The sequence below is a fragment of the Juglans microcarpa x Juglans regia genome, chromosome 2S, assembly GCF_004785595.1.
Source record: "Juglans microcarpa x Juglans regia isolate MS1-56 chromosome 2S, Jm3101_v1.0, whole genome shotgun sequence".
In the NCBI taxonomy this organism is placed as follows: Eukaryota; Viridiplantae; Streptophyta; class Magnoliopsida; order Fagales; family Juglandaceae; genus Juglans; species Juglans microcarpa x Juglans regia.
In genome coordinates this window covers 11,450,725-11,511,672 of record NC_054597.1, presented here as the reverse complement: position 1 = coordinate 11,511,672, position 60,948 = coordinate 11,450,725, and the positions used below count along the sequence as shown (strand labels likewise).

Sequence of the window (60,948 nt, the reverse complement as noted above, 5' to 3'; positions counted from 1 at the left end):
CTTTATGGTTCTCCCCCTTGGGATCTACTGAATGTGGAAATACTTGAAAAGGTCACATGCCTCCCTTCACCTATTGAAGGTACTTCTTCAGTTTTTCCCCTTTCGTGGCGAACTTCCCCGTTAATTGACTGACTACCACCTGCGAGTCGGCTCTCACCTCGATCTCGGTGGCTCCCAACGACTTGGCTAACGACATTCCCACCAGTAGTGCCTTGTACTCAACTTCGTTGTTGGTAGTTTTGAAGCCAAGTTTGATTGCATAGTTGTGCTCCTCCTTGAGCTATGTGATGATATCCACCCCTACACCCCCCCAGCCCGGCAAGATGAACCGTCGATGTACACCTGTCAGGGCTGCCTTGGGGTGCGATAGGTGTCTCTTCGGGCAAGTCCAAGAATTCGGCTATGAAATCTACCAGCACTTGCCCCTTGATTGTCGTGCGAGGGAGGTACTCAATGTCGAACTCGCTCAATTCAATTGCCCAATTCATCATTCGACCAGACACATCGGGTTTATGCAGTATTTGGTATTGGAAGTATGGCCTTAGCTACCTTGCGGCGATGACTAATGCAAATGCGAACATTTATGTTCAGGGGTATCCAGCCTTGGCTCCTTGAAAAGCACGGCTCGTGTAGTAGATAGGCCGTTGCTCCCCTCCCTCGTTGCGGACTATGATAGCAGGGCGTTCAAGGTCACTGCCAGGTATACAGGCAAGCTTTCCCTAGGCTTAGTCTGACTGAGAAGTGATGGGTGGGCCAAATACTCCTTCAGCTCACTGAACGCCCGGTCGCACTCGAAGTTGCATTCCCACGCCTTCCTAAAGACCTTATAGAAGGGAAGGCAGCGGTCAGTTGACCGTGCGATGAAAGGGTCCAGGGTCGCCACTCTCCCTGCTAGCCTCTAGACCTCATGAATTTTTTGCGGCGACGACATACTTACTATCGCCTCAACCTTTTCGAGATTGGCCTCAATTCCTCACTCTGAGATCATGAAGCCCAAGAACTTTTCTGACTCGACGTCGAAGGCACACTTCAGCGGGTTGAGCTTCATCTGGTATCTCTTCAGTACTACGAAAGCTTCTCGAAGGCTATCTTCTCCTCGTCGTCTGGGTTCATACTAATCTAATATTACCCCGAGTATGAATCCATGAAACTGAGTAGGGGGTGTCTGGTCGTCAAATCCACTATTAGGTTTATGCGCAGTAGTGGGAAGCTGTCCTTCAGGCAGGCCTTGTTCTGGTCGGTGAAGTCAACACACATTAGAAACTCATTCGCCTTCTTCCCCAGGACCATGTTAGAAAGCCATTCAGGAGAGTAAGCTTTCTTGATGAACCCTGCAGCTAGGAAGCGGTTCACCTCCTCATTGGGCTCATTGGGCTCTACCTGCCGTAGTGCCTGCTCGTCCCTAACTTCTTTGTCTAGCTCTGTCAAGGTTGGAGGTGGGGGCGGGTCGACATCCTCTCACCCTCCTTTGAGAGCTTGGACCTCCTTGACCTCCTGCTTCAGTTCCCGAGCATAACATTCTCATGCCAAGACCTTCTCACCACGGGTCTCGCCCACTCCCATAAGGGTTGGAAATTTCATCTTCAGGTGGAATGTGGAGGTCACCGCCCTCAAGTTCTGGGTCGGATTCGCATTGTAGTACATGGGGATTGGATTATTCCTCGGAGGGCGGATGAACTGGCGTGGAGGTGGTGCCCAGTTTTTTGTCTAGAGCATTTTTTCGTTTTTAGTATTTTTTTTTTTTTTTGGGTCTTCAGGATATATTTTTCTTCTCTTTGGGAGCACTTTCATTTCTTCAGCAGTTTTTCATTTTAGGCAGTTTTCTTTTGGGCCTTTTTGCGTCTGGAGCACGTTTATGTTTTGGTGGCACCAGCGTTTAGCGTATTGAGCATTTTTCGTCTGTAGTATTTTTTTTGTATTCAGCATTTCCGTTTAGAACAGCAACTAGAGATGTTGGGATTTAATCTTTTTGGGCATTTTGCTAATCTAGAGATGATAGGCTAGATTTTTAACTTGGATTCAAGGAGTAACCCATGACTGTTTAGGGTTGGATTTTCTTTGATCTTTTGTGATTTTGATGATTAACTTGTTGGATTATTTTTCAATTTGCATCTAGAAAGGATTAAAGTTCTTTGTTCTTGATTTAGCTCAGTTGTAGACGTAAAGGCACAATTGATACTTGAACAAGTAACAAGATTTTGATGGTTTTCTTTCACTATCATACAATTGTTATATAATCTGTCAAGTAGTTTTATTAGGCTAAAAATTGTAGTTCATTGCTATATTATCCAACCATGATTTATAGGAATAGGAGAATGGTTGAGAAAAGATGAAAAGAGAAGTAAATCCATCACCAAAGCAGTAGGCGAAAATTGCATCTCAAGTGTTTGTTTTATTGTTTCTTACAAGTTGAAGTCAATTTCTATACGTTTCCTCTAAACCTCTTGATTCTTAGTAAATTTAGAAACATAGATTCACATTTATTTTTAGTTTTACTCGTGCTTGAACTTCCAGAACAGCTAACAATTTCACTCTTAATTCAGTCCACACTCCCTTAGTATATAACCCTCATTTTGGTGTCGATATAGTTAGTAGTCAACCTTCGACAGCTTCTATGCTTGGAAGTCGAAATTAAAAGCTTATCAAGTTTTTGGCGCCGTTGCCAAGGACAATTGGTGTTTTAAGAAGCATTCTTTTTTGTTAATGCTGTGAACCTCTTCACAGTTTGGGTGACATCTAATTTCTTTTATTTTCTTTTATTTTTTTGCTTCTATTTTTCTGCTCTTGTTTGTATGACTAGTTGGACTAGAGACCAAACATCTCGGTTGGTTAGAACAGAATCACTAGCATCCTTTAACTCCGCATCCTTTTCTCTTGAATCATCATCTGACACTTATAGCGACATGGCTGAAAATGATCATCATGATAGGGACATGGCTGAAAATGATCATCATGATAGAGACATAGTAAATCAAGACAGGACACTTAAAGATTATTTACAACCTGCCAGAACTAGCACACCTTCATTTATAATCCAACCTGTGAATGCAAACTTTAAATTCAAACCGGGAATGATCCCATTGATTCCACATTTTCATGACATGGAATCTGAGAACCCTTACCTTCATATCAAAGAGTTTGAAGAGGTTTGTTCTACATTCATTGATCAAACCTGAACTGAGGAGATTCTTAGACTAAAGTTGTTTCCATTTTCCTTGAAAGATAAAGCAAAAACATGGTTAAATGCATTGAGGCCAAGGTCCATTGGAACATGGCAAGAAATGCAAGCTGAATTTTTGAAAAAGTTTTTCCCAATGCATCGAATTAATGCTTTAAAGAGACAAATCATGAATTTTGCTCAAAAGGAAAGTGAAACTTTTTACTAAAGTTGGGAAATGTTCAAAGATCTTTTAAATGCTTGTCCACACCATGGTTACCAGGATTGGCGCATCATTAGTTTTTTTTTATGAAGCCTTGATGCCTAAGATGCGACAATTTGTCTAAACCATGTGTAATGGAGAGTTTTTTAACAAGCGACCAAGAGAGGCTTTTGCTTATTTTGATTACTTGGCTGAAAATGCTCAATCATGGGACACTTCTTGTGTTTATGATCGAATTGAACATTTGAGAACCTCGAGTGGGGGGGGGGTAAATATGTTTTGAATGGGGAGGACGATTTGCAAGCCAAATTTGCCTTATTGTTGAAAAAATTGGAGGCAATTGAGTTAAAAAAAAGTGCATGAAATTCAGGATATTCCAAAACAAGAAAAATGTACCATTTGTGAGGATGCTAGCCATGCAACATCCGAGTGTCGTACTATTCCAGTCTTTAAGGAAGTCTTGTTTGATGCTTCTCACCCTGTTAACATGATTTCTAAGCCTTTTTTCTGCACCATATTCTAACACTTATAATGCAGGTTGGCGAAACCACCCTAACTTCAGTTGGAGAAATGATCATCCCACGAGTTCAGCACATCCGGGAGCTGGTGCACCTCAATATTCAGTTCACACCCAGCAAAATGCACTAGTTTCAACACCTAGAAAACCCATGGATGACCCGTTTCAGCAAATGGCCGCCACCCTTCAGCAGTTCATGCAAAGTCAAACCACCATAAATAACCAAACTTCTCAAGACATTAATGACATAAGGAATAATTTGACCAAGCTGAACACAACTGTGAATGCACAAGAGAAAGGAAAATTTTCATCTCAATCCCAACCAAATCCTCAAGTCCAAATTGCTGCCATAGGGTCTTCATCATCTTCTGATGCAAATGTCAAGACTTGCAAGGCCGTAATAACTCTCTGTAGTGGTAAAGAGGTTGATACATTGAGTAATGAAGCTAGCAAGAAAGGTGAAAGTTCCATTTCCAATGCACAAGGTAAAAATTCTGATGTTGATGTTTCTTTGGAACCAAAGGTAACTTCTCCGGCACCCTTTCCTCAAAGATTGGTTCCTTTACATAAAAATAAACATCATGCTGAGATTTTAGACATTTTTAGACAAGTGCGTATTAACATTTCTCTTCTTGATGCCATTGAGTAAATCCCAACATATGCCAAATTTTTGAAGGATTTGTGTACGGTTAAAAGAAAACTTAATGTGCAAAAGAAGGCATTTCTCACGGAACAAGTCAGCACCATTATCCAATCCAATACTCCTCCTAAGTATAAAGATCCAAGTTCTCCAACAATAACTTGTGTTATAGGCAGCTCCAAAATAGGCCAAGCACTACTAGACTTAGGTTCTAGTGTTAATTTGCTTCCTTACAACACCTATGAACAACTTGGTTTAGGAGAGTTGAAACTAACTTCTATCATCTTGCAATTGGCAGACCGTTCAATTAAAAATCCTAGGGGAGTAGTAGTAGATGTGTTGGTGCAAGTGGATAAAGTTTATTATCTTGTTGATTTTGTGGTATTAGATGTTCAATTAACTCCTCATTATGTTTTTCAGACACCCGTTATTTTAGGGAGGCCATTTTTTGCCACTTCCAACGCTTTGATAAATTTTCAAAGTGGCATCCTTAAATTGACGTTTGGAAATATGACATTGGAGTTAAATGTGTTCAACACTTGTAGGCAGCCACAAGATTTGAAAGAACTACAAGAAGTGAATTGTTTGGAATCTTTACTTGCTGAAGAATTATTTTTATTAGAGCAAGGGAGTCAAATGGAACATGTTTTACTTGGAACCTTAGAAAATATTGAGCTGTTGGATACTAATGCAGTAAATTCTGGTGCAGGTAACAAAAGGAGTCATTGTGGTAAATTGGAAGACCTGCCATTTCAACCCATAAATCAACAACCATCGGATGAAGTCCCACCATCTCCGATTTTGAAACCACTACCTGAATCATTGAAATATGTTTTCCTTGGGCCAACTAACACTTTTCCATGCATTATCTCATCTTCTTTGTTAGTTGATCAAGAGGAGCAACTCCTATGGGTCCTCAAGCAATATAAACGAGCACTTGGATGGTCGGTTGCCGACATCAAATGAATCAACCCCACCATTTGCACACATCAAATTTTCTTGGAGGAAAATTCATCACCAACTCGAGAGATGCAAAGGAGGTTGAATCCTACGATGAAGGAGGTGGTTAAAAATAAAGTCTTGAAGCTCTTGGATGTATCTATCCCATCTCGGATAGTCGATGGGTAAGTCCTACTCAAGTAGTTCCTAAGAAATCTGAGATTACAATTATGAAAAATGAAAAAGATGAGTTAATTCCCACTAGGACCACCACTGGATGACGCATGTGCATTGATTTTAGAAAACTAAATGCTGTCACAAGAAAGGACCATTTTCCATTACCATTTTTAGACCAAAATTTGGAAAGAGTTGCGGGCCATAGTTTTTATTGTTTTCTTGATGGTTTTTCGAGATATTATCAAATTGAAATAGTCTTGAAGACCAAGAAAAAACTACTTTCACTTGCCCGTTTGGAACTTTTGTATTTAGGAAAATGCCCTTTGGACTTTGCAATGCACCTGCCACATTTCAGCGATGCGTGTTAAGTATTTTTAGTGACATGGTTGAGCATATCTTAGAGGTGTTTATGGATGATTTTTCAGTCTATGGTGATTCGTTTGATGCATGCCTTACTAACCTCACTGCTGTTTTAGCTCGATGTGAAGAGAAAAATCTACTCTTAAATTGGGAAAAATGCCACTTTATGGTGTGACAAGGTATTGTTCTTGGTCACATCATTTCAACTCGAGGCATTGAAGTTGACAAGTCCAAAATTGATCTAATATCTACATTACCTATTCCAAAATCAGTCAAGGATATTAAATCATTTTTAGGACATGCCAGGTTCTATTGGCGTTTCATAAAAAACTTTTGCTCCATATCGAGACCTTTGTGTGAGTTGTTAGCTAAGGATTGTGTTTTTAATTAGACTGATGCATGTCATGTTGCTTTTGAGCAACTCAAATCTATGCTGGTCACTGCACCTATAATTCAACCACCTGACTGGTCATTGCCATTTGAGATCATGTGTGATGCCAATGATTTTGCCATAAGTGCTGTCCTTGGTTTAGCTCAGTTGTAGACGTAAAGGCACAATTGATACTTGAACAAGTAATAAGACTTTGATGGTTTTCTTTCACTATTATACAGTTGTTATATAATCTGTCAAGTAGTTTTATTAGGCTAAAAATTGTGGTTCATTGCTATATTATCCAACCATGATTTCTAGGAATCAGAGAATGGTTGAGAGAAGATGAAAAGAGAAGTAAATCCATCACCAAATCAATGGGTGAAAATTGCATCTCAAGTGTTTGTTTTATTGTTTCTTACAAGTTGAAGTCAATTTCTATACATTTCCTCTAAACCTCTTGATTCTTAGTAAATTTAGAAACATAGATTCACATTTATTTTCAGTTTTACTCGTACTTGAACTTCCAGAACAGCCAACAATTTCACTCTTAATTCAGTCCACACTCCTTAATATATAACCCCCATTTTGGTGTCGATATAGTTAGTGGTCAACCTTTGAATTTTATTTCTCATTTCTTACTTCTTTTTTTTTGTTCATTGCTAGATCTTTTAGTTTAGTGATTTCTTATCCTTTCGAATTTTCTTGTCACCATAAACGGTAATATGTTGTCTTATGAATATGAAATGTTTGTTTAATTCTCATTGTCCATGTGAATTCGATTTTGGGATTTACCCTTATATTACTTTGATAGCTTCTACACTTGGAAGTCAAAATTAAAAGCTGATCAGGGCTCTATGGGACTCATAGTGGTGGTTGTGCTCACCTCCCTCCAGTTCCCTGTTGGTCCTATGCATGGAGGCATTCTCCTGGCAGAGAGCCGTTACCTCCTCCATTAGCTTCTATATCATTTCAGCTTGTTCGTTGACTCTTGCTTCCATTTCTTTGGGTTGTTCTTCTTCACGACGTGAGGCTTGGGAGCATGTTCTTGCCGGCATGCGAAAGACATGCTACTATAAGAAAGAAAGAGATCCCACAAACGACGCCATTGTTGGTGTCGTGTTTCACAGCTTGGGCAACTCCAGGCCGCTGAGCTCGGTCTGGATCTTGTTGAGATAGAGAATGAGGGCTCGGGGTGCTATAGTACCTCTGATGCTTAAGTAAGTTCTTGAGATAGAGTGAAAGGGAGAAGCATTCAATTAGAGAGAATAATGAGCTGAAGTATGAGAGAGTCTTAACCCCTTCCCTGGTTGGGAGAGGGGTATTTATACCTGACCGGGGTGATCCCCAAGGTGAAGGTGGTGGGTGTGCCACTCCGTAGTGGGGTCGGGTGTCCCTACCAACTCCCTGTTGTGCAACAGACTCGTCAGACCTGATTGCAGCTGTCACTGCACCCTAGGAGGCACGTTGTTGCATGTTGAGCCCTAGGATGCATTAAATGGGCGTGGCTCGTTGTCGTGGTGTGCCTGTCTCCATCCCATTAAATGCGGCATGGTTCCAGTCAAGTATGTCCATACCTCTCACCTGTCCGAATGCCAAGGTTCAGGGATAGAAGATGTCCCTAAATGTTAGCCAATAGTGGTGTTAGACAATCCTGCCTTTCGTCCTCTAGTCTGCGTGCTTTGCCCGATGGCTTCACTTCCTAGGCCCCCTGGGCTAACCTAGCTCAGCCCAACCCTTGTCCTCGGGCCCCAGGATCCTTCAGGACTTGTGGACCGGGCCTATTCCCCCCGGCCCAGCCCTGGGGATTACTCCCCTCACACAAGATTTAGAGAATTAGAACCACTGTCGCTCGATAACCCTTGTAGGCAAGCAAATTAGTGTTCAATAGTTTTAAAAAATTTTTACCAATGATTGTGTTTTTAATAATTGGTATCCACATATTTTATAAATTAGGATTCAAGAGTTTTTGGATCTATGATAAGGTATTTAACAACTAAATTAAACAAGAAAACACACCCATGGTTTTCTTGTTTCTTTGTTGCGTTTTATAGTTTTTCTTTGTTGCGTTTTATGGTTTCATTGGTTACCATTACCGGATCATTTCCCTTCAATGCATGAAATCATAATTTGAACCTTGAGTCTGTCATAACACTGTTTTGGGTTCAAAAAATTAAGAAATATGAACCCACCAAATAGTGAACAGTCTAGGAATCATATTCACTATTTTCAATTTCGTATCGTACCGTACCGGTCGGTACGGCCGATATTTGCCGTACTGGCCGCTAGGCCGGTACAGGTACCATATACGTTTCGTACCAGCTCAAATACCGGTACCGGCCTCAATTTCGGCCTGTACCAGCCTATATTTCGGCCTTCAATTTTTATTTTATTTTTCTATTTTTTCAAACTACAACTTTACTTTTTGACTCCCAATTCAGACTAGACTATTTATAATTTATATATAATTTATTCATATATAGATTATTATTTTAGAATATAATTTATATATATATATAATTTATTCATATATCGATTATCTCGAAACGATACACGAAATGATACTAATACCGAAATATTTCATTCTAGTGCCTTGACCGGTACAATATGGTACAGCTTCAGGTATGATATTCAAAACATTGATCATATTCCTATGCTCACCCATTTGCCTACATTTGGTTTCCAACCAAAGGGAGGCCAATATGGAAAAATCTATTTATAAATTATCTTCTCAACATCTCTTGATATGACATTAAATAATAAGCATACAAGTGAAACATAATAAATAATATCCAATCATTTAATACTACATCATAACATGATGGTGAAAAAAGTTATAAGTAGCATTACTCGGCCGGTCGGGACACCCGGATTTTAATTTCTAATCTCTTTTTTCCTCACTTCCTGATTTTTAATATATGGTCAAAGGGATTTGAATCAAAACCTTGTTTTAGATCGACCCATTTTTACTATTTGGTACTGAATGTAGCAAAAGAGTTTTCCTTTTAACAAAAAGAGTAAATGCATCAAACATTCTTTACGAAGAATAAAGGGCCAAAAGCAACGCCGGAGGTGGCGTTGGAAGCGATAGGGGTGGGTTTATGTTGATGTTGATATTACAAGATGGAAAACTCTCGCGTTCTATGCTGTACAACTTCTTATAATTAAGTCAGGCACAAACACAGAAAAACTTCAACCCAATAATCAGAATGAAAAGACGCGACTCTGAAATATAATTATGAACATTGTCCAACCCAATAAGCACATAATTATTTTTGGTCCCTCCATATATCACTTCAGTCCCAGAGATGCAGAGAAAAAGGGCATAACGACCAGGTCATTCCCTCAATGCTAAAATCAATCAACCACAGAATTTGTTTACCTAAACATGGGACAGAGTACATTAAAAAATTTTGGAAGAAAGATGATATATACGTTTGACATGAACGTAACTCAGAAAAGGCTACGAAACAAACGAAGGCTATAGCACAATAGGAAACGTCTTTCGCACCATTACACGATAAAATATTAATCAGATAGGAATTCGAACTAACCTCTTTAAACCAAATCCCTTATGATACAGATACCTCCACATGGCTGAAAAGGACGAAAGGAATGAGCCAAGAACCCAACCTTTGTTTTTCCTTTTCAACAGATGCACTACAAGGAGAAACCCAATAAACAATCTCTAGATTGTGCCAATAGGGTTCCACCAGCTCTCATTCCCATAGCTGACATAGGTAAGCTCTTCTTGTAACATGATGTCCTGAGTCTCGACACTCTCAACAGACTCAACTACTTGCACTAGCTCGAGGCTTAGTGGTGGTAGCAATGTCGACAGAAGAGATAAATCTTGAGACAAGCACAGCCTCATTACTTACGGCCTTCGAGGCTGCCACATCTTCCAACCGCTTCCAGGTTGATTCCCGCTTCTCCTGTGTCTCCCTCTCCTTGACTTCATCTTCTTCAAATTTCGCCCAGCACTCTTGAAAGAGTGCTTCATCAGCATCTGAAAATATTTTCCTCACATTCAATGTTAAACTCTGAACAGCTTGGTTCCAGTGACTGCGTGTATTTCTCTCCAAAGCTGGGAAAATTATAGGCAGAATCACATTACGGTTCTGTGTGATTAGATTTCTAATGTGATCATTGTTCCACAAAAACAATGCACGTTCAGCAACCTGCCAGAAAAAAATCAGTTAAAACATCCATTTGGTTCTTAGATGTTTGACATTCCGTTCACACTTTTAATTCACTGCACAAGAATGGGGCACAAGCCTAGTAATTAGAAAATAAACAAGTGAAACTCAAGCTCCAGAAGTAACGATAGACAATTCAGGATAGGAGAATTTTATCAGGATTAATCCGGATTAAGTAGAAGGCGGCAGGCATGCATAATGCATGTGACTTCCACAAATTATATAGCTTTCCTCACTAAAAGTATTTAGTTGACTTCACACAGCAGAAAATGAAGAAATTCGTTTTTACGATAGATAATTTTGGCCACTCCTTCCAATATCTGAAATGATGCCCCACTCTGCTTTAATATAAGATTAGATGACATGCTCATTGTATGACTTTTCACCATGGCTTTTCAGCTCCATAGACAGAACATGTGGAAGAGAACTCTTCAGTTGATCTGGCAACTGAGAAAGCATTTGAGTTCCTCAAATATAATTACATATAGGCCATATATTGCCTCAAAGATGAAGAATAATATACTACACGGCATCCCTTGTCCATCATATCTCCTCAAAACCTACCAGAGTTAAATAAAAGTAGCTCTCAATCATAGTGTAGACATTCTTTTTTCTTCTTGATAAGTTACACATACCCCAATTGGGCCTTTAGTTCATGAGCTCGCCCTTCACAAAGGATTTTGTTATAAAGGGGGAAGCATCCTTTGAACTAGAGAGCTCGTTGGCAAAAAGTAGACAGAATATTGAAGGTAGAAGAAGAGTTTTTAGGTTGAAAGTACCGTTTGTAACATTAAACATCATTTGCATCTTCTATATTTATAAATTTCTGATTACTGATAGTCAGGCTTCCATTTTCATACCAAATATTATATAAAAATCAAAATTCCAAATATAAAATAATTGAAGTCCTCTTCTAAATTCTGAAGGCATATTTCCTCAGTTCCACAGCACTCAATATCAAAAGTCAAGACATATCGATCCCATATGTCTACCTTATACCCTGGATTGTGTACGGAAAGGTGAGGAATGGGGTTTCACATTACTTGAAAGGAAGAAGTTCAAGCCTTTTATAATGATTTCAAGGAGCTCCAATTGTAACCTTGATTAGTCCTTTTGGAATATAGACCCAGATATAGCTTGGGCCTTCCTTTAAGTTTCGACCCTATAAAGTGGTCTAGGATGGAGAATTTCAATCAAATCATATTTGGGTATATCATCATAAGGAAACACTTCAAAAAAAGGACAGGTGGGAGGAGGAGGTTCTGGCAAAGTATCAACTATGGATCTATATTAGATACATGTCTTCTCAGGATAAATTATCTGGAAATGGACTTCGTTCAATGTCATTTCCCCAACAAAGCCAGTACCACAGCTTTGGGGGAAAAAGGCCGTGAGACATGCTGGTGGAAATAAGATAAACTATCCTCAAGGATTAATACAGAATATGAGTCTAAACAATTTCCCTCATAAGTCACAATGTTGAATGGGTTGGAGGGAACGATGTACACCATTAAGGAATACCGTGAGATGTAGATATGGTTATGTACTGAAAATCAGAGAACGAATTGTGACATTCACAGAGATTGGGTTATGCTAGATTAAAAGACCAAGTTAGTTCTTTTCCTACATAGAACATATCAAGACCTTTTAACAATTCATAAGCATAGATTATATGCCAAAAGAACCTCTTTACTATCCATCTTCAAATTCAACAGCTTAGCATATAATCAACATCAAAGCCTATATCATTAATACAAATAACCCACCAGGTGAAATAGTGAAAGATCAAAAAATCCATAACCCTCACAACCACATTTTAAAGTCACAATCTTATTGTGACACAAATAAATTTCCAAGAAGGATGAGGACCCAATTATCAGTGAGAAATGAGAATATCAATTATGTGTGTGCGAGAGAAGTATACAAAATAACGGTCACAAGCTGTACCTGAAAATGTGAACTGCTGAGGCAGCGACCAATTTGACGGAATAGAGGGACCATGCAGCGCTGAAACTCTGCTCCCTGTGTGACTTCAAGAACTTCCTCCAATTCACCAAGGAACATAACCTCCTTTGAACTATTAGTTATGGGCCAATACTTTAAAAGACCTCGAATCACAGTGTCAGCCAGCTTGGCATCTTTTTCCACAAATTGAGTAATGCAATATGACAGTTGCTGGTGGTACATAGATACAGACTTTGGCTTATGAAGGGGAATCAAAGCACGGACAAGGAACAGCTTGTGCTCCTCCTTCAAAGGTAAAGCAAACCCATTAATTATACTGCCCAATATTTCAAGCAACTCCGCAACCCCATTGTGCTTCTCTGTCTCAAAGATGAACCGATAGAAGATATTATTGATAGCTTTCCTAATGAATGGCCGATGCACCATGAACTTACCATAAACGCGGTGGAGAATTGTTTTTAAGTAATCCCTCTCTCTCTGATCCTCAGAATCAAACAACTCAAGCAATCTCAACACAAATGAATGATCAATATATCTTTTAGCAAGCTTGGCATCTGTCTCCGGTGATGCCACAAATCTCAATAAAAACTCGTACACAATCTGAAGATGAGGCCAAGCAGGTTCCATGGTCGGTTCCTCCTCTTCTGCGTCGTACATTTCTGGGACCTTGCTATCCTGATTTGGAGACGGAAATGTTCGAAACAAATTCGCAGCAACCATCTTCGTCATTGCTTGCATTGCCACCTCATTGAACTTTGAAGTTACTGATGTAACGTAATCAACAAGCTCAAGCAAAGTTTGCCTTTTAACATCCTTCTCTTTAAGGTTCTTTGCAGAATCATTGAAATCGAACACAACACAACACATATTCAGTTTCCTAATAAAGAGAGACTGCTTCTCTGAGCCCGAGACATCTCGAAAACTTGGCAAAAGCTCATAAACCACCGGAGCAGGCAAAGAACTTACATCAGCCGCAATTGGAGCTGATTTTTTTCCTTGATTCGATTTAGTCATACTGGATGGGTGAGGAGCAGGAGTCCCATTATTCGAAGATTTCGAACTGGTTTTCGAGCTATAAACGGAATTTGATACAGCAAACGAGTTCAAGGAAGAATGGGCATTGACCGCTCCATCATTGACATTGTTCGAGTCATTATGGGATGATTTTGAGGGTTTTCGAGGTAGTTTACCGAATATCTGTTTGATCATATCTACAAACCCTAAAAACGCTGACCCTTACCCAAATTTTCCTAAAAGATCATATCTTACGAATACAAAATATAGATGGAAAATGGACACCCAAAAAAACCCTTATCACAAGCCAATACCTAAATAGGTCCGTGCATGTAAAACTTCGGAGTTTAAATTTGCAAAAGCAGATTCAAAGTTAGAACATTTGGAATTAAAGAAGAGAGTTTAGGCTGCGAAGGATTTGAGAAGGCAAAGAATAGAGAATCACTTACATTGGAGGGCACAGTTGAAGAGATCCGACGAAGTGCGATGACACGAGTAAAAATGCGAGACAAACCAATAAAATTTAAGCAGAAAAGTGGTCTTTTACTTTCCCCATAAACCCTAATTCAAAATTTCAAACTCCCCTGGTCTGGGTCCAATTGGTTTCAGAGACAGAGAGAGAGGGAGACAGAGAAAACTGACCCGAAAATTAAACTAAGAATAGAAAATGCTTGTAACAATTATAGCCAAACACATCCCTCTCTGTCTCTCGCTCGCTCTCTCCAGTAAAATCTAATTCCTATGCTGCCTCACTTTGACGGTGAAAATGAAAAAGAAATCGAGAAGATAATACATATATATATATATATTATATATATACCCACACATCCACACAAATTAATAAATAAATTTAATTTTTTAAGATTTCAAGATATAATACTTTCTTATATTTAAAATATTATTAATACAAATTTAAGGTGGACAAACTCCGTTTAAAAATATGAACAAATATAAATGATATATAATGTGTAAATTTTTTATATTTTTTTTAAAATTCCACCTTTTTTCCAAAAAATATAAAAAATTTATAAATTCTAAGGCCTTGTTCGTTTTTACAAATAAAATAAGACAAGATAAGTTGATATAAAAATTGAATAAAATATTATTAATATATATTTTTTAATATTATTTTTATTTTAAAATTTGAAAAAATTAAATTATTTATTATTTTGTATAGAAATTTAAAAAAATTATAATAATTAAATGAGATGATAATAATTGTGAAAACTAATATATTTATATTCCTTAATATGTTAATAAAAAAAATTATAATTACAGTCGTGAGTGTGTAAGCGTCGTATAATCATTTTGAAAAAAATAAATAAATATAAAATTTATATAAAAAATAATAATTTTTTAATAGTAGATTCTACGTTTTTTCAAAACGACTCTACAATTATATATATATATATATATATATATATAGTATTATTTATTAAAAAATAATTAAAAGCATATGATGTAAAGAATATATTAAATATAGCCACGTCGGATGAGAGGACGTAACAAGGACGGAAAGCAAATAAACGGGACCCCAAAAGTGGATCGGGTCATTTGGGTTGGCTATTGACTCGAAAAGTAGAATCAGTCCTATTGATAAGCCTATGGAAGCCAACCAGAGCCACTCCTCAAAAATTTCCTCCATATCCTCATCCTATCTCTATCTTTATGGGCATGGGAATGGGTTGAAGTTGAAACTCACATCAATATAAGCATATAGAAAAATAATTTATATAAATTTTAAATAGATAAGTTTTATATAAATTGTTATAAAAAAATAAATTTCACCTAAAATAAGTATAAAAAAAATTATTTTTTATTAGTGAAACTTACTTTTACAAAAGATTTATATGAAATTTATCTATTTAAAACTTATACCTAACATTATTTAAATATATGTGTCTTTTAAGCTTAGCCACTACGGATTTGTTCTTTACCCCCACAAATCCATTACTTAATTACTTTTTAATCTCTTACCCATTATCTTGCATGAGTAAATTGATTATTTTTCCATTCCAACTTTTCTCGAAGTGCCACCCTTAGATTCGGATAAGATGAAGTTCCTAGTTTTGTAATTTTTTATTGATTAGTCATAAAAAAATAGATGTTCTTTATTTATTTATGAGTAAGTAATGCTAGATATAGTTATAGGTTGTGCAAGAATAGCATACTCCTTTTAAAAAAAAAATAGAATCCACAATTAAAAATAATAATTTTTTTATGTGGTTTTAATATATTTTTTTAAAAGAAATATGCAGCATATACACAGTTATAATATCATTTTTAATTGAAAGTTATGATCAATAATAAGTGAATTCTTTCCTCTAACATCTCTCTATCTTGAAATTCTCAAAAAATGATGTTTAAAAAAAAAAAATTAATTTAGAACAACGAATTTGATGGTTTTATTTGTATCTTGAAAATAATTTTTTCAAAACTTTATAATACATTGAAATTGAATAAAATATGTTTGGAAGAAATCATTATTACGATTGAGCTTTAGAGCCTAAATTATCATCTCATTCTATTCTTCCTTCCTAATTTTCTATTTTCTCGTTTTATTTTTTCCAACAAATAAAAGTCTATGGTTCAAGCTGACTCAAGAATACACTAACCCACAATAATTACTACTAATTCCTATATGATTAACCCTTGGAGTTGGATAATTGAAGAAAAATAATAAATTAAAAGAAATGATATTTACAGTTATAAATAATATATAATAACTCAACTTAATATTATGCAACAAATGTAGATAATAATGTTTTCAAAATAAAGCCAGCTTTGTCGCCGCTAGGGAGCTTAGAACATTCTCGTCTAGTTTTCTAAAACATATTTTTTCCTAAATTATGAAATTTATATTTGAGATTTTTTCCAAATACACGCTCCATCATGTTTTCCATTTAAAGGAAAAGGCTTAGGATGTAAACATTAGTTCTCTATATTTGGAGAGCTACTGTTCATCCACTAAATCACTTTTTATATATATTTTATAGGCCATAGGGAGTAGTTAAAGATGTAGAAATAATAATAAAGGAAAAAATAGAAAAATATTATTTTAATAGAATAGAGAAAAAATAAGGAGTGAGATGTAAAATATTTTTTAAAAATGAATAAAATTTAAGAAAAAATTATAGAGAATCGGATGGGAATGTTCTTAGCTCCTATGTAACTCTCCCCTTTCACTTCAAGACAATGCTACAGTGAGGATAATGCTAATCGATGCAGACCAACATTTCTCTCTATATACTTGACTGAGTTGACCTTCTCCGCAATGCACAAGATACTATATATAAGTAAATAAGTATATTAAATTATTATTTGAAATACTCAAAAATAATATCTTTTATTTAGTTAATAAATTCTACCATTATTGAGCCTCAGTAATAAATAAAAAATTTTATATTAATATGATTTATTTTCAATAAATATAATAAGCCAAATAACAAGAAATACTTAATAAATGTAAGATTCTTATCTTAAACTTTATACGGTATGACGCTAAAGTTGTGGCCTAAATTGTGGAATTAAAAAATGAAATTTTGTTTCACGTTGTTCATGCATATCTCAAATTTCTCAAGTTTGAGCGAAAGCTTTAAGCATAAGACCCGGTGGAGTTGACACTAGCGACTTTGTCTTGCCGTGCTTTGTGGTGCGAAAGTCTTAGGCGACATGCACTTATTATTGTTAAATCCAACTGAGTTTACCACAAGTCTTGGGCGACATTCGGTTCATATATATAAATATATATATATATATATATATATATATATATATATATATTAACAAGAACGTATCATTAATAAGATAAAACCATTACAACCTGTTTTTATCAAGCCAAATAGCTTGGGAAACAGACGTTGACACATCATCCCAGCTCAACATTCCAAACATAAATTGCAAGCCTATATATTTGCATGCAGCCTCATTCTCCATCCTATGTACATATTGGATTTTGTACTCAGCAAAGAGTTCCAACAACCCCTTTACTTCTTTTTGCATGTTTCCCAGTCTTGAGAACGATTTAGCTTTTGCTTGTAATTCCTTTACCATCAGTATACAATCACTTTCTAGAATTAACTTTGAAAATCCTAAATCTACACATAACTGTAAGCTTCAAAACAATTGAGCTTCTCGAAACATAGCAAGAAGCTCAATATATAGTTTCTGGGTCATTCAGTTCATTCTCAACTTAGCTGCCAGCCATCACAATATCACATTCTTCATCTTTGAGAATAGCTCCCAAACATGCCTTGTGATGATAAAAAAAACATTGTTACTTCCACATTTAGTTTAAGGTAGCCAGTGGGGGATGGATTCCAACAGCAAATAGTCTTTAGTTTTGTAATTGGTAAAGATTCTAGGTCCTTGTAAACTTTCTGCAGAGACAATGCATAGTCAATCACCTTTGTAGGTTCAATATGAATTTGTTCAACTGCCATCTTGTTCCTCCTTGAAAATGCAAATTGCAATAGTTTGACTAGAATTAGGTGACTAAGATGGTTGACATCATCTTAAGTTGAAATTTGTATTTTGGATTAATGTAAAATATTTTGATTGTATCTATAGTTTGTTAGTAAGTGTTTTAGATAAGTAAAAATAGTAGAATTCAAGTTCCAAGGTTTTGATCTTATCCCAATAAGAGTTTGAATATGAAATTGCCACTGTTGAGAAGATAAGTACATGGTGTCAGCAAATCGTCAGTAGAAACCGTCATAACAAAATCATTTCGTCTATAGAATTTTACTGACTTGGAAACTACTTTCAAATAAGATATTTAAGTTGTCCTATTAATTAAGATCTGCAAAGATTCAGCCTTAGAGATATTGGAGTGTTTTCTGAGTGTTTATGTGTGAGGAAATTCTCTTGAGAATTTACTTTTTTTTTTTCTCTTTCATGAAGTGTAATCGTGCTCCAAGGTGGAGAGAGAGTGATCGTGTTCAGCCACTAGAGTTTTAGAAGAAAAATCAATATTTGAACATCGTTAGAGGTTCCAGCTGCTAGTGTGGTAGAGACAAACAGATCGTTTATCTAGTCAAGTAAGTGTGTCAACTGACAAAGGTTTTGTAATTGAAACTTGCTTGTAACGGATTTTCAAATAATAAAATTGATTTTTTTGGGTTTGGTTGCCTCGTAGGATTTTACCTTTAAAGAGTTCTTTAAATTGTTTCTTTTCGTTACCAATCTTGGTATTATATGTTACTGCTTTGTTATTATATAATTGCATGAATGTCAACTACCCAATTAATTAAGTGAATTGGTAGCCCTTGTTGATGCTGACATGAGTTAAGCATAAAAGATGCTTATAATGACTTATGTGAAGAAGTTATCAAGCTAAGATAGCTTAACAAGAAATTGTACAACAAACTTACAGCTGTGGAGAATGAAAAGAATAATCTCTACAAGACACTGGAAGTTTATGAAGCTGAGATCTCAAGATTAAAGACTTAAAAGGATGGAGTGGACAAAAAATTGAAGAGTTCTCAAGAGAACTAACAAAAATAGCAACTCAAAAATTAGAGAAGATGCTAAGTACTCAAAAGTTCAGTTGTGACCATACTGGATTGGCGTATACAACTTTCCAAGACAAAGGTCCTCAAGTCTCATCATCCGCTTCCACTACCTCTAACAGTATTGTCTTTGTCAAATGAAGTCAAGTTGTGGATGCTCTAAAAGAAGTCGCTTCAAAGTCAACTCATTTTGAAAAGCCACATGAAATGTTAACCTCAAAGAAACTGAATTGAGGTAAGTTTGTACCTATTTGTCATCATTGTAGTATTTTTAGTCATATAAGGTCATATTGCTTTAACTTGAGTAAAGTGCAGAAAAATGGAGATGAAAGAAAATCAAAGAAGAAGGCAAAGACTCTTGAAAATCAAGTCCAATAGTTAAGTCATCAAATAACCTCAATAAGCCTAAAGTTAGGTGAACTATCTGAATTTTATATTCACAACAAAGAAAAGATCATGAAAAGTGGTCATGATGAAAATAATTGCTCAAAACATAAATCAAAATGGGTGGTCAAAGAAGATGTCGTATGTCTAGTTGCCCATACAACTCTTAAGTCAATAGACTATCGCCTTTGGTATCTAGACAGCACATGCTCGAGACATATGTCCGGTGGCAAAACTTTGCTCAAGAAGATCGAGTCGTGGAGGCACCGTGACATTTGGAGATGGTAGCAAGTCCATTGTTAAAGAAAAATTGAGTGTTAAAATATCTAGACTACCTATTCTTCATAATGCTTTATTTGCTAATGGTTTGAAAGCTAACTTGTTAAGCATTAGTTAATTTTTTGATAATAATCTTATTGCGCAGTTTTCAAAGAATGAGTGCAATGTTTACAACAAAGCTAGAGAATGGATCTTGAAGGGCACTAGAACATCCGACAACTATTATGGAGTCTCCTCAACAATCCAATTGTGTTGCCATAGAGTCTTGTTGGATAAAGTCGAGTTGTGGCACCAACGACTTAGTCATATCAATTTAAGAGACTTATCAAAAATTTCAAAAAAGAAATTGTTGTAGGTTTGCCTAAGCCTTCCAAAGTCAAGAAGATAGTTTGTGGACTGCGCCAACAGGGAAAACAAACAAGAGCACGACAAGAGAAAGTTTTAAAAATTCTTACCTCTCGACCACTTGAGCGACTTCACATGAAATTGATGGGTCCAACACAAACTGAAAGTCTGGGTAGAAAAAAGTATATTATGGTCATTGTGGATGATTTTTTCAGATATACTTGGACTATTCTCTTAAGAGAAACATCTGAAGTGTTTGATCATGCCAAGAAGTTGTTCAAAAGACTACAAATAGACAAGGATCTTTCTATCTCTAGAATTCGTAGTGATCAGGGTAAGGAATTTGATAATACTAATTTTTCTTTTTTTGTGATGAACAAGGCATTCACCAAGAGTTTTCTACTCCTATTACTCAACAAAATGGAGTGGTTTAAAAGAAAAATAAGGTTATTCAAGAGATGACATAAACCATGTTAAGCATCAAGAAAATGGCCTTGTATTTTTTGGGAGAAGCTATGAATACAGCAAGTCACATCATAAATCAAGTTTTTCTAAGGCCTAGCATCAAACATAATCCTTATGGCTTATGGAAAAATAAAAAGCCAATAGTTAAGTACTTTAGAGTATTTGGCAGCAAATGCTACACTTGCAAGATCGTGAAAACTCACATAAGTTTGATAGTAAGAGTGATGAAGGGGTGTTCCTTGGATACATCTAATAGTAAGGCATATAGAGTCTACAACCTACGGACAAAAATAGTCATGAAATCTGTTAATGTGGTTGCAGATAATGAGTCAGTCGAGACCACTAAAATGAAACTTGAAAACTTAAAAGAAATAGGTAGCTCGAGATAGGCCGAGCTGCTGAAGAGTGTGCACAAGAACAAAGTTATGAAGACTACATGTAACAAACTCCTCAAAATTCTCCTCCTTCGCAAGACATAGAACCCTCTACAAGAGTTACACACAATCATCCAAGAGAGAACATTCTTAGTAAGCTAGATGAAGGTACGAGACTTCGAAAAAGAGTGCAAAATCAAGTTTTTTTTTTTGTGTTTTTGTCATAAGTGGAACCTATAAGGTAGATGAAGCTTTGAATGATGAAAGTTGGGTGAATGTCATGCATGAAGAACTTCACCAATTCACAAAAAATAATGTTTGAGAGTTGGTTCCTAGACCTGAAAATTACACTGTCATTGAAACCAAATGGAGCTTCAATAACAAGTCAGATGAACATGGAACCATTGTGAGAAACAAGGCTAGACTAGTTGCACAAGGTTACACACAAGTAGAAGGAATTGACTTTAATGAATACTTCACTCTTGTTGCTCGGTTGGAGTCAGTCTGCATACTTCTTATCATTGCTTCCCAACTAAATTTCAAGTTACATCAAATAGATGTCAAGAGTGCATTTTTAAATGACATTATACAAGAAGAGGTATATGTAAAATAACCTAAAGATTTCATTAATCACCTCTATCCTGACCATGTTTACAGGTTGAATAAAGCTATTTATGGGCTAAAACTAGCACATTGTGCTTAGTATAAAAGACTCATAACTTATCTACTTGAACATGGGTTCACTAGAGGATAAGTTGATAGGACTCTCTTCAACAGAATATCTGGTACACAACTACCCATTACTCAAATTTATATTGATGGTATTGTGTTTAGAGCAACATTTGATTCATTCTCATATGATTTTGCTACTGAAATTAAGTCTGAATTTGGTATGAATATGATTGGTGAGTTAAACTTCTTTTTGTGTATTCAAGTAAAATAAACTAAAGAATGAATTTTTATCTCACAATACTAGAGAGCTTGTTAAGAAGTTTGGGATGGAAGGCAAGAGTCATACTCGCACTCCCAAGAGCACATCAGTAAAAATCAGCACTGACTCTACATGTAGAAATATTGATCATACTCTATATAGAAGTATGATTGAAAGGCTTCTTTATATAACTGCTAGTAGGCCCGATATAGCCTTTATTGTTGGAGCATGTGATAGGTTTCAGTCCAATCCTAAGGAATCAAATCTCACTGCAGTCAAAAGTATCATTAAGTATCTTAGTGCAACGATTGACTATGGGATTTGGTATTCAAAGGATACAAACTTGGAACTAGTTTATATTCAAATGTGGATTGGGTTGGAAATGCTGATGATAGAAAAAGTACCTCAAAATGTTGCTTTTATGTAGGTGGAAAACTTGTAGCTTGGATTTTTCAAGAAGCAAAATTCAATTTCTTTATCTATAACTGAAGCCGAATATATAGTAGGTAGAAGTTGTTGTACTCAACTGCTTTCGATGAAAAAGATGCTTCAAGATTATGGATTCTCTCACGATACCATGACTAACTCAAGTGTTATTAGTATCTCCAAGAATCCTGTTTAGCATTCTAGGACCAAACACATAGATATTAAACATCATGTCATTAGCGATTTGGTCGAGTCTAAAATAGTGCCATTGGATCATGTGTCTACTCAGCATCAATTAGCTGACTTATTTACTAAACCTTTAGATGATTTAAGATTTGAGTTTCTAAGGAAATCTATAGGTGTGTGTGACATTAAGTGATAGGCCAACTTACATTTCTTTCTATTATTGTATGCACATCATTAGTTTAGGACATGCATTTCACATATTGTTTTTTTCATTTTTACATTATTTGACATTCTTTTGCTTTATTTTTCAGTTTTATTTTTGTTAAGTTGAGCAAAGATCATGTTGGGTGTGCCAAGTATTGAGTATTCGGTTCTTCACACTTTCCATACTTGGAGCTGGAATATCTCTCTAGTTCTGTTTAGTCTATAATGTGAATGTAGACCCCATGGCTCATTTTGCTAAAGTCAAATTCACGTGCACTGTGAGAAACTTATTTTTAACATTTTATTCATTATGTATGGTCCATAAAGTTTTATAAATGTTGACCAAAGGGGGAGTCTACACCTTAAATTGACTAATACTAGTTGAACCTTATACTAAAAGTCAAGAGGTCTCTTCTTGCCGAACATAAAGGTTTGATCCACATAGAAAAAGTCTGTATTTTTTTATTGTAGAAAAAGACAAACACCCTACACGAATCTTGTTCTTTAAGTTGTTATAGAAAAAATCATTGCTCTATTTATTGTGAAAAAAAGATGAGGAATAAAATAGACACACTAAGGGTTGAGCAACTTTATGTTCAGAGGAGATACTCTTTTGAAATATCTAAACTCTAACATAAAGTTTGACTTTTGAGGTGAAAGATAAACCATTTGGGAGTATCTATGTAAAATAAAATAAAAAAATGGAGAGGGGGGAGGAGGGGAAGGAAATATAATAATAAAATAAAATAAATATGAAATATTTTTTTATGGGAGTAAGTAGCCTCACTCACACACGGATATGGACTTTGCTCATGATAAATGTATGGTGTGTCCACATTCATTTTGTCTTGTTTCAAATAAGACAACATATTTTTTTGGTTGTGTGATTGATATTGGTGCTTGAACAGTTGGTGCACTTAGGCAGGTGCTTTGGCTTAAATGGATTTAATTTTCTTAATTTTTTTTTTAGGACAATCTTGATTTTTCATTGTTGAGATTTTTTTTTTATTTGTCATTTTTTTCCATATGGGCATTTTTCTACATGAGGGCATGTTTCATATGCAATCTGGGAGTCTTTTTACAGAGGTAACTTATGTCCCAGTGGGACTCTAAGGCTTATTGTGGTAAATGACTCAATTCCATTAGTTTACTAAGTTTATTACCTAGCCCCACTTAAGAGGGACTCCCAGGCACATTGACACACTCACGCTCGATACCTCCTAAGACCCCTCCCATTCACTTCATTTTACTTCAGGCCCCTCACGCCTTTTTGTGCTCTAGCCAAACACAAGTTATCACACTTCTCGTGTTCTAGAGCACTCTGTGGTTTCAAAAATGAGCAGACATCCTTGTCTACAAGATCCGCAGTCACGGTATGTGCCCCATTTTTTCCTTTCTAGCTCTAGGGTTCGATGAACACTGATGTGGAGTTCAGTATCTGTTGTGATGCTAATGGTTCTTTTTTCTTGTTTGGGTTATGAATCATGCATCTTGTGGTTGGGTCTACATTTTTAATGTATGCATGAAGGATTTCTTCTTTATTGCATTAGGCATTTCAGATTTCATGTGTTGCTCACTAAGTACTTAATGTTTTGCCTCAACTAATGTTTTTAAGCATTTTGTCAATAATTTTTACATACATTCATGCACATACCTCGTTCTAATCATGTTCCAACACCTAAAAATTCTTCCAGTGAGGAAGAGCTTCCAGCTGCCACTCCTCCTACATCGACACGGTCTGGTGCTGCGTATGAGCGCTTCACTTCACCACAAGCTTAAGCTGCATACAGGAACATCTTCTCACACAGACCAGTCCTAGGTGAGAGAGATATTAGTCTCGTTGATTTCCCATCCATTGAATTTGACATTACTCAAAGAATTTTGGAGAATAGATACTAGAAAAATCTCACACACTCCTCTCCTACTCTGTGCGTTGAGATAGTTAGGGATGCTTATTCTAATATTGCTCATTTTAATTTGGTCGAGCATAACATAATATCTGTTGTTAAGGGAACCACCATTGAGGTTTCTCCTGCCATTCTGAGGGATTTATTTGACCTGCCTGTTGTGGACTCTCCTATATACTCATATCAAGGGATGGGTGCCCCAACAAAAACTGCCATGCGCAATCTTTTTGTTAGGCCTCATGGCCTAAAATGGAATCCTAAGGTCCATAGACTCCCTATAAATGTCATGCTCCCTTCATACAGACTTTTAGCCAAAATTGTGTTGTCAAACTTTTGGCCCATTCATCGTTAAACTGAGCTCCCTCTAGAGCGTGCATATTTTATGTATGCCTTAGCTACAGGTGTATCTATTGATTTTCTTAGGCATGTCATAGATATTATTCATTGCTCGCATGTGGAGAAGGAGCTGAATCTGCCTTTTGGAAGCTTAATCATTAAACTAGCCCTCAAGGCTAAGGTTCCTCTTCGAGACAATGAGCCAACCATGAAGATGGCTGATTCTATTTCTGCCATTATAGTGGTTAAGTCAGAGGCTATGTTGTCCAAGAAAAGTCCACATAGCACAGAGTCTACTTCCTCTCCACCTAAGCCTAGCCTTCGGTACTCTCCTCTTAAGTGCAGGAGAAAATAACTCAGCTTTCACAGAAGATCGATGCTATTGCTGCCAAAGTGGATGTCAACTAGTATAAGTTGGAGCAAGACCTTGTTGTTTTCACTCCGATTGGGTGCAAGTGAACAATAGGTTGGTTCAGCTATCTCTGGATATGCAACAGGTCATGGAGAGTGTCATGGACTCTGATGGAGTATAGGCCTAACCTTTGTCAGCTTGTGGACAAAAAAGGGGACTAATGGAGCAGCAAAGCACCATATTGGATTGAGGGGGAGCAGAACAGATTTTTTTTTCCTTGCATTATTCTTTAGTTTTTATTTTGGTCTGTAACTAAAACTTGTTGATGGTTGGTTGTTCTGATTTACTTTGTGTTTGCTGGACATACTCTTGATGTTGAACTAGAATATGCTTAGATTTAGATTTTAAAAACTTTTGAATTTTGATGGTATTAAACTTAGTCACTATTCTACGTCATTATTTGTGAGTTCACAGTTGTTTACTTGGAATTTCTACTTGGGTTTTGTTTTGTTGGTTGTGTTTGACAGGTTCAAGTTACATTCATCAAAGTTTGATTTTGTCACCAATTCACCAAAGGGGGATATTGAAAATGTTAATTGCAAGAGTTTGACTAGGATTAATTGACTAAGATAATAGACATCATCTTAAGTTGAAATTTGTATTTTTGGATGAATGTAAAATATTTTGATTTTATCTAGAGTTTATTTTGCTTTTATCGAGAACTTGTTAGTAAATGTTTAGATAAGTAAAAACAGTAGAATTTAAGTTTCAAGGTTTTGATCTTAACCAGAGAAGAGTTCGAATGTAAAGCTGCCACTACTAAGAAGATAAGTACTAGGTGTCAGCCAATCGCCAGCAAAAACCGTCGTAATAGAATCATTCCATCAGAAGAATTTCACTGTATTGGAAACTACTTTCAGATAAGATATTTAAGTTGTTCTATTAGTTAGGATCCGTTGAGATTAGGCCTTGGAGATATTGGAGAGTGTTTTTCATGTTTGTGTAAGAAAATTCTCTTCTTTTTTTTTTTTTTTTTTTATCGCATAAAGTGTGATTGTGCTCCAAGGTGGAGAGATAGTGATCGTGTTCAGCCCTTGGAGTTCCAAAAGAAAATCCAATATTTGAAGATCCTCAAAGGTTTTGACTGTTACTGGGGTAAAAACAAACAGGTCATTTCTCTGTTCAAGTAAGAGTGTCAATTGATAAAGGTTTTGTAATTGAAACTTGCTTCTAACGGATTTTCAAATAATAAAATTGATTTTTGTGGGTTTGGTGTTCTAGTAGGGTTTTATCTTTAAAGAGTTTTTAAAGGTTTTCCTTCATTACCAATCTTGGTTTTATGCGTTAGTGCTTTCTTATTATATAATTGCATGAATGTCGACTAACCAATTTATTGAGAGAATTGGTATATCTTTGTGTTGCTATACATGGATATTTGGGTACTTCCACTCCTATATCAAAAGGCCCAAGCTATTAAGAAAAAAGTGGTTAGGTCATTTATGTTTCCATTCTCCAGTACAAACAATGCAATATTTATTATATTTATATCCTCCTCCATGTTCAGAATAGTAGGAATATATTTGTTCCACGAATCTCGAATGGAAGAGTAGTAAATTAAGCATGTTGAAGGTCTTACACATTGCTTTTACAAAAACCACACTTATACTTAGCCTCCACTTTCTTTTTCCTAAGATTAGATTTTGTGGGGAGGCCTTTATCTACAAGCTCTTCATGCAAAGATCTTGATTTTATTGGGAATTTTCATCTTCCACGGCACCTTCCATAGTTTATTCTGGCTATGAGCATTGGAACTTTCACTATAGTTTTTTCTTAATTTCTCGATAAAAACAGTGTTAGACATTCCATTCATATATTTTATTTGGAAGTATTCAATTAATCATTTAGAAATAAATAAATAAATAAATAAATAATTGAATAACATTTTGGACATTGGCCACTCACAAGATGTTTGGTAGTCTGAAGACCTCTTGAATGAAAACATGAGAACACCCCTTATGTATATGTTGGGTCTTTTAAAAGGATTCAATCATGGGGTACAAACATATAAAGGGAAAGCTAGTTCTTTTTATTTTTAACAATTTCTCAAACTCATTTGCAAATTGTCTTTCTCTATAGTGACAGAATCATTAGCTGGATTCTCTTTCTTCTTTTTTTTTTTCTTTTTTTCCCTAATTTATGACTTATGAGAATCCTGACCACCCATTGCCATGGTTCAAGCCACCCTTTATGACCATCGGGGGTGGCTTTTGCCACCAACGACGGCCATAAGAGTAATCTCAAAAATCATTATTTGAATTAGTCCAATCAGTACTCTCGACCACCATTGAGAGTAGTCCAATCACTTTTGTAGATATGAACTACATCAATCCCTCTAATTTTTATTTTTTTGTTGTCAAAAATAATTTTTATTCAATTAATGGAATTGGAAGGGTGATGCCAACATATTTTTATTTTCTAAGTAAAAAAAGATATTAAGGATGCTGAATCCAATTTGAAAAGAGTGCATCTTTGTAGATCAGTATTTGGTTTAAAGTCAACTCTTTCTAAAAATGTCAATCGAAAAACTCCTAATCATTATAAAAAATAATGCTTATTTCTAATTCCTCGGCCATGAACTTATTCAATAAAATTCAAATTTCAAAATTCAACCACAATGACATCTTAATCTCAACGGTAGCAAAAATCAAAATCTAATCACAATGAGATCTTAGTCCATCCAAAATCTTGAGAGATTTCAATGGAAAATTAATTTTCATGAGCCTAAATTAAAAACCGACCATTTTCTTAAAACAAAATCAAGTTTTTATTTCTCAATCAAAAACACAAATCGTCCTTGAAATGCCAAAAAAAAAAAAAACCTTGACAATCAGTATATTCTACAACCAGTAAGACATGATGCACTTGTTAGCCCAGAGTTGAGAATAAAGGAAAAATAATATCGTACCAAAACATTGCTACAATCATAAATGGATTATTAAAAATAAATTCATAAACTGACGTGGTTTCTTGTGATCCATTAGATCTACTTTACTATAAAAATAACTTTACAATTTGACATGTCATATTAAACCATGCTAGTTTTTGAATTTAACTTTATGTAATTCATTTGTGACTAAAGTATTTACTTTTTTGAATGAACAATAGCTTTTTAATGATATCACTCCTCATATGAGGGAAAGAATAGATGTGGGACAACTTTCCAAATCAATTATATCCTCATCAATTCCTAGAGCATTTTTAGCTATAGCATCAGTTGCTACATTAGCTCCTCTTCTACTATGATTAGCTTTCCAAAATTCATACTGTCATAGAATATATTTAGTGTCCCAAACGAAAACTCTCAAATTATGATAGAAAGCTTCTTGCTGTAAAATGTTTCTAACAACCTACAATGCATCACCTTCAATGATAATCTTCCTTATACCAATCTCCAAGGTAAAACTAACAGCTTGGAAGGCTCCATATGACTCAGCCAGTAGGGAGTCTTGACAAAAATCTCTTTGCATTCATTTGGTTGCTATTACTTTCCTTCCATGATCTCTGATTATAATTCCAATACCAACCTTGCCAAGTTTCCTGCAAAGAGCTGCATCCCAGTTCACCTTATACACCCTTTAAAGAGGAGGGTCCCAACTGCAAATGCTAACACTCGATCCTTCTTTTACTCTGCTACCTATCTAGTTTGCATTCTAATAGTCTTGAAGTAGATGTTTTGCTTGGTTCATAACTCCATTGGATGAGTAAATGTTCCTTTGAAAATAAAGGAATTTCTACACAACCAAATTTTCTTAGTTACTACCACTAGCTCTTGCTTAAAAAGTTCAAACATTGTGGCAATCAGATCCAAGAACCTGACTGTAGAAATACCACTTTTTTGAAGCTTCTTTGAGCCAAGACTCCATACATCCTTTGCAACAATACACTCCCATAAAGCATGAAGACCAATCTCCTCTTCTAGTAAACAGATAGGGCATAGAGGTGAATCCACAACCTTCCTCTTGAAAAGGCTTAGATTTGTTGGTAATCATTCCATGTAGGCTCTCCAAATGAAAACTTTTGATGCATTAGTAATATTCAGCTTCCAAATTGTAGAGCAAACTTTCCTATGAGAACTAGAGCTAGATCCTTGCCCTTTCCCAATCTCCAAGATCTCCTTTTGTAAGTGGTAAGCATTTTTCAAAGAAAAAAGGCCATTAATGGCGCATCTCCACACCAGTTTATCAGGGAAATTAGAAACACTGATAGGGATTCATTTTATTAGCTCCACTTCACTGCAAGAGAAGATATTTTCCATCAAAGGAACATTCCAGCTTTTAGTGTCTGAATCTATGAGATCTGCCACCTTTGCATTAGGGTCCAACATAGAGGGTAGGCTTTGTATCTTGAAAGAGGCCAAATGGTTGAGCAATCCATCGATCTTTCCAAATACTTACTTGTTCACCATTACCAACCCTCTATAAGGAACTTTCTTCTAGCAATTTCTTTGCTGCAAACAAGCTCCTCCAGATATAAGATGAATTAGAACCTAGTTTAGCTTCAATAAAGAAGTTCTAGGAAAGTATTTTAGCTTGAGAATTCTGCTAGCTAAGGCCTCTGGATTCTGCACTCTTCTCCATCATTATTTAGCAAGCATGGTCAAATTAAAGCTCTCCAAGTCTCTAAAACCCAACCCACCTGCTGACTTGGCCTTGCCCATTTGATTCCAAGAGACCCAGTGAATCTTTATTTCATTATGTTGTTGACTCCACTGAAAGCTCCTCATTACATGGTTGATCTCTTTCAATAGAGATCTAGGCAGCTTAAAAACCCCCATGCAGTAAGTTGGTAAAGCTTGGATCACCTTCAAAATGATCTCTTTCCCAGCCTGTGACAGGATCTTAGTTTCCCAGTTGCTCACCTTGCTTCTTACTCTATCTAGTATGCTATTGAAAGCTTGGTATCGAGACCTGCCAATGAGTGCAGGTAATCCAAGATACTTTTCATATGAGGTTGAAGATCTAACCCCCAACAATACTCAGTATATGGCTCCTGACTTTCCTGCAATCGTTTTTGCTAAAATGAATAGAAATCTTATCTCTATTAAGTCTTTGGCTTAAGGCTTGTTCATAGGAGTCAAGACAGCCAGTCTTTCTACTTTACTCTATTGGATTTTCTTTACAAAATAACAAGTTGTCATCAGTAAAAAAACAAGTGATTAATACATACTTTTCCTTGAGCCATAGGAATACTTGTTATAAAATTAGTGGTCTCAGAATGATTAAGAATGGTGCTCAAAACCTCTAAACATAAGATAAAAAGGTAGGGTGACAGTGGGTCACCCTGCCTTAGCCCTCTTGATGCTTTGAATTGAGCTTGAGGAGAACCATTGAATATGATGGAAAAAGAAACAAAATTGATACATCTCATAGTCAAATCAATCCATCTCTGATTGAAACCCAGCTTGGACATAGTTGCTTTAAGGAAGCCTCACTCCACCCAATCATAGGCCTTACTCATGCCTAACTTCAAGGCCATGAAACCAGATTTGCCCTTCATCCTAGAGTTCATTGAATGCATAGATTCATAAGATAGTATTACATTGTCAACAACCAATCTTTTAGGAACAAAGGCACTCTGAGTTGGAGAGATGATCTCAGGTAGTATCTTCTTTAGTTGATTTGCCAAAACCTTAGAGATTACCTTGTAAATCACATTGCAAAGAGAAATAGGCCTGAACTCTGATATCTTCTTTGGATTCTTCTACTTTGGTATTAACACTATGTGAGTTTCATTGATAAGGCTCAACTCTCCACCTGCATTGTTAAGAAACTCAAGTACAGCTCCACAAACATCTTGGCCCATCGTGGTCCAATGGGTTTGATAAAAGACAACAGGAAATCCATCTAGCCCAGGAGAACTCAAAGGATTCATTTGAAAAATAACCTCATTGACCTCTTATGCAACAAATTCTTTGACCAAAGCCCAATTCATCTCTTTTGTAATCTTAGTAGCCAAAGGTTTAAGAAAACTAGTGACGTTCACAGGATTTGAGGAAGAAAACAACTCCTGATAAAAACTTGTGAACAATCCTGCAATCTCCTCTGTAGAAGTAGCAACTGAACCATCCTCCCTCTCAATGCTGCTACTTTTGTTGGTTTTCCTCTTTGATTAGCACACATGTGAAAAAATTTAAAATTTATGTCACCATCTTTCAACCATCTCTGTTTGGCTCTTTGTTTACACCTAACATTATGTTCTTCCAATAAACAATCCACTTCCTTCATCTTGTCAGGTATAGAGCCTCTCATTTTGTTTGCATCATTCTTGTAACACTGACTAAGAGCCATTTTACAATACTGCAAACCTTGGGTAACTAACTTTAGCTTACTGTGAGTTATCCCTTTTTTTAACCAGTTGTCTTCAATGAGGGGCCTTAACTTCAATAAAAGGCCTTAACTTCAATTTTTTCCCCATTGGACAGATTAGTTCATCATTAATCTTCAGCTCTCCCCTTTTCCTACCTTCCTTACTTAACTGTACTTCAATTTTATTAGTAATACTTGTTTCCCTTGCTCTTCTCTTCTAGGTGGATTTCTTAGGAAAACCTTCAAGGCTACGATTCGAAATTTCCATGTGAGAATTGATCTTCATTAGGCCAGAATGACCCTTAATAACAATATCCTTAGATTTGGTAGCAGACCCCACCAAATTTGGTTTAGACCCCGTATTCTCCTCCTTACCATTATTATCTTATATCTCCACATGATCCATAATGTCATTAGAAAAACTGTTTCCAACATTATCCGAGATTTTAGTAACTACATAGTGGGGGTTAAGAGTAATTGAATCCTTGATTATATCACACATTTGAGTCTTAAAAATTCCGTCATTATCAACCGAGAAATCAGGTAATTCGATACCTAAATTATCAAGATTCTCCCTTCATGTCGCCTTAGATTGTGCAACAAAATCCTCTCCTTGATTTTCTTTCCCTTTTCTGGTTGTGTTGTTGTCATTAGTGCCGGAGTGCTGCAGTTGCTAGAGTGTTGTGGTTTTCAGAGTGCTGCGGTTGACGGAGTACTGATGCTACCCCTCCACCATACTTTTTGACCCCAAAAATAGAAGAATTCATAGGTTAGGCTCTGAGCCAAGGACCATATTGCTGCTAGGAGCTCTCCACCTCCTGCTGATCAAGCTTTAGAAAAGGACATCCCCTCCCTTTGTGTTTCAACATCCCACATCTATAAAAGAAGCTCTGCAACCTCTCATATTTGAAGTCCAACCATACTTTCTGTTCTCCAATACTAATTGGTACCCCGAGCCAAAGGCTTGGTCAGGTCCACTTCAGCTCGAACTTTGAGATATTTACCCCACCCTAATCCTTCCTTGTCAACATCCACTGCATGAACTAGGCCAATTTTCCTTCCAATTTACACTCCAATATCCTGTGACATACCTGCTAGTGGCAAGTTATGAATTTGTAACCAGAACGGCTCATGAGAAAAAAGAATATCCTTTGGAGACTTGCCACCATCAAAGACCTGGAGAGCTAAAAGAGCACGGTTAGAAAATTAGAGTCTACCATGCCAAACCTTCTCTTTATCATATTGCTTATGAAAGCCAATGATAAAATGGTTGTCACCAACTTCTTTAAACAAGACCCATCCCTCCAATTTCCAAACTTTTGACATAGTAGTCTTGAAGGCTTCTCTGTTAAAGCCTTTGTCAGTGATAATCATGCCCATCAAACATTGTTCACCTCTAGAGTTCAATTCCTTCAAGATATCCTCAGGTATTTGGAGCACGTCATTCTCATCTTATATATATATATATATATATATATATATATATATAAGGTGAAGACCTTCCCATCTCTTAGCGAGATCGTCCTCCTCCATTAGTCACCCAGACCAAAGTTGAGAAAAAAATCCTTTATTACGAGATCAAAGGGACTACTACCTTAGTCTCTCAGCAAAAGAAGAGAATGACAATCGGCTAAAGTATTTACTTTTAGCAATATGCTAGCAGCCCTTAACAAGTATTGGAGAACATAAAAGACGGAAAATGGTAAAATTATTTGAAAAAAAGAACATATCTTGTCAGGTTATTATATGAAATTGAAGATATGAGTGAAAAGAAGTAAAACATAAACTTAACTCTCTAATATTTATTGTTGACTCATTTTATATGTTTATTTCTCTCCTAATTAAAACCCTCAAAGTTGAATAAGAAAATTTCATTTTATATTTATTGTTGGAGAGTTAAATGTTCATTTCGTATATGAGAGAGAGAGGAAGGATTTGCAGCTATGTTTCCTTCTTTTGTAGATAAAGCTCAAATGAATGGATGAAGCTCGAATGAACTTCTTTTTGGTTTCTTTCTTTCTTTTTTTTTTTTTTTTTTAATAATATAATCATTGACCACGTCAGCTGGGTGCGCATACAGGCACAAATTTGCGTCTGTATGTAGCAGAACTGTTTTTCTTGTCTGTGAATTGAAAAATACGAGACTGGCACGTGGCATGTCATTAATCGTCTAACAAAGAATTAACGGTAAAATTTATTTAAAAATTTCTTAAAATTCAAGTATCGATGGTCTAACAACTCAAACACTAATTTTCAGTGAGGAAAGCAAGAAAATTGGAGGACTAGGAAAAAAAAAAAAGAAAAAAAAAAGGAGGTGATGAGGTGTATGGCGGAATGCATAGAGAGGGAGACGCTGATTGGAAATAAAAGGAGAGAATAATTGAATATGAGCGTACACAAAGGATTAAAGAGGTGATCCAGTGAATCTCGAATCAAAGTGAAAACTAATCAAAACATGACATGTCACTTTTTGTAGATGGTGTAAATACCATATTCACACCACACCACATCTTATTCAAAGAGTAACTTTTTTCAAAGAGTTCTGTTATATATAGTTATTTTTGTATACTATTTACGCACTTAACTGATGTAATTGGTCAAGAGTTATTTTATATTAAAAAAAGTGACGTAGCCAATCACATTAGTGGAATGCACAAAAAATACGTTAAAGTAACTTAACATAGAGTTTTTATTTTTCAAATTGCAATGAGTAGTACTACATGTACTTAAAATTTTATTTATAAAAAATGTAAAAGACTAATTTTATCAGTTTTCTTTTAAAATTCAAATTTTGAAACTCAAATTTCATGATTTTCAGCATATCAATAGTTGACATATGGAAAAGTAAGTTTTTTGTAAGTTTTTCAAGTAAAATTATCATTTCTATGGTAAGTAATTAGCCATTCTATGAATGATCTAAAAGAAATATTCTTCTTTATTTTGGGATTTTATTATTTCCAATCACACCGGTTAATATTTACATCTTAAACGGGTTTTATTTAAATTATTAACTTAAGAAAACACTAGTATTATATTATCAATTAGTGAGACTAAAGTTGGTTTAGTTACACAAAATTAAACTATCTCATATCATAAAATCATTATAATTTTTTCAAATTCTAACACAGAATTTAATAAATAATTCAATTCTTTTAAATTTCAAAACAAAAATTATATTAAAAAATTATATTATAACAATATTTGTAACACCCCAAATCCGGATAGCTTGGAGAATTACTACCTGTCACTTATAAACATGTTTCCCAACACAACTAAAATAAATCTCCAAAAAAAAAAAAATTTTATTAGCAAAACTCAATCTCATGTCTTCTAAATAAACACCTTGAAAACTCCATAAAGTCATTACCTCAACAGAACAAAAATAAACTAAGAAGTCCACAATCTCCTGGTAGTCATAACAAACCAAACTGATAATTTCATAAGTCTTACTAAACCCAAGATATAATTAAATCTAAGAGATATTAAATCTAAAGGACATCATAATTCCTTCTTTTAACATCGTACAACTTAATCATACTCACCAATCTAATTCAGGTCCTCAGTTGGACTCTCCACATCATCTTAAAATATTATGAAGATAGGGGGTGAGTTATCAATAACTCAGTAAGCAGAGGACATATGCTAGTGTGCAAACATGAGCATTTACAAAGTACATTATGTAGAACAAAATATTTTATAGAGCTATCATGCAGAACAAAACATGTTTTCAAAAGTAACAGAGCGATGATTTTAAGACAAGTAAAACCCATAGTACGTTGGTATAACATAAATTAAGTATCATCATCACATCAAAATAGAACATCACACAGAGCAGAGACCATATTTCACCCCCCGTGGTAGGGTTGTACTAACCCCGGTGGCCAAACTAGGCAGAGACAGAGGTGAAATCTTTCCTTTATTTTTCTCGGAGCCCTGAGTGTTCACACATGAAAGACCACAATAAAACTACTTTGTTTCTAAAGTGGGTGCACTCAGAGACAGAGAAATTAGTACCAACCCAAACAGAGCAGAGCATAACAGAGCAGAGCAGAGCAAAGCAGAGACAGAGTTAGATACAAAATCAGTACATCATGCTAAAAGTTTTCAGATACCATATCAAAACAGATAGTACCAAAACATAACCAACTCATTCTTACATAATGAAAACAAAAGTCGGAGCATCTTTCTAAATAAATGTACAATTTTTCAAAGTTATCAAATATCGCTCTTTTTCAGATTTCAGAGACATCATAACAAAATTTAGCTCATGTCTACACAATACATGTCAGAAAATATTTTTCCTTTTCCACACAGATTTCATAAGTAATGCAAATAAGCGACCGATGTTGGTTTTGTTTTCCCAAGTTCTCATTTCATCACAAAATATACAAGTTTTCATAAAGTCAACTTCAGTCTTATTAACTCCTATAAAACCTAGCATAGGAACCTCGCTTACCTAACTCCTGTAACATATTATCTATGCCTTGAATTCGACTTCTAATGATCTCGTTACCTATTGATAGAAACAAAATACACACTAAGTGTTAAAAGGCCATTGACGCAATCTCAATCCAAAATAATTAAAACTCATGATTCCAACCCTCATTTCAACAAAATAACCCAACTCAAACAACCAAATACTAAACTAAACAACTCACACTTCAGTCCAAAATACCGCATTTCAATTTCAATAATGACCAATACATCCACCAAAACCCAATGTCAACTCAAAATAATTAATAAGTCACACGCCTTTCAGCAACCCATAACTCCAACCAACCACCAACAATTTAACCAAAACAACATTACACATTAAGCGTTTCTCTCCGTTCACAACTCCACAAAGGAAAATCCAACACTTCTAAATGTTAATCGGCACCCAACAAGACACTTTTATATATTTCTAAAACACCAATCCAATAAATCAAATTTTATTCTTCACGAGAGAAAAATACCCAACGAAGTGAAAAACTTACGGTTGAAGGCTCAACGTTTATGAGAAACCGAGTAGAACGACGTACTCACTGCACTACAACAAACACAAGATACACGGGAAAGAAAATTCACCAAAACCACGGATTGCACTTAAAGAAAAAAATTTATTCAATAACCATTTTGAGTAAGAGGAAGAGATATGTGAAATCTTATAGAGGAAAATAGAAAAGAAGAGATTTACCCACTGAAGAAGCTCTCGGCAACCAGTCGAATTTTTGTTTTCCACCCAACAACATAGCACCAGAAATTAGCTAGAACATCACGCAGGTGAGTGAGTGTGAGAACGGGAAAAGAGAGAATAAACTCAGAATATGTGTGTGGCGTTTGTGAAACCAAGAGGATCTTACCTTCGCGCAACAGGGCTCGGCATCACTCACTGAGATTGTCCACTTCATAGACAGGAGAGAGCAAGAGAGAACCGAGTGTGAGTGAGTGACTAAGAGGAACACAGTGAAAGAAAGAAAAAGAAAAACCACTAAACGCATTTGCACTACCTGCAACTCCAAGCAAAACGCAGAGGAAAACAAAGTAAGAGAGAGGGCGTCGGATTGGAGAGGAAAATCGGATGTGAGGGAAAAGAAAAATGGAGAAATATTAGGGTATGAAATTCAGACTCACGAAACCAACCAAACGAAAGGAAGAGATGAAATTGAGAAGGGAAAGTGGATAACGTGTGAGAGGGAGACGTCCGGAAGAGGGGGAAACTAGGAAACCGAAAGAGAAAGAAGAGGGAGAAAGAATCGGGGGAGGTTGAGGAAGAAGGCAACACTTACCCAAAACAGCGCCGTTTCAATGCTCTCCAAGAAAAGGCTGGGCCTTGTTCACGGTCCGGGCCTCACATACATTGGGCCTTACATTATTTTATTCAACTTTCAATAAAACATTTCATTTTATTTGAACTGCAGAACCGTAAAATTCAAAATAAAGGAGTTCATCGCCAACAATAGGCATCCTTCATGTGCATAGTTTGGAACTCTCTGATCTACACTAGCAGTTACAACTTCTGTCAATGTTTCATATTTTTTTCGGTCTATATATTTTTCAGGCATTTAAATATGCACTTTGACATCGGTTGCCATGAGTTAAAACTCTCACTCACGATGCATCGAAATACAACCCAATGGATTACAGTGTAACAGTGGTCTAAGAGTAGAAAGTATGAATGTGTTCTTCTTCATCATGAAAAAATCTATTCATCATCCCAACTCCCATCATCCCATGATGTAGCATTAGATGATAAGTTTACAAGTGAAATGTAATAAATAATTTCCAATCACTTAATGCCACATTATAGGATGATAGAAGGATGATAGAAGTTAGGATGATGAGTAGTATTACCCCTTGATCATCTTTTTCTTCATGTGCACTCACTTTCCATTGATTGATGCTGAAGTTGCGTCAAAAGAGTTAGTGAAAACTGTAACACACGGGTAGAAGCAGATTTCCCAGATCTTCTATTTCAAGTATGGAATCCCCCAAAGAGGGAAGAAACAAGGCATGACATAAAAGAAAAGAAAAGAAAATCATACTCCAAGACCATGAGTCAAAACAAAGCATGAGCCAGCCACGAGGCCGAACACCGCCCGTCATCCAGCAAAAGGCAAAAGGAAGTGCTTTCTGAGGAATGGTAACAAGTGCTGCAGGTGGGGGTGCAGAAGAATTTGTCAAAATTGCAGTGCCCCTATGTCTACAACACGAATTACGCAAAAGTGATGCTTGAAATCGTCACAGATGGAGAAACCATTAATTTAGATATTTGAAAAAGACGTCGGTACGTCATTTTCACTAGTTCCTTCTGTTTTGGTTGGTTGCTTGCAAATAAATCATTTTCGCTAGCTACAGCGCCGTCTTTGATCCGTCAGCTAGGTGCATGTAAAGGCAGATCATTGTCGTGGTCAACTTTTGGCATCAGCACCTTCCCACTTGGTGCACCCCCGGGGCCGGGGGCCTACTTCTGGCATGCACTGCGAGCAAGATCAAAAGTTTCTGCCACCCTTGGCCACATGTTCATGGCATGTCAATAGCCTTTAATGATCAAACAAAAGAAATATAGGGGGGCAAACCAAATCTGAATGATATGGCATCTAGACCACCCATGCATCCTACAAAACAAAGCAAGCATTCTGCATTCTATACATTTACTTGCTTCAAATGGTGTCAAATCTAATAAAAGCAATCAAGCTGGCATGCCCACTACTGCAAGGCGGCCCTATATATGAATGGAGGTAAATTTGACACCTGCACTGGAATATTATTAGGCAGTTTTTAAGCGCTTGAATATATATATAAAGTACTGGAGTTTGATAAAAACAAGTTGCATTAATATTACAGCGATAGCTAGGAAAAATATCATCAGAGGAGCATAGGAGTGCAATCCATCGGAAGGGGATTGCACATAACATTGTCCATAAAGTAGTGGGGATGAGTTGCATCCATCATAACAAATTGCATATCCTCTGAAGGATTCCAATGGCGTTTCCTCTGATTGATGAACCAGTTATTTATCTGTTTCAAATCTAGACCGGTTGATTCCGCAATTGCCACCTTCTGGGACTCCTGCATAAAGCATATATGATAAATTGCATTAATATCACAAGAAATACCAAATGCAGTGTAGAAGTTGCTACAGATGTCACTCGCAATTAAAAACCATTTGATCTTATAACATAGCCACGAGTCCTTCAGAAAGTTCTTAGGCATTGAAGGAAACATCGAAAGTGGAGCTGTTAATTAAGATATATACAGGACTCATTGTAAATCAACAAGCTGGATGTTAGATTATAGATACCGATGGATATGGCCACTTGTAATGTCTGCTCCACCAGTCCAGTAACTGCTGCCGAGCTTCCTTTGGCAACTTTCCATTTTTTTTCTTTTTCAGAAATTCTTTCTTGAGACTTCCCAGATATCCACTGTACTTGCGCAGAAGCTGAACTTTCAGTTCTTGATCTTCAACTTGAGGATCTATTACTTTGTCATTCACATCAACCTCTTCCTCAGAAGATCCACTTCGACCTACAACATGTACAACACCACAAACTGAAGGTAAGCTAATAGGCAAAAACTACCATGCATGTGACTTTTGCAAGAAAACTCGGATCGTTTGTTTCACAAATACCATTTCCCAACAATAGAGGAATCTGATGGCCCTAAATTACAACCGATTCTAATAACTCATATCAAACCAAAACCTACATATATACACAATTAGTAATGAATCTGGGATATCAGACTCAATTATTAACATTGGAAGTGTCACATTGATCAGAACCGTATTGAAATAAATGGGAATTTACCAATCTTTGATCTGATCTTTGGAACAAGTAAAAACAATCCATGAGCAGCATTTCCATTCACTCTTCCAACCATTTGAACTTGTGGATGTGTTTGACACGAGTTATTTTTTTCATGATTACATAAATTAAGCATCAACATAGGTGGTGACAAATACTTGGGACGTATCGTGTTGTGCAAATCAACACATCATGAGCAGCATGGTCAAAGCCCAATCCTAAGCAAGGTACGTAGCCAGATTCGGAAGACTTCATTAGTCTTTAAATTCATAATAATCAAGTGCACTTTCACTAGTAAGTATTCCAAACTTTTTGGTTGGCACAACCCATCCACTTTACCACAAAAAAATAAGTAACAAATTGGCAATAGAAGAATATGATTTTGATACAGGATCCACCATAACATAAGATCTTCATAGTCGCGTGTAATACGACATTAAACACAAAATGTGTCTATTGTATAGTTCTCAATGTGATGTGATGCATACTATATTGTATAGTACATTAAAAGATTCTGATTCATACCATATTGTCACTTCTTGATGAAGTATACAATTACTAGTAGAGGAAACTTCAAGATTACTTTGCCAATCTATTTAAGGTGAAAGGCCAGCAAGAGTCCATTTTGGGCAAGACACAGCTTCCTTTTACTTAATCATGAATACCCTTCCATAGTTCTTGATATCAAGCTTAAGAGGCGTAAATTGAAAGAGAAGTACTACAACCACAAAGAGATTCTATAAAAATAATCCTATAAATCTAACGTGACTTAACGTGGTACATTATATTTACTTTATAATCAAAATAGTTTTACAATCTAACGTATCACATCAAGACACGTCAGCTTGTAGATTTATTTTTGTGAGACCTCTTCATGACTAAAACATTTCTCAAATTGAGATAAACAGCTGCCAGTTTAGAAGAAAAAGTCCATTAGCTATTAGAATCTTATCAAAACTAAAATATAACAAAATATCATCGAACTTATGAAATGGAGAACAGAAGCAAAACTCATGCAAGAAAATGAAAGATTGTAACAAGACATGCGTTTAGAGAAATGAGTTTTTGTGCTTAAAAGCATTAATCGTTTAAAATATTTATAGTATGAAAGCTATAGAAGGCCATCGTCCTTGTTATAGAGATAGCAAAACATGTGGATTCTGTTTCCTCTTAAGATATTCAGTTTATATTTTATATATTCCTGTTCCAAACACTGTCAAATCCACGATCTTCTCTGCAAAACCCATCCATAATCGTGATGAGTGGATGACCCAACATTCAAATTAATGAACTTTCCATATCCTAACTACATTATAAGAATTAGGTGACACAAAAGAGAAGAAGACGATTATTTCTTGAGTCCTTAACTTCTCACCCTCTAGGTTTCCATTTTTTATTTTTTGTAATGTACTAAGGAGCTTTCCACTTTTCTTTCGTAAACGTACCTTTCTGCGACATCGACCTCTTAAACCTGACAAGAAATTCCCTCTCGTAAACTGTAACATGCAAACAGTTGTGAACTTAGATGAAAATGACTAAATGAGTTGACCTTGTAGCGTTTTTTTTTTTTTTTTTTTTTTCAGTTCCATAAGATCCGATCCTTTCGCTTTGAAGTCAAATATTGGATAGAAAGCAACTGCCATCCAGCATTTTAAAGTTACATTTTTCTCTCCGCCTGAAATTTACTGTTCAATATATACCTGAACCAAACAGCTTCCATTTCCATCACTCCTTCAGATGTTCTTTAACACATCAAGATAAATGAAAAAACAAAACCCTAAAATGCTAGAAGGGTTCAAGGTTCAGACACCTGTCAGAAGACCAATATTAAGCTGGAAAATATTCGAATCCAGGAACAAACAAAACAGGAGAATCAAATACAGAGATATCTACCTAGCCATGATCTGTTACCACTCCAACATCCAAACAAATAAGTTCCGTTTGTATAGATTGTTAAAACCCTAAGAATTCGTAGGGTCTTTTCTTTTCCATTAAAGGTTGCACAAGAGAATGACCTCTCTCCCTATGATAACTATGGACTTTGTTCGCTGTTCTCATCCAATCCATTAGGGAAAAAAAAAGTTTGGGTTGCAAGTAAAAATGTTTGAGGGAATTCAAAAGAAGATAGAAAGCAAGACTAAGAATGTCACCGCCGGCGGACTCTGACGAAGAAATTGTGAGGGCTTTGAGCTGGCACTCGATCCTTGAGAAGAAAAGCATGGCCTCTTTGAAGGGTTTAGAGAGTTCTTGCTCGTACTTGGTGAGCATCTCACAATAGGCTTCCATGAACTGGTCCAGTCCAGGATCCCGACCTATGCAATCTGATCTTGGCCTACCGCCCATGGCAGCCTCAAAATTAGCATAGGCGTCTTCTAACCTAGCCACCACTTCAGGAGGTGCCCCAACCTACGATCATTAGTGATTATCTAACATCAGACTAACAAGGCCATGCAAACAATTAGTAAAGAACTTATGAAAAAATAAATAAAACGAAAAGAAAGGAAGACCACACAGAAAAAACGGGACATTAGATTTCACAATAAAACCTGAAGGAACGTTCATAGAAACCAGCATGGATTTTGTTGGGGGGGAAGGGAGGGAGAGAGAGAGAGAGAGGGTTTAACCAGCATGGACCGCCTCAACTTCTACCGGTTATCATGTCAAGATAGAAAACGCTGAACTGAAACTCCCATTATCTTAGAGAGAGCGTATTTTTTAAGGATTAGACCTCAATGTTTCACAAGCAGTTAGAATTCATTTATCACCTTCTGACAATTGACATAAGCGGCCAAGAGGCGAGGGAAGAGAGGATGAGCCATAATCTTAGCCCTCGTACAACTATTGTCGGCCTCCATGCGATTGCCATAATCTTCCTCGGACATTAAAGCAGAGGTCTTTTGACCACAGGAATTGCCGCTCAAAGGTAGAGGAAGAAACAGCTTATTATTTGCCTCTACAACAGAATTCATTAGAGGCATCATTATATTGTTTCCCTCGAAGCCCATCATACAAGAAGTTCCACTACTATTAGCTCCTCCTTCCATGCTCTCTCTCTCTCTCTCTCTAAAAACCCACATTCATCTCTTTCAGTGATCAGTCATACACTTGTCTATAAAAATTACTATCTCCCAAAAGATTACTCCCGGTTTTCAAGCCAAAACTCTCGGTCTGTTTACAGAAAATCCTGAGAGCAAAGAGCGTTGTCAGAGAAATAAAGGTTTTTCCTCCGTGGCTGGCCTGTCAAAGGAAGAGACTCTCTTGGAAATGGTATTTTCTTTCTTTTTGTTCCTGTGCACATACAGTAATATCTCCCCCTTTCAGTCTCCCTCTCTCCGTGTGAGATCTTGCATAGCAATAAGAGACAGAGAGAGAGAGTACAGTCAAGATGTACAGCAGGTTGCACGCGGGGTTAACGTGCGCTTCTGCAAGTTCTACTGAGAGTCTGAGACCCTTTCCTTCCCGATGAAAGCTATCTCTACTCACCCCCCTCGTTTTTATTGCACTGCCTCTGATCAACTTACTATGTTCTGGTTCACTCAGAGTGAGAGAGAGAGAGATGCCTGATGATGCTTATGAAGAGAATCAAGAGGATAGTTAAATTAGCCAAAGGGATTGATGGGAAGGAAAAGTATAGGACTTGAGCCTGTTTGCTTGGGGGTGTTGGTGATTGATGGTAAGCGATTTCAACCGTCCATTTCTTCCGACTGATGGTAGTCTTTTCAATCTCAGCCCCTCCATTTATATTCCCCGGTGATTTTGGCTTGTCTTCTCTCTCTCTCTCTCATTACTCCTGGCGTTTCACTTTTGGGTGTCTTTCTAGGGAGAACAGAGGCAAACCTAGAAACACGACACCATTTGTGAAGATAGCTATATCCATACAAACGACATCTCTCTCTCTCTCTCTCTCTCTCTCTGAGCCCTATGTATTGGTCTAATCAATAATAATGGAAAAAAGTAGGTTGGGGGAACTGAGGAAAAAGGAAGAAAAAAAAAAAAAAAAAAGAGGAGAGAGAGTTGAAAGAAAGTTGGTGGGGGACACTCGGAATGTCTCTTGCTCTATAGTTTTCTCCATTTCTCTTTACCCTATGCAATTTATCTAACGCCTTCAGCAAGTGAACGTAGGATCGAGCGCCATGGAGAAAACACCGTTATTGTGACATATAGTAATTGGGAAATGATAATTTTTTATTTTTTTATTTTTTTTACTTAATAATTGAAAATGTATTTTTTAATAATATTATAATTTTTTATTTTTTTTAAAAAAATATTTAAAAATATTAAAAGATACATATATGAAAAAAAAAATTCTAAGACTAACAGTAGCTCCCAGCTGAGAGTCGTGGCTGTAGAGCCCTCCCATAGTAATTATGCCAAAATCCGAAAGATTATTTATTAATACCTTTGATTTTTATTACTATAATAGATTTAATGATAAATTGTGTGTTTACCTACCAACTCATAAATAACAGCAACTTATATTTTAAGATTATTGGTTTTCTCTCTCTTATCCCCCGACGATATTTCTCTCCGGCCTTAAAATAAATAATCAATTTGAGCCATATTTCAGTTACTATTTTTTTATGTTTTCGATTTTTCTAATTAAGGATCAAGAAGAAGAGATAGTGAAAGTCTCTTAATTTTAGTCAATCTAGATCAGTAAAATGTAACACACAATAATTTATTGTGACTTTCCGTCGTAATTTTATAATCTATTTATCAAATTATATTAAAACTATTACAACCAGCTTCCCTTTTTTAGAAATGAGAGGTCAAGTCATTAGCTCCAAATTTCTCTTAATTTGTTTTATTTTTCCTGTGTTTTATTTACTGATTTAGAATGATTCATGTTAAGAGCTCTCAGCCTATTAAATTTTATATCTATTTTTAAACGTATATTTTATCTAAGATATGCTTGTTTGAAAAAAATAAACTAATAAATAAAAGCAATTAATGATAAGTGATAAGACAATGTGTAGACATTAGAGAACGAGTAATAGAAAACAATATAAATTTTTCTTAATAAAATTGAGATATTGATGGGTCACACCCATCCAATGAAGCTATAAATAACGAGGTCAAAGCATGGAAAAAGGGTACGTAGATTCCGATGAGATGTTGAGGGCGTAAGAACCATCCGAACTTGAAGAAAGTACTCTACGACAATGCTTATTTTGTGTACAAAAGTGTTGCATTTCGCTGGCTTCCGTGTGCGTCAAACGTCGGAAGGAATTGTATGGCAATATGAAAATCTTATAAATAATACAACTCATCTATAAACTTGTTTACTTCTAAAGTCTATCCCCTCTAACTTGGAAGTTTTTTGCTTTGTCCTCTTAGATTGCGGTACTTCTCCATCATGCTGCTTCCTGCGATCGTGGGTGTCACTGTAGTCTGTAGTCCATCCAAGAAGAATTGAACGAGTCCGCCAAACATGTATTATCCCCCGAAGGTGGAGTCCAATTTGTATTAGGACAATAATTGGCGTAACTAAGCTGATCTCTTGCACCTGATATTGCTGTAAAAGTACATATATCATGTATTTAGATGATGTTCAAGGGTTTGGTTCTCAAACATGCTCTCACACTGACATTCTTTTACATATATGACCATGATCTGTTTGTAGCCAAGAATGTGATGATGTTTTCTTTAGGTATGTCCACTACAAGAAATTTGCTTTTAAAAATCATTTTTGGAGACATTTCATTTCATTTCCAAAAATGCATGAGCTACGAAATTCGTTCGAACGGAAAACTATCCATTCAAACAAGATATTTTAAATCGTCTCAAAAAAAGAAAACCATTCGAACAGAACAAAATAGATTCGAACATAGAATTAATGTATATTCGAACAGTATATAATCTGTTCGAATAATAATATTGGCCGGGAAATTAATTTATTTTTCTCTGGAAAAGTTAATAACCGTTCGAGCTTAAATTTATTTGTTCGAACGGAAATTTTTTCAATTAATTTTTTTATTAGTATGGATTTGTGCATATTTTTTTTCATTAAAGTAATAAATATTTTTCCTATTAATTTGTTATCATTTTCAAAATATAAAAATGTGTTTATATTATATATTATGATTTGCAGTGAGTTAAAATATTTATAAATTCATAAATTAATTTTATGTAATTAGCTTCAAAACTTTATAGTGATTTCTTTTATGTTAAATTTATATAAATATAACTTTAAAGATAGTATCATTTTTTATATTATCATGAACGGTAAATAAAATGAAAAAAATAAACAAAATAGTAAACACGAAAAATAAAAACTATACATTAATTACATCTCAAATATATAATGTTCAATACAACATAAAAAAGAAAAATAATAACTAAAACGATCATTGGGTCCTTAATAGATCAACATCCTCTTGCAACATTTTAATAGATCCTTCCAGATCCCTAAGCTTCACCACGATGGGCTCATCGAACTCCATAAACAGAGCTTGTACCTGATCCAAATTAGCCCCAGGAGGCTGTCTCTCAACAGCAACAACACTACTAGAAGCTGGATCTGTGGGAGGATCACTAGGTTGTTCTGGTGAGCCTTCCGCAAGTACCTCTTACTCTTGCTGAATGTAATCTTGTTAAGGGACCCCATCTGTGGCGACCTCCGCTCAGTGGCCGACACTGTAACCCCCGATCGAAGTAAGAGGTTAGATATCAGCAGTGCAAATGGTAGACTACCTCCACTAGAAAATCGTGACTCCGATCGAATGCGGAGTAATAAATACAATGCCAGATCAATGGGATCCCCCCGTGCTATCCGCAGCAAAAATCTGGCTCGATTGATCCCGAAATCAGTCTTGTGTTTTTTCGGATTGATATTATAGCCAACAATCAAATTAAGCATTCTAAAAAATGCTATACAATCAGCTTGTCTTTTCACCTTGTTCCCATCATATGAGCCGATGGGTCTCGCACTAGCTGACGCACTTGATCATCTGTAAGACCATCATCAGGTAGATCCTCATCCTCACTACCATCCTCACTAGCATCTGAATCTACATTCGGGGCTAGCGTGGAGGATGCGGCCGGTGTGTCGAAATCAGATGGTGCAGCCACTGCAGGATATGCGTCAGCCACGCGCGGGATGTCAAGAAACTCAGCAATAATGCGGGGAGAGAAATTAATACTCACTTCCCGGACCGATAAAGTGTAGAACAGAGCATCAACACTAAGTTCTCCCAAGGCACGGTAGAACTCACCGACCATCTCTGGATATGCAGTCCTCTGCTGCAAACAAATCGATATCCATCTCCGCTCGGTGAAGATGGACTATATGCTCCGTCCCTCCCATGAAAGATTGGAGAAGTCAGATAAAATGACTGGACGCTGGACAAGTATTGGCCTCGTCTCCTGAGTATGAGCTGCTCCACTACTTTGGTTGGGCTGATCTCTCGCACGTTTTCTTTCGTTAGATGCCATTGATATACTGTTTAACCATAAGGAATGTAAGAATATAATTAACCATAATATTTAAATTATATTATTGAAGAATTATAGTATATTGAAATGAATTGAAATAATTTGTTCGAACGAGACATATTCTGTTCGAACTAGTCAAATCGATTCGAATAGACTGTTCTGTTCATTCGAACCGATAAAATTTGTTCATTCAAATGAATTTATGTTGTTCGAACAGAAATAATGTTGTTTGGCAACTAAGAGATCGAACGGACTAGAGTTAGTTCGAACGGGAAGAAGCTAAACAGCCATGACTGAGTTGACTCAGCCCCAAACTGAAAAACTTCATATCTAGATGTTATCCTTTGTTTTAATCGGTAGAAATGATTATGGAGTGAAGCTCAGTCATTTCTACTGATTATTTTGATGTTATTTTTACGGAATACACCAAAATCAGTAGATTTTGGATTCGAAATCCATACCCCCAAACACAACCTATTCGTGCAAAAAACTAAACAATAGAGGTAGAAAGTTGACCCATACCTCTTAGAAGTTTAAATGTGGGGTTGCTACGGCGGTTGAGTGGCGGTTTTCGCGGCGGAGATAAGGGGCAAACTCGGAGGCTCTCGGCGGTTGCTGGTTCGAATGAGAGAGTTTTGTGGAAGTGTATTCGAACTATGTCTATAATGACTGTGGCGTCTCGTTCGAACTGGATAAATATCCGTTCAAACGGATATTATATTAATATATTTATAATTATATTACTAATAGTAGTATATAATAATATTAATATTACAAAGTACAAAAGTATAAAAATAAAACTAATAATAGTATTATAATACTTTTAATTAATATATTTAGTATATTATTTGTAAATATATTTATTCTATTATACTAAGTACATACTAAGTACTTAGTATAATTACAATAGCTTAATTATATAGCTACTATATATAAGTTATGATAACTATACTTGTATAGTGTATATAATATGATAACACTAACTATAGTTACTAGTTATATAACTGCAGTGTAAGTATTATATATAGTTACTATATAGCTATAGTAGTTATTAGTTATATAGCTACTATAGTGTAAGTATTATATATATAGTTACTATATAGCTATATCTATTATAAGTTATGATAACTATACAAGTTATTATAATTAATATAAATATAGATATAGTAGTTATTAGTTATATAGCTACTATATATAGTTACTATATAGCTATAGCTATTATAAGTTATGATAATTATACAAGTTAATATAATTAATATAAATATAGATATAGTAGTTATTAGTTATATAGCTACTATATATAGTGTAAGTATTATATATATAGTTACTATATAGCTATAGCTATTAGAAGTTATGATAATTATACAAGTTAATATATAGGTACTACAGTATAAGTACTATAAGTTATAATAATTATACAAGTTATCATAAGTATTTGTAACTAGTTACTATAGTTACTAGTTACTGTAGTTACCATAGTTACTAGTTACTATTGCAAGTTACTATAACTATACTTATTATATTTTATGTTACAAGGTAGTAATATAATATATAGTGCAAAATCAGAAGACCAAATGTATATATATATATATTAATAAGTACCATATATTAATAGTTAGTATATAATATAAGTATTATATTAACTATTAGACTTGTAGTACATTATATATTATCAATTATAATATAAAATAGTTGCTATAATATATAGTTATTATATACTATATATTATTAAAATATTTTGTGATTGGTTCGAACCCAATAATGTTCCGTTCGAACGGTTTTATCTCTTGGAATGTGTTTGGAGGGAAACTTCGCGCCAAATGTTTATTTATTCGAACGTGAAAATTAATCATTCAAACACACTGGTCGAATAGTGTTACGAAAATACCCTTTGAGCTTGTCTACATTTGAAGAATATGCTAAGGAATATTCTGATTTGTTAGTTCGAACAACAAAATTACACGTTCGAACGTGAAATACATCGCGGCAAATTTGGCGCCTATTCGAAATTTTCTTGTTCGAATGCGTAAATGTCCAGTTCGAACAGGACTTCACAGATTCAAAGACCTCAACCTCCAGTTCATTTTCACAGTTGATAAAAATTTATTTGGAGGCAGGCGATTTTGTGTGTGTGAGAGAGCGTTGTGGAGAGAGAGACAGAAACAAACTTAGTGAGAGAAGGAATTCTTGAGAGAGAGATGAGAGGTTTATAAAATGTATTATTTTTTTTGTTCTATGTTTTTTTGTATTTCGAGTTTCATTAATGTTAGTTTATTGCACATGATTTAGGTTTTCTCATCATATGTTTTATGCTTATGTGGGTATTGTGGATTGATATTTTTGTTTGGATTGCTTAAATTCGAGATAATATTTATAATTTTTAGATTTTTGATAATTTATAGTTTGTAATTAATTATGTTAAGATTTTTGGTATATTTATGTTTGTGCAATCCCATTTAAAATGGGCACTCTACCAATATACATCTTATGAGATTGTGATTGTGAAAATTGTGTTTTGTGGCAAATGTTTTGTCTCTGTTTCGTATCTGGAATCTGGGTTAGTCTTGTTCGAACGCTATAATGTTAATTCGAACGGGACCCTGTACGATAAGAATCTTGTTCGAACAACATCCTAGTAATGGCCTAAATTATAATATAATATAATTATATAATATAGTAATTGCTTAAAAAATAATATAACATAATTATAAAATATACTTATAATATATTTAATTAAAATAGAAACTTAAAATATAGATATAACATAGCAATTGTTAATAGTTAAATTAATATTTAATACTTATAAAAAATTTAATTATAAAATAAAAATAATTAAATATAATTACAAAATATTATGCACTAAAATTAAATTAGAAACTTAAAATATAGATATAACATAGTTACTAATTGTTAATAGTTAAATTAATGTTTAATACTTATAAAAAATTTAATTATAAGATAAAAATAATTAAATATAATTACAAAATATTATGCATTAAAATTAAATTAAAAACTTAAAATATAGATATAACATAGCAATTGTTAAAAGTTAAATTAATGTTTAATACTTATAAAAGATTTAATTATAAAATAAAAATAATTAAATATAATTACAAAATATTATGCACTAAAATTAAATTAGAAACTTAAAATATAGATATAACATAGTTACTAATTGTTAATAGTTAAATTAATGTTTAATACTTATAAAAAATTTAATTATAAAATAAAAATAATTAAATATAATTACAAAATATTATGTACTAAAATTAAATTAGAAACTTAAAATATAGACATAACATAGCCATTGTTAATAGTTAAATTAATGTTTAATACTTATAAAAGATTTAATTATAAAATAAAAATAATTAAATATAATTACAAAATATTATGCACTAAAATTAAATTAGAAACTTAAAATATAGATATAACATAGTTACTATTTGATGGAAGGGTTACAAACTGTGATTTGAAATGTGATTTTATTGTATAATTGTATTAGGAGTTAGATAGATTTGAATTTTAGGGTTATTTTTATATGTACATAAACCTTAAACCCATTCGAGAGTTGTGGCCAAATATTCTCTTAAAGAATGTTTGGGTACAACTCTTGAATTGTTCAAAGTGGATAGTTTGAGATTCTATCATCTATATGGCAGATATATTCAGTTTAAACTCTTGAGTTTGTCAATTAAAATTTTGGTTCAGCAATCCCTTACATTCTTCGGGTATGTGGTATGTAAGTTTCTCAGCCCATTAATAGGATTGACGACTTATCGTGACTTGCAAACTTGAAGGATTGTAGGGAAATGCTGCCAAAATTTGTACTAACATTAGAGTTTAGGACTGAGTATATATGCGATATAGATGATAGTCTCTCGAATGGGATAGGATCAACTACCTTATAAAAGTCACGATGTTTTTTGATAGTGTTTATCCCATGAATTAGGTGTTTCTGGATAGACATTCGACAAGTAACAGAAATACAATGGATAAAAGTTGGATGCTACTGGGAGATTGGACGAGACTATAAGAAGTATGCACAAGGGGTGAAATTTTTTATAGAGTTTGCTCGCATAAGTGTTAACAGTCGAGGATTTATAAAATGTCCGTGCAAGAAATGCAAAAATCTTAATTCTTATAATTTGGTGGTAGTGGAGGATCATTTATTTGTAAATGAAATTGATTCTAAATACTCATATTGGGTCTTACATGGCGAACTATTTCCCAAATGAGTTAGATTTAGCAGTCAGACCAATCAAATGGAGTAGGGTAACGACATCGACATAGATGACATTAATGTGGATGATCCTGATGACAGTGATGATAATGGAGATGATATGACTGAGATGTTAGGTGATCTGGGGGCATGAATATTTGGGACTAGGGATGGAAAAGGAACCTCTGCACAATCATTTGAGCGAAATGATAATTTTGCAAGGCTGTGAGAGGATGCACAAAAAGAGTTGTATGATGGGTGCACTCGTCATAGCAAGTTATCTTTCACGGTGAAGTTGCTTCATATTAAGTCTATTTGTCATATTTCTGCCAAGGCCATCGACATGGTACTAGAATTATTTAAAGAGGCTATTTCTCAAGATAATGTAGTACCCCGTAACTTTTATGAAGCGAAGCAATTGAAACGAGGGTTAGGATTTGATTATAATATCATCCACGCTTGTAAAAATGATTGTGTTTTCTACTGGCAGCAATATGCAGAATTTGACTCATGCCCAGTGTGTCATGAGTCAAAATGGGCATCCGATAAACGTAATGTACCCTAAAAAGTGTTAAGACATTTTCCGTTGATTCCTCGACTTTAAAGATTGTTTACATCCCAGTTGACTGCCAAAGATGTGTCTTGGCATCACACAAAAAGAGTCAAAAATGAAAACTTCCTCTCGCATCCTGCAGATTCCTTACAATGGAAGAAATTTGATGTCGAGTATCCATGGTTTGCTGAAGAACTTTGCAATGTACGTCTTGGTTTAGCAACGGATGGTTTTAATCCATTTGGCAACATAGGCACTTCTCACAGTACTTTGCCTGTCATATTAATGCCCTATAACTTGCCACATTGGAAGTGTATGAAATATCCATATTTTATGAGGACTCTACTGATACCAGGGCCAAGGTCACCAGGGAATGAATTAGATGTATATCTGCAACCACTGATTGCAGAGTTGAAAGAGTTGTGAGATCAGGGTGTCAGTACATATGATGCGGTCTTGTCGGGAGAGTTCAAGATGCATGTTGCAGTGATGTGGACATGAGCACTTTTCAAAGATATTTGTAGTAGAACGTTGAAAGTTGATACATTGTTAAAAATGGAAGCTGACATTGCAGTAATATTGTGCAAATTTGAGAATTTGTACCCGCCTTTATTTTTTTATGTAATGGTTCTTTTGGCTGTGCACCTACCTCGTGAGGCTTTAATCGCTGGCCCAGTTCAGTATAGATGGATGTATTCTATTGAACGATTTTTTGAAAAACTTAAGCAATATGTGGGGAATAAAGCTCGTCTAGAAGGTTCGATTACAGAGTCATATATTGATAATTAGTGGCATACCTTTTGTTCAATGTATTTTCGTGGGGCTAATACTAGATTTACAAGACCAGACCAAAATTATGAAGGTGGGCGAGAGATGGGAGTCTCATCAACAGTTACTGTATTTTCCCAGATCGTGCGTCTTATAGGCTCACAAGGGGGCTACGATCTATGTGGGCGAGAGTTTAAAAGAGCTCGATGGTATGTCTTGAATAACTGCGCAGAGATTGATCACTACTTGAGGTTAGTGATGATCATCTAAATCAATATTATCTTTAAGTTTATGTATAATAATATTGTATAACTTCATACAAATTAAACATTCACATGAACATGCACAACGAACATATACAACTACTTCGCTCGAATGGTGTAACTGACGTAGAAAAGATGCACGAAGAGGAATTTGTCTCGTGGTTTAAACATACGGTATTACTGTTAAGCCCCATTTTATAATACGAATTTCATACCACTAAATTCTACTTTTTTCTATATAATAATATTTATTGATATATGTTGCATTGAAATATGGTGAAATTTCAGAAGAAATCCCACCAGAACTATATGCTTTAGCATGTGGTCTGTCCAGGCGAGCCATCCAGTACTCAGGATGTTTGGTGCGTGGATATAGATTTCACACAACTGATACAGAACGATATAGGAAAACTCAAAATTGTGTGGTCGTAGTCGAATGAAGTCATGGAGATGATAACATTGACTTCTACGGAATTGTAAAAGATATCATAGCGTTAAAGTACATGGGGGGATATATGGTCTGGTTGTTTAAATGTAATTGATGGGATGTCTCAAATCCTATGTTGGGAGTGCGTAACGATGATTATTTTGTGAGTGTCAATACATCTCACACATGGTATGAGGACGGTCCTTTCGTTCTCGCTTGCCAAGTGAATCAAGTTTTTTATTTAAATGATCCGGAGTACGGAAACCCATGGCGGGTAGTGGGGAAGTTTGTACCAAGAAATGTATATGATTAGATTCCAGAGGCAGACGAACCACATGAAGGAGTTGATAGTCCAGCAACTGAAGAAGCATATCAAGAAAATGAAGTAGGCATCAATCTATTTGTTGATCTAAGCCAATATGATATAGTCCCATTGCGTAGAGAAGATGTTCAACCTGAAGTAATTGAGGGTGAAATATCGGAAGAAGATGAATCAATTGAAGTGTCTAGTGAGGATGAAGGCGACTGGTCTAGCAAAACAGATAGTGAATGAATTTCAAATATGAATTTTTGTAAGTAATATTAACATATAAAAGTTATGATAACGTTTGTTTGAATAATAATTTGTTATAATTTCAAATAGATATGCCTCCCAAAGGCAAAACAACACGTGTGCCATCCCCATCCATTATTGACTCCCTGTGTGGTTCACCTATCATGAATAGTGAGCCAACATCAACAGGCCCAAAACAAGGTATTTTATCAAATTAACATATCATATTTTATTCTCAATTTAAGTAATATATCTATAAAATAAATTAATTTAATTAAAAAGTTATGCTTTAATTACTGTATATATAGCTGTTGTAAGCAAGCGCCGAGGTAGAGGCACTACGACGGGTGTCTGCATAGAGAAAGCAAGGAAAGTTGGTAAAATCAAGGTTGATATTACTAATGATCACACCGGTGGCTCCGGAGATTCGGCAGCGTGGCTTGCTTCTTATGTTGGTACACTTACTCGCACATATGCACCGATTGCTACATCTTCTTGGTCTAAAGTTTCCCAAGATGTGAAAGACCACATAAAAAATTGTTGTTTGGTAATAAGCTACATCTCAAGTAACTAAGTATATAGCATGTTACTTTCAAGTTATTTTGTATTTATACTAATTATTTATAATTTTTGAAATGATGAGTTTTAGCTTAATTTTGGCCGAAGAGAGAATCGATTAACGGTTGAGGAACTGATGTCAAATGCATTTCAGAGGTACAAAGGTCGATGTCATGCACATTATAAGAAGTTTAGTACTACAATAGAGGTGCGCCAAAATCCATTCCATGCAATTCCACCAAACGAATAAGAGAAAGTTTGTGATATGTTTGAAGATCCTGCTTATCAGGTAATATCGTTGCTATATTTTTTTAATAGTATATTACAAATGTATTAAACATATAGACTAATATCTTTTTTTTAGCAACGGAGTACTGTGAACAAAGCAAATAGATCAAATTTAAAGATAAATCATCATGCAGGTTCTCGATCTTTCCATCATTTGTCTAGCAAAATGGTAAGTTATTTTAGTGCCCGTAAAATATTAACATATAATACACATTTTCTGATTTAAGTTCTAATATAAATTTTCCTTTTGCAGAAAGAAGAAAGTCCCGCTGACTATGATTTGATCAAATTGTATGCTAAAACACATAAAAATCGTGATAGTGTTTGGGCCAGTTCCGAAGCAAAGACAAATTATGTAAGTTTAAGTTTTTAATTCCATTGTCATATAATATTTTTGTTACTTATACTAACTTTAATGTTTTTATTTTTGTAGGACAAGATGATATCTCTTAAGGAAACTGTTGCGGATCCATTTGATGCATAATCTGTCAACGATGCTCAGATCCTTTCTCAAGTTCTTGGATCACATTCTGGATATTTGAAGGACTTAGGACGTTGCGTAAAACCATCCTCATCATCATCATCCTATTCTCGAGTCAGATTGAATGACGACAAGACTAAGGAATTGAAGGAAACAACACTTGAGATAGAACGATTGAGGTCCAATGAATAAGAGTTGCTGGCCCGATTAGATCAAGCAGCAGATTTGGAGGCGAGATTAGAAGAGAGGATGCAGTTGAATAACCAAAAAATGTTTGAACAATTCCAGTCAATGATATCCCAAAACTCTATGCCACCACCATAGTCTTCAAATTTATCTTTTCTTTCATTGCGTTTATATTATGATGTTCCAAAACATTTGAACAATTGATGTTTGAATTACAAATTGTGTAATATTAATATGATATTTTTAATTAAATTCTGATCTGTATGATTAATACAGTTCGTACGGTAAATAACCAGTTTGAATGGTAAATTACCATTTGTAATTACATTCGAACAAAAACAGACCCATTCGAACGACAAAAGAGAAATACAGACGTTCGAACAATAAATTATTTGTTCGAACAACAGTTATGTGCAAAACCCCGTTCGAACGGATATAATTTTCAAAAATAAAATTTCTGTTCGAACAGACATAATTTTTATTCGAACACAAGTCGTTTGAAAAATTTATTAGTTCGAAAGCATAAAATCTGTTCGAACACTTCGTTCATTCGAACAGGATCAAATATGAACATTAGTTCGAATGAATATTTCATATTGTTCGAATGGACATCTCGGTTCGGACGGAGAAATATTTCATTCGAACAATTTATTAAGACGAAATCGGTTCATCTAAAAAAAATTATCCGTTCAAACGGTTTTGACTGGATCCGCCCAATTTTGTCTCTAAAAATGATTTTTTGAGATAAATATTGATTTTTGTCTACAAAAACTTTTTGAGACGGTCTTTTCGAGACAAAAAATTTTTGTCTCCAAATATAATTTGGGACGAAAATTGTGTCTTTTGGGATAAAATTTTTTATCCCAAAAAACACAATCTCTTGTAGTGGCCCATTCTATTGAGGAGTGTAAGAACAAATGCAATAAGAGATAATGCCCTGTCGATCCTAAAATTAAAAGAGACTTGTGATATCAATCCATGATTTGCTATAAGATAATTGATATCAATCCATGATTTGCAAGGGAAATGGTATGGGCTATCAAAATAATAAATGGTAAGATTTGAGTTATTAGTGTAATTAAATTCAAACAATTTCTATGCTTAGCATTTGGGTTATTTATATAAAGAGCTATATGCTTTGCAATGTGAACATCAAAGATTTCTCATATAATATTTCATCATGTATGAAATTGGAGGACCGGCTCCCTCGAAATAGCCTCCCTTTTTTCTTATCATCACTATCGTTAAATGCAATTATGAAACCACAAGGTACCACAAGATCCGTACCAACTTCTCATTATTTTCTATAGCATTATCGGAACAAAACACTTTATTGGTACGAGAAAATTGTATTTGGACCATTTTGTGAAGATTTTGATGAACACAAAAAAGTTTATGTCAATGTTGTAAAAGATAGGGTCATGTATAACAAGATTAATCATCCACAAACATCACAAAATAATGGGACCCTCTTCTCCAAAGTGGGAATTAGAACGAAACCCCAAACATTTGAAATATTTACCTAAGACAATGTTGGAAGAGGAATGGGGAGTGGAACGTCCAAAGAACATCCAAAAGTAGTTTTAGAAGTAGGTGAAGAGGCAACTACAACAACAGAGTCAAAGGTTTGCAACTTCATGGTGGAGCGTCGACTTTCTTCAAAAGTAAGTTTAGCGACATGATGAGCCAGCCTCTAGACAGGAAGTGAGGTGTGATGCAGAAGAGATGCCCTAAGTTATATAATGCATGGTGGGGCGGCGTTTTGGTGGTGATAGGTTAAAATGAATATTGATCAGTTGGTAAGCTATGGTGGTGGGAAAATAAAGAAAAAGATTGGTTTAGATATTTAGAACTATCTCCAAACTCCGAATTATGTTAATGAAAATTACTTTTTATGATGTTTTATTATTCATCTGAGGGACAAATATTTATACACACACATCGAGACTTTTACTAAACTATTATGGGCAAGACTTGAGTAAAAATAGATCATAAAGGCCAAATAAAGTAGACTTAAGGCTCCTTTGGACACTTTAATATCTCAAAATTCTGTGAATAATTGTGAAATAGTTTGAGTTAAGATAATTTATTTGTTTTGAAAAATGAGAGAAAAATTTAAATAAAAAAATTGTTTAAGTATAATTTTTTAAAATTATTTTTGTTCTGAAAAATTTGAAAAATATCTGCAAACACCTCTTTATCCAAACTAGGCCTTAAACTAAGACTAGGAAGAAATGGACTCTAACTCCTACTAGACTAAATGAACTCAGACATTTACTTGGATTCTTATGGAGGTTTACGATCAACCCCTAACATTCCTCCTCCATATCACGACCATTGTCCTCAAAGACAATCTTTGGAAACTCTTTCTCAGCTCATCTACATCCTTCTAAGAAACCATAGTCCCATTGTTGTCATCTCCAATGCAATTTACTTCTAACAAAAAAGGGTTTTGCACATTTATGGTCGAAACAAACCGTTCGTCACAATTAAAACAAAGTCTACGTTTCCTTCGATATTTCAACTACTCCTTGGTTGTAAGTTCCTAATAGGTGGTATTTTCTGACAATTTAAGGTTTTCGATGGCGGTCATGGAGGATTTGGTATGCTTCGAAAGTTAGGAATGAGTTGTGCCATCTTGTGGATCACCAAATTTGGGTATTAGATTTCGATATTGGGCTTGTTGTTTGGCCTTGTATAACTTTTCCAAGCTAATTGCCAAAGTGCGAGACAGAGGTCTAGCAGCTTGGACGCCCACCCTTAGATTCTCATTCAATCCGCTAATGAAACATTCAATTTGGTACTCAGGTGCAACCTTCCTTACCTTTGTTAATAATCTTCCAAACGTGTATTGATATTCACGAATAGAGCCTTTCTATATCAGCTTTGATATGTCACCAAAAACATTTTCATACATAGTTGGTCCAAACCTTGCATGTAATCCGTCCTTTAAGGCCTCCCAGGTCAACTCTCCCTCTTCATCACCCATGATTAAGGGTACGTTTGGGTAATGAGAATATCTGAGAAGTATTGAGAATGTTTGTGAATAGTTATGAGTAGAGAGTAGAGTGCGTTTGTGGGTCCCATTGAGAGTATTTTGAATTATTTGGATGTGTGAAGTATGTTGAGTTATTGACTTTTGGATAGGTAGTTGAAAAAGGTGTGGGTCCCATAAATATTATAGTGATTTTATTTTAGTGATTTTAAAATATTAATAAATATTGTAGTGATTTTATTTTATTTTTATATATAATAATGATAAATATTATAATGATTTTATTTTTACTTTATATATAATAGTGATAAATATTATAATGATTTTATTTTTATATATATAATAGTGATAAATATTATAGTAATTTTATTTTTTATTTATATATTATAGTGATTTTATTTTTTATTTATATATAATAGTGATAAATATTATAGTGATTTTATTTTTTTTATTTATATATAATAGTGATAAATATTATAGTGATTTTATTTTTTATTTATATATAATAGTGATAAATATAATAGTGATTTTATTTATTATTTATATATTATAGTGATTTTATTTTTTATTTATATTTAATAGTGATAAATATTATAGTGATTTTATTTTTTATTTATATATAATAGTGATAAATATTATAGTGATTTTATTTTTTTTATTTATATATAATAGTGATAAATATTATAGTGATTTTATTTTTTATTTATATATAATAGTGATAAATATTATAGTATTTTATTTTTTATTTATATTTAATAGTGATAAATATTATAGTGATTTTATTTTTTATTTATATATAATAGTGATAAATATTATAGTGATTTTATTTTTTATTTATATATTATAGTGATTTTATTTTTTATTTATATTGAATAGTGATAAATATTATAGTGATTTTATTTTTTATTTATATATAATAGTGATAAATATTATAGTGATTTCATTTTTTATTTATATATAATAGTGATAAATATTATAGTGATTTTATTTTTTATTTATATTTAATAGTGATAAATATTATAGTGATTTTATTTTTTATTTATATATAATAGTGATAAATATTATAGTGATTTTATTTTTTATTTATATCTAATAGTGAATAAATATTATAGTGATTTTATTTTTTATTTACATTTAATAGTGATAAATATTATAGTGATTTTATTTCTTATTTATATATAATAGTGATACATATTATTGATTTTAATTTTAATTTATATATAATAATAATAAATATTATAGTGATTTTTGGAAAGATTTTGGTATGAAGATGGTTCATTGCGTTTGGCATGTGAAGTATTTCTAATAGTACGAGAATACTTGAAAAGTGTTGAAGTATGTTGGCTACCCAAACGTAGCCTAAATAGTACCATAGCTGAGGCCTTCAAAATGATAGGCTGCCAATTGTAGTTGCTCATCCATAGTAGTGTGGTGAAACACAAAAAACTTCTTCTTCTTCTTCTTCGAGAGGATGTTTCGGAGAATCAGAGAGTCGATCGCCCCGGTCCGGCGAGTGCGGGTTACACCCCTATATTAACTTTTACTAGGATTTTTATGGAGGTTTAAGATCAACCTTTGACACATTAGTGCTAGTATACTGCTGAACTTTCTATGGTGTCTCGTTGAAATTAAAGGTAATATAAACCATGAAATTCACTCTATTTTCTATTTTATTTGGTATATACTTGCGTAGAGATGAAAAGTTATGTTTCTAAAAGGGATTAAGTGCATAGAATGCCAACAAAAAATCCCATCGCGATGGTGCTGGAAAAGCATGTGGACATGGACTAATTCATCCTCTCCAATGTCCATCTGATGAAAAAAATCCAACGTAGGCTAAAGCTTCTCGAGCACCCCACTAGGAAGAAAACTTATTGGGTTACTTTGTTTGAATTGCAATTGCCCTCTTTGTTTCTTTTCAAATAATCGCATCAACCATTAGAGATGAGCCCAATTCCAATCATCTTAGGTTATCTTTGGGTGTTAAACCCTACTCAACCAATTTCAAACCAATTATTGATATGTCCCACTATTTTTTTAACTTTTCATAAAAAGTTAAACATATCTCAACCTATTTCATACATTTAAGGGTGCGACTACTATGCCGCCCCAACTTGATTGGCCCAGCGTAAAAACTTTTTTTTTTCTTTTCATATTTTTTTAATACATTTAAATATTTAAAAAAATAAAAAAAAATATACCAATATGCTTAAAATCACTTCCTTAATCATTAAGTAAATAAATAAATAAATAAATAAATAAAGAAGTTTGACCAGCGGTCAAATAGAGTAGGCAAAGTAGAGAGGCAAA

At 34.8% G+C, this 60,948-nt stretch overlaps 2 protein-coding genes across 2 annotated transcripts; both read right to left on the bottom strand.

Annotated features, from left to right (window-relative positions):
* Positions 1–9,760: 9,760 nt before the first annotated feature.
* On the bottom strand, positions 9,761–14,326 carry LOC121252095 (serine/threonine protein phosphatase 2A 59 kDa regulatory subunit B' gamma isoform-like). The gene is made up of 2 exons (XM_041151581.1): positions 12,530–14,326; positions 9,761–10,564 (listed from the first exon to the last, which is right to left on the bottom strand). Exons 1-2 carry the CDS (start codon positions 13,754–13,756, stop codon positions 10,175–10,177), a joined length of 1,617 nt encoding a protein of 538 aa, XP_041007515.1. The 5' UTR covers positions 13,757–14,326; the 3' UTR covers positions 9,761–10,174.
* A 24,549-nt stretch (positions 14,327–38,875) lies between these two features.
* On the bottom strand, positions 38,876–43,601 carry LOC121253707 (homeobox protein SBH1-like). The gene is made up of 4 exons (XM_041153717.1): positions 42,679–43,601; positions 42,067–42,319; positions 39,409–39,635; positions 38,876–39,176 (listed from the first exon to the last, which is right to left on the bottom strand). Exons 1-4 carry the CDS (start codon positions 42,988–42,990, stop codon positions 38,973–38,975), a joined length of 996 nt encoding a protein of 331 aa, XP_041009651.1. The 5' UTR covers positions 42,991–43,601; the 3' UTR covers positions 38,876–38,972.
* Between the last annotated feature and the right edge of the window lie 17,347 nt (positions 43,602–60,948).

Excerpts from the sequence above, each read along its gene's own strand:
- LOC121252095 (XM_041151581.1), bottom strand. The coding sequence starts at position 13,756 with ATGATCAAACAGATATTCGGTAAACTACCTCGAAAACCCTCAAAATCA. Across the intron at positions 10,565-12,529 it reads TCAGCAGTTCACATTTTCAG|GTTGCTGAACGTGCATTGTT; the intron begins GTACAGCTTGTG and ends TTTTTCTGGCAG.
- LOC121253707 (XM_041153717.1), bottom strand. The coding sequence starts at position 42,990 with ATGTGGGTTTTTAGAGAGAGAGAGAGAGAGAGCATGGAAGGAGGAGCT. Across the intron at positions 42,320-42,678 it reads CTTATGTCAATTGTCAGAAG|GTTGGGGCACCTCCTGAAGT; the intron begins GTGATAAATGAA and ends TAATGATCGTAG. Across the intron at positions 39,177-39,408 it reads ACAAGTGGCCATATCCATCG|GAGTCCCAGAAGGTGGCAAT; the intron begins GTATCTATAATC and ends TGCTTTATGCAG.